The sequence below is a fragment of the Mus musculus genome, chromosome 8 (assembly GCF_000001635.26).
Source record: "Mus musculus strain C57BL/6J chromosome 8, GRCm38.p6 C57BL/6J".
NCBI lineage: Eukaryota > Metazoa > Chordata > Mammalia > Rodentia > Muridae > Mus > Mus musculus.
In genome coordinates, this window is record NC_000074.6 from 104,084,765 (window position 1) to 104,156,544 (window position 71,780).

General features: G+C 47.0%; 1 protein-coding gene and 1 long non-coding RNA gene across 3 annotated transcripts; one reads left to right on the forward strand and one right to left on the reverse strand.

Annotated features, from left to right (window-relative positions):
• Nucleotides 1-4,151: 4,151 nt before the first annotated feature.
• Gm29682 (predicted gene, 29682) lies at nucleotides 4,152-21,109 on the reverse strand. Its single transcript, NR_131138.1, has 3 exons — nucleotides 21,039-21,109; nucleotides 5,347-5,975; nucleotides 4,152-4,702 (listed from the first exon to the last, which is right to left on the reverse strand). It is a non-coding gene; the product is annotated as a predicted gene, 29682 (long non-coding RNA).
• Cdh5 (cadherin 5) lies at nucleotides 16,849-59,740 on the forward strand. Of its 2 annotated transcripts, XM_006530630.1 has the most exons (13): nucleotides 16,849-16,968; nucleotides 26,711-26,750; nucleotides 28,116-28,338; nucleotides 40,695-40,983; nucleotides 41,779-41,895; nucleotides 43,288-43,452; nucleotides 44,448-44,635; nucleotides 46,143-46,393; nucleotides 51,910-52,052; nucleotides 53,002-53,126; nucleotides 53,470-53,578; nucleotides 55,920-56,165; nucleotides 57,717-59,740. In XM_006530630.1, exons 3-13 carry the CDS (start codon nucleotides 28,135-28,137, stop codon nucleotides 58,232-58,234), a joined length of 2,355 nt encoding a protein of 784 aa, XP_006530693.1. In that variant the 5' UTR covers nucleotides 16,849-16,968; nucleotides 26,711-26,750; nucleotides 28,116-28,134; the 3' UTR covers nucleotides 58,235-59,740. The 2 variants fall into 2 exon arrangements, with proteins under 2 accessions (XP_006530693.1, NP_033998.2); NM_009868.4 differs by lacking the exon at nucleotides 26,711-26,750 and having other exon boundaries at nucleotides 16,861-16,968; nucleotides 57,717-59,738.
• The last annotated feature ends 12,040 nt before the right edge of the window (nucleotides 59,741-71,780 follow it).

Below are 71,780 nucleotides of genomic sequence, written 5' to 3' on the forward strand. Positions count from 1 at the left end.
GGTGTGCAGCCCTATAGGTGGAACAACAATATGAACTAACCAGTACCCTAGAGCTCTTGACTCTAGCTGCATATGTATCAAAAGATGGCCTAGTCGGCCATTAATGGAAAGAGAGGCCCATTGGTCATGCAAATTTTATATGCCCCAATACAGGGGAACGCCAGGGCCAAAAAGTGGGAATGGGTGGGTAGGGGAGTGGGGGTAGAGGGTATGGGGGACTTTTGGGATAGCATTGGAAATGTAAATGGGGAAAATCCCTAATAAAAAACATTAAAAAAGAAAAAAGAAATGTATTCCCCCCCACCACCACTGAACCATATATTTAAGTTGTATAAACTCACAGTGTGCACGTCATTCTTCAGCGATGTGGTTTTTGGTTTTGTTTGTTTGTTTTTCATTATCAACTGTATTCTTTCTGTTTGTTTGTTTGTTTGTTGTTTTTCGAGGCAGCGTTTCTCTGTATAGCTCTGGTTGTCCTGGAACTCACTTTGTAGACCAGGCTGGCCTTGAAATCAGAAATCTGCCTGCCTCTGCCTCCCAAATGCTGGGATTAAAGGCGTGCGCCACCACCACCGCTGGGCCAGCGATGTGTTTTAAAAGAGAGGGAGCCTGCTCACTATCTGAGTCAAGTGCTAACTGAATCAAGGGCAGGAGGCCTCACTGTGGAAGTGAACCTACTGGTCTTAGCCTGAAGGGGGCGCCGTTGTTGTGTCGTTCCCCGTTCCCGATCTTGCAGGAAGTGTTCCAAGACAAATAAACCTCACTCCTACTAGAAGTGAGCTGTCTCATGTTTATCCCATACCCCATCCATGCCTCAAGGCCACCAGAGAGCCCTGATGCAGGGGTGCAGGAGCAAGGGGCAGCTAGGGCAGGGTGCACCCTCTGGTCATTCTAAGCCACTCCTCTGTCCGTGTAAGACCATACAAGTAGAACCTGTAGTAAAAGATTCTCAAGGTCTGACACCCCCGATCCCTCCTGAGCTCCCATGGAGGTGGGAGGTCCCTTGGTTCTGAGGGTCCTGGGAAAATATTTCCACAGGTAGAGGGGTATTAGATCTGCAAGTGATGTGCCCAGATTTGCAAAGGGGACAGATCACTATGGCAACCAGACTGGAATCTCGAGAGTGAGAGGGCAGCTAAGTTTGACCTCAAGACTGTCCTGGGTTGTGAAGAAGCCCCAGGAGAGAGGTGGCGGTGGGGATTAGAGAGAGAGATCTGAGGTCATGAGATACTTAAGAGGAAGGTTTCTTATAAATAATAGCTGATGTCTGAAAGATGGAAAAGGGAACTGTTCCACGAAGCTAAACCTGAGAACATACCAGAAACCAGAGCTGGTCCATAATTGGAGGGTCCATTTTGGAACTGTGTGGAAAGCCAAGAACTGAATGGGCCTGACAGTAAAAAGAATACTGTCTTAGTTAGGGTCTTACTGCTGTGAACAGACACCATGACCAAGGCAACACTCATTTAATTGGGGCTGACTTACAGGTTCAGAGGTTCAATCCAGTATCATCAAGGCCAGAACATGGCAGCATCCAGGCAGGCATGGTTCAGGAGGAGCTGAGTGTTCTACATCTTCATCTGAAGGATGCTAGCAGAATACTGGCTTCCAGGCAGCTAGGATGAGGGTCTTAAAGCCCACACCCACAGTGACACACGTACTCCAACAGGGCCACACCTTCTAATAGTGCCATTCCCTGGGCTGAGCATATACAAACCGTCACAAATACTCAATTTGATTTCTAAGTATTAATTAAAATATAGACTAGGCACAGCAAATTAATTATCACTGGGTGCCAGCTGTGACTGGTACTCAGTGTTGGGAAAGGTTCTAGAATGATGTGTTAGCCAAGATAAGCAGCATTAACTGCAATAACACCCAGCCCCCAAAGTGTGGTCACTTAGGAAAACACTTGCATATTACTGGCTCACACTACAAACCACTGTTTTCTTAAGTGACCACGCATCCTAGCTAAAACATAGTCCTAGAACCTTTCTGCTTTGGAGTTTCTAGATTTGTGTTAATCAAGGTGGAATGAGACACCCTAAATGTAGGTGGCGCCATTCCATGGTCTGGAGTCCCTGACTGAATAGAGTAAGCTTACACCAACATTCCAATATTTGTCTCTCTTTGCTTCCTGACTTCTGCAGAGGTGACCAGCTGCCTCCCACTCCTGCAGCTGTGCCTTCCCCCATCACAATGGGCTGCACCCTCAGAGGTAAGCTGAAAGAAACCTCCCTTTCCTTATGGTGTTTTCCTCAGGTATTTTGCCACAGCAGCAAGAATAATAGCTAATGCAGCCTTTATGTGCAAGAATCAATGAGCTGCTCCGTTTTAACTGAGGGTTATGTTCTGCACCCTGCTCCCCAGAGGATGTCCTTACTTCAGGGGGCTTTGGAACCTTTAAAAGGTGGGGCCTGGTTGCCAGAAGTGCATCCCTAGAAGTAGGCCCTTGAAGGTGACACCCAGCCCAGCCCCTTTCTGCATTCTGCTTCCTGGTCTGCCACCTTGTGGGGAACTTCTGAGACTGTGTCTGTGAAGGAGACAAGTTCAGGGGCTCCAGGGATCCCAGGATGGTGACAATTATTCTTCTGGGATGGCCTCAGCTGAGCTGGCAACAGAACCAGATATAGCAGGGAAAGACAGGGTGTGACACCCCACCCCACCCCCCAAAACCCCTTGATGTATCTGCAGATAGCAGAAACCCTTATTCAATGCCTTCTACAGTCTGAAAACCTTGAAGACAGTTTCTCCTTTCACTTGTAAAGGGATAGTCACTGTCACAGCTGCCACATGCAGGGACACTGGCTGCGGAGCATGCTGTCCCAGCATCTTGCACAAGGAATGCCTGAGGGAAGTGTGCTTTCTCCACAGATGTTAAGATGGAGGCATAGGGCTTAATTGGTCTAGATTTCATACTGACATGGGTGGTGGGGTGCTACATCCACTCCAGTAGTGACTCGCATTACAGGTTTGGAAACCTGGAAGCAGTCCTGAGGCAAAGAATTTCAAGGAAACTCAGCCTCTTGGAACCTTGGCATTCCCATAGCTCGAATGCCCCAGATTTGTCCCTGAAATATTGTGGAGGGTCTTGCATGCTTTCTTATAGTATTTTACTGGCTAAGAGTTAGAAATCTCAGGGCAAGCTTAGCAGAGTATACTTAGAATCTTCACTACAGTCAGGTATGGCAGACTACATTGCATAATAGAAGCAAGTTGGTGAATTCTTCTGACAAATGGAGATTCCCTACAAATACTTAAAAGAACAGCCAAGTTACACCCATATGCAAGAATTTACCAAGGCCTAGGAAATAGGGGGGGTTGTGGTATTGCATTATTCATGAGAAGCTCTGCTAGAGCAGAACCCAGTGGGTGCAAGCTTCCACAAGGCTTAAAGGAGTAGCACAAATTGTGACTAGGGTGTGAAATCCTTACCTGTCATTAGCTGACCCTAGGCAGGGCTGTTTTATTACCTGTAAATATTACCTGGTTCCTGTAAGTCCTTTGAAGTCACTCCTTTGTTTTGTGTCAGATACTGCAATGTACTTTGCCTACTGTGACATCCTACCCCTTTGTTTTCTGTATTATATAAGACTGGTGTTCACTTTGTGACAATACACTCAGGTTCAACATGCTCTCTCGTGTCCTCTTTGTCATTTGCTGACTCCTTTGTCCACCTGCAACCAGAGACCCGTTCCGCGCAGATAGGAGACCCAAAAAAGGGGTTAGTCTGCAGTAGTGGGGAGTAAGGACTGAAGAGGAACAGGCCTTCCTCTTTCTGCTTATGCTGCTATGCTGGTCTCAACAGCAGAGAGTCCCAGGAAGACCTCAGAGCCGCCGCCGCCGCCTCCTCCTGCTCCTCCTCTTCTTCCTCTTCTTCCTCTTCTTCCTCTTCCTCCTCCTCCTCCTCTTCTTCCCTAAACCCACCACAGACCAAGCAAGACTGCCAGCTCTCTACTGCTGCTAATGAGGAGCTAAGGGTGGGAGCAGAAGCTCAGGGTGGGAAGCTGGGAATTGACTGTCCCACCTAGCCCACCCCTAGCTGCTGCCTCAAAGATAATTCTCCCCAGTGTTTATTGCCCCTGCAAGTATTTATTAGCCATTTTCTCTCCAAATTTATGCCAAATCAATGTTGGAATAACAACTTGGTTGCAAGGATTGATTTCTTGTATTTAAGACGAAACTAGTTTAGTTTGGAAGCCCCAAGCAGAAGTCTCACACAGGCTGAAAAGATAATGCTTAGCTCAAGGATTCCTGGGAAACCTTCCAAAGCCAGAGGCCCCCAGGAGGCAAATGGCCTTGGCCTTCAAGGCTGAGGCCTGGGAACTGGCATTATCCGTGTCAAGAAGGACCAGTGAGCAGGAACATGGCCCCTGAGTATTTCCCAGGTGCAGAAGGTAACACCAGACATCCCTCAGCAGGTATGCCTCGAGACCACTCCCCCTCCTTACTAAATGAGGAAACTGAGGCACAGAAAAGCTAAGTCCATAGCTTGGGTTTGTCTTCCTCTATGTGAGTGAGACTTCCTTGAACCTAGTGGTTACAGCTTTCTAATCCCAACATGAGTCTGCCCAGTTCCTGAAACCACCACCCCAAATTGAGGACCAGGACATGTGACTCCATTAAAAACCAGCGTGGACCATCCAATCTTGCTACCAGAAGCTGGGCATCCAGGTAGTGTAAACAGGCAAACTCCTGCATCCTAAACAAAAATGAACAAAATGCAGGGTGAACCCTAAACACTTGTGTGAAATCTGTCACGGGTCCTCCCAGAACTCAGGAGTACATATATATCCTCGGAGGAACCCTTACGTAGTATAAATAATGTATACTTTCCTATACCAAACTTACCATTCTCCCCACTTAATAAGGACTTTGAAAACTACCAAAGGACAGGGGAAGTGGCTCAGTTGGTTAAGGGCTTACCAGGAAAACCTGAGGTCCTGAGTTTGGATCCCCAACCCACACGTGAAAAGCTGGGTCAGTGGGTTGTGCCTGTAACCCCAGTACTGGGGAGGTGGAGAAAGAAGGCTCCCTGGAGCTCGCTGCTAGCCAGTCTAATCTAGTCAGTGAGCTCCACGTTTAGTGAGAAACCCTGTCTCAAAATATAAGGGAAGACACCCAGCATTAGCCTCTAGCTTCCACACCCAAACATGAACTTGTGCACACACGTCACACACACAGGTGGGGAGGAGTACTGAATTGCAGAGAAAAAAAAATGACCTGAGCCATCTCCCCAGTGGCCATCTCTCTGACTCTGGCAGGATCTCCCAACTGCATTGAGCAGCCCTGACAGGAAGGGACTCACTATCTCCTACCCCCTATTCTGCCCTAAGTTAAGCTTACCTGCATCCACTCCCCACACATGCGCTGCTTGCTCAGAAAGGTATGAGCATGATGCCCCAAGTCGGCCTCTGTCCAGGCCAGAGTCAGCAGACCCTGAAGGAGTCTGGTCCCTGACATGCTCTGACACTCGCTAGTTTGGACGATCTTAGGTAAGTTATGAGATCTGTAGGTGAACGGGGCTCAATGGTAATACTAAGGACTGGAGATGTAGCTCAGTCATGGAGTGCTGGCCTGGCACGTGCTGGGCCCAGAACTCAGTCTCCATCGTGCAAGAAAGCATACAAGAATGCCTACGTCTACTCTTGACTTTGCATTTTAAGCCAAGTTTAGGGTCTTCAGCTCCCCGCAGTTGCGATGTTTCAGACTTCATTGAACTTTTGACCCTGACAAAGCCTTTGGGCCCATCACTAACTCCATCTCCATCCCACTCGGGTTCTCATGACTATTGACCGGACCAGTAGACACTGGGCGTCTTCTAAGTCACCAATGAAGCATGATCGTCTAAAGGGACTCTTCACAGTCTCCCAGCACAAAACTGGAGACTTTCTTACTGGCAGTGTTTCCCAAACTGTGTTCTTTGGAATTTTTGCCTCCCTCGAAGTGCTGGGTGTGTTTGGGGCTACAGGATCCTAGACAAAATAAAAATAGTAATATTAATGTTAGCAAACAAGGGCAAATATCTCATGGAGACTTCCATATCAGGCCTTCCCTCCAGCCATACAAGCTCTTAAATCAGTTCTGTCCACACTAAACTATTTTTATTGAAAAAAAAAATCGCCTCTTCCTTTGTACACACCCAGGCTCACAACACCCACTTTCTCCTCCTGAAAGGGTTTTGGGGTTTTTTTGGTTTGGTTTGGTTTGGTTTGGTTTTTCCATGTCCTTCTGGAGTGAGACCCTGGAGCAGCCCAGTCCTGAAATCCTTTCTGAACTCTTGTCTGGCCCCAGCAGGAGCTATCAGCCATCGTCACTGTGAGCCCATGTCAAGACCCTGAACACAAAGTCTAGGAGCTGCTTCCTTCCATGGCCAGGCCACTGCTCCTCCTGCTTCCCCACCCCGCCCCGCCCCGCCCCGCCCCGCCCCGCCCCGCCCACGCAGCTCCCTGGAAGCCTTTTCTGGTCACAACCCATTTGCCTGCTCCTTGAGGCACCTGGAATAATCTATACACCTCCCCAGAGGTATGAAAGCCAGCCCCTTCCTCCAGCTGTTTGTCAAAGGAATGTCAGTTAGCCCTGAGGGTAGGAAGAGCTTCCTGGTGCGTGTCCATCATTTTCTGTGCAGCCTGGACCTTTATCTACAGTTCCGTTTAGTTGTTCTGAGGCAGGGTGGCTCACACGTTGAACTATGTGACCAAAGACAGCCGTGAACCCCCAGTGATGGAGTTTCCGGCGAGCGCCACCATGGCCAGGTTTTACGAAGCGCTGGGGATCAAACCTACGGCTTTCTGCATGCTACAAACAAGCATCCTACAAACTGGAATTATCATCCCTATCACCAGTCTTTAAACTCCTTCACAAAGGAAGCCTTTTGTAAATTAGACTCAGTTCTCAGAAACGTCTGTCTCACCACTGGCCGCTAGATGGCGATGTCAAAATTATTTTTCTTCTCCCAAATGAACTCCTGTGGAATCTCACCGGGTTTGTATTAAATAAAGGAATAGTTAAGATGGGGGAAAGAATGTCAGTATTTAGGACTATTACCCCCTCCTTCCTCCTCGGTGCCCTCCTTCATTCAGAGATGTTTCTCCACCAGGGGACTGACCTTGGAGGCCAGTCCTCCCCAGCAGGGATCTAGTTCAGGGTGCACACTAGGACGCACTCACCCAAGCACGCACGCACGCATGCAAGCAAGCACGGACCTTTAAAACCAGTGAGGTCCAGCCATCCCATGCTAAGTAAGTCAGAATTTCTAGATATGCATCCCCTTCCTAGTGCTGGGGGAAAGAGCCAACCTCACCCCACCCCCAACAATTCTACTGCAGCCCAAGAGTCACTCACTTCCTGGGACCCTGGCGCCCAAGCCTGGTGGGCCTTCAAGATTTGCCAATGTTGTTAGTCAACCCAGGCTTTAAGAGCCACCTTAGAGAGGGGGGAAATTTCTGGAATTCAAGGTGCTGGGCTGCCTCGAAAGAGGCTGACTGGTTTTATTTCTATCTTCTTTCTGATTGCAGCACCAACTTCACACCCAACAATTCAAGCGAGTTCTGATGGTAACCAGGGATCTAGGGCAAGTTACAGGTTCAGTCCCACAAAGTCAACTCCAGCTCTGAACCAGTGGTTCATGGCAGCCTGGGTGATTCACACTGAGAACAGACCACAAACACAGCCTTCCTTCATTTCCTGGGACTATGGCTCCTTAGAACGGATGCTGTAGTTCAAAACATGGGCCGTTGGCGATTGAAAGATAAGCAGAAGGTCTCTCCAGGCCTCTCCCTGAAGTAGGTCATAAGATCATCAGCAAGACCTCCCCTCCTGAGCGCAGTCTGCTGGTGCAAGGCTATAATCCCAACACTAGGGAGGTAGAGGCAAAAGGATCAAGAGCTAAGGCCAGCTTGGGCTACATAGGGACATTCTGTCTTAAAATAATCAAAAAGAAGTATTCTCCATATATGAAGAGCAAAGGGGGGCCATTATTTCAGAAGAGACTCAGAAAGGAATCTGAATGCACAGGCCTGGCAAAACGCCCTCAGTTAATGACCTTGGACGGCAAATGAACATTCATCTTTATCTTCCTGTCGCTGTTATAGGATCTCAGCCTATAGAGGCTGTTATAGGACCTAAAATGGGAAGAAAAATATTTCTTTTCCCCCTTAATATCAAAATACAGCAAAAATAGATAATTTGGGCTTCCTTAAAACTAAAAGCACTTGTATTTCAAGAGACACTGTCAATACAATTAAAAGGCTTGGAGTTTAGTTGAAAACATTTATAATTACATAGTTAATGAATTTAATGACAGACTTACACCCAGGACACTTTAGAAGAAGGAGGAGGAGGAAGAGGAGGTGGAGGAGGAGGAGGAGGAGGAGAAGCAGAAGCAGAAGAAGAAGAAGCAGAAGAAGCAGAAGAAGCAGAAGAAGAAGCAGAAGCAGAAGAAGCAGCAGAAGCAGCAGAAGCAGCAGCAGCAGCAGCAGCAGCAGCAGCAGCAGCAGAAGAAGAAGAAGAAGAAGAAGAAGAAGAAGAAGAAGAAGAAGAAGAAGAAGAAGAAGAAGAAGAAGAAGAAGAAGCAACAGCAGCCCAGTGCTAGAAATTGAATTGTGGCTTCTCCCATGCTAGACAAATACTCATCCACTGAGCTACCTTCCCCAGTTCCTGCAAACTCTTTAACACCCAGCAACAATCGGGCAAACAACCCAATTAAAACTTTAAAAGGCAGACGATTTGAGTCGCTATTTTCCCAGAGAAGCTATGCATATTCATATACATACGAAAAGTCCCTGGAGAGATGCAAATCAAAATCACAATGAAATGAGACTTTGAGCCCACCAGGAGCAGTCCAATAAAAGACAGATAACAGCATGCATTCAGTGAAGAGGCAGAGAAACACCAAAGTGAAACATCATCGCCTCTGCTTGGGAAAATAGTTTGATGAAGCCTATAAAGATTCAAAACGGAGTTGCGAGTTCGGTGATTCCGTAAATCCACTGTTAGATCTGCAGTGCTGGAAGAATTTAAAATGTTCACACAAAAAACACTGCACAGCCATGTTCAGAGCAGCCTTATTCATGATGGTGAAAGGGAGGACAGGACCCAGATATCTATCAGCTGATGGATGGACCAACCAACTAGGGTAGACCGATACAGTGACCATGCTCTGTAGGGGTACTGATGCATGCTACATCACCATGGCCCTTGAAAACATTGTGCAGTGTGAAAGAAACCAGTCACAAAAGGCCACCTCATACACATGAGTCCATTTGTGTGAAAACCCATGTGACAGAAGAAAGATTACCACCAGGGGCTGGGGGAGGGGTTGGGATTCTTCAGGAGGTGATGCCAGTACTCTTTAAGTACTGAGGATCAGTGAGTACACACACACACACACACACACACACACACACTGAATCCTATACTATAATAAAAGGATGAGCTTCATATATGACTTCCAGTTCAATAAAGCTGTTATATATATATTTTTTAAGATTTATTTATTTGTTTATTTTATGTATAGGAGTATACTGTCTGTCACTCTCTTCAGAGACACCAGAAGACGGCATCAATCAGATCCTATTGCAGATGGTTGTGAGCCACCATGTGGTTTGCTGGGAATTGAACTCAGGACCTCTGCAAGAACAGTCATTACCCTTAAGCACTGAGCCATCTCTTCAGCCCAAAGCTGTTATGTTTTTAACAAGGTAACATATTAGGCTGAATGTTAAGGAGTCTGGGACAGGGAGATGGCTGCATCAATAAGGTGCTTGCTATGCAAGCCTAAGGACGTGAGTTCAGATCCCAGCACCCACATAATCCCAACTTGGAGGTGGACATAGATGGATCCTTGAGGCTCACACTGCTCAGTATGTAATCAAGCCCAATCAGTGAGCTCCAGGCTTAGTGCGAGACCCTGTGTCAGAAAGAAACAAAAAGCGGAAAGAAATATGACACCCAATGTCAACTTCCAACATGTACCCACAACACACACACACACACACACACACACACACACACTCATGGCTGGAGAGGCTAGGAGTGGAATTCCAGGCAGCAGGCAGCGAAGGTGGCCTTTGCAAATAAATACCCTGTGACCTGACAGCAGTGTGATGGTTGGGAAAACAGCAGTCTGAGAGATGATGTCTCTGACCCAGGTTGGGGAATCCCACCCAGAGGAAGCCAGGATCTCAGATAGGGAGGGGAGGAGGGGTGCAGAATACCATCCCATGAGGCAGGCATCTGCCCAGACCAAAGAACCCTGCTTCCTTCTCAGTTGACCTGACTATCCTCAAGGAAGTCAGGTTCCCATAGAATGCCTGTCCTTTCACCTTGCCTCTGTTAGTGCTACCTCAAGTCCTGCCCCTCTTTGATGTCACCTGTGGCTCCTCCTCTGGGCTTGGTGACAGTTTCAGGAAAACCAGACCAAGGAGGGGAGAGCCTTCATAGGAGTTTCTGGAGTTCTCAGAGAGCTGTCACTCACCGAGTTGCCGGTGAGATCTGGAGTCAGTCACTCCAAAAGTAGATGGAGGTAGCCTGGGCCACCAGGGGAAGATCCTGCAGTTAAGGAAGCCCTGGGCCTGCTGTTCTCATCCACTGAGCTCTTCTGCCCTGGAGAAGCCCACTTGTTAGCTTATTACAGTTCATGGACACCAGGTCCACAATGTAAGCTAACAGAAACTATGTCTGCTTTCCCATCCGTCTCAGTGACATGGAGGGGGGGGGGGGGCCACTGGCGATCCTCAAGACCCAAACCATCCTGAGGATTTGGTTCCATTTGGCTCTCCCTAGCAGCTGCACTTGCAGGAAGAACAGCTCAGCTCACACTGCCTCTCCTCTGGCCTCACTGTGCTCAAAGGACAGGCCTCAGGCCACAGGAGGCTTTGTGCACTGCGCCGAGTGGAGCAGTGGAGCGTCTGGGAAAAGTTGCAAACCGAGCTGGAAGACTTGCTTGGATGAGAAACTGGCGTAGGACCGAGTCTGTTTGCCCCATCAAGCTGGCCAGGCCAGATCCACCTTCCTGCCCCACAGATGGGGAAGGCTCCTACCCATTGTTCTCCAGGATGCTTTGACAGAGAGGAAAGGGAATGTAGGCCCTGGAGACCGGAAGGTTCAGCTTCCGGGCACCAAGCTCTGCCAGACTCACGCCTGCCCTCCAGACAGGAAGGCAGGTCCTTGGTCTCATTCTGTCCTGCCCAGCTGCTGGACCACCCCCAATCAATGCTTTCCCCTTTCTGGGCCCTTAAGGAGACGGCATACAGGAGGCTTTGTCTGTGTGCTAGCCTGGGAAGGGAATTCCAGAGGAATTGAGGAGAATAATGCCCAAGATTTGGGGCTCCCTGGTCCCAGCTATACCATTCAGTGTACCATTACACTCCAAGTACTGCATATGGCCACAGAAATACCTTGTATGCTCTGTGGCTGGCCTCACACATTCACATTATCAGACAAATGCCATGTGCACAATCTTAGTTCCATATACACTCACCACTGTCTCCATTAACACCTCTTCTGTCTCATTCCCAACTTACTGAGTAACTACTGTATACTTTGCATAAATATTCTCAATAACTTCTCCCAACAACCCATGAGGAAGGCACACAATCACCCTCCCCATTGTACAGAAAGGGAAAATAAGACAGTAAAAGCTACAGGGTTGGTCTGGGGCAGCCAGATGAGTGATCCTCAACTTCTGGGTCTTGATCCCTTTGGGGGCTGAACAACCAATTAACAGGGGTAACCTACGAGCATCAGAAAACATAGATCTTTACATTATGATTCATAGCAGTAGCAAAATGACAGCTATGAAGTAGCAACGAAATACTTCTATGGTTGGGGGTCACCACAACATGAAATATGGTACTAAGGGATCGTGGCTTTAGGAAGGTTGAGAAAGCCGATCCCAGCCAGTCCTTGTCAGGCTCTGCGCTGAGCCTTTTCAGCCTGGACTTTCCAGCTTCAGGGTCCTTGGTCCTCTGGCACCACTTCCTCAACAACATTGAAAGGATGTCTGAGAGAAAGCAAGACAGCTGGGAAAGTGCTCTCAGAGGAGCTAGTCCCCCTCCGCTCTAATGGCCATTGTTCTCACCACCAGGAATGCAGTTCTTGCTCTGCTCCTTCCTGGCCTGGGACAGACTGCCCAACACCCCTCTTCCTCCTCAGGCTCCTGAGGCTGCAGCGTTAACTGCCTTAGCCTCTGGCCTCTTCGGTGGTCAAGATCATGCCCCATCCCCCCACCCTGCTCGCTCTCGAGAGTGTGCCTTCGCTCTCTCGCTCTCTCGTGTTCTCTCTCTCTCTCTCTCTCTCTCTCTCTCTCTCTCACACACACACACACACACACACACACACACAAAACCACCCCATGGGGGATCAAAACCTACACAGGACAATCTTCCTAAAACAGAACCTCTTAGTTTGAGCCCATGGTTTCAAAGCTGCTTGGGGGACATCAGGCCACCTCTCTGACAATACCTAGTATGAAAGCAGCCACCAGTGTGGGTCCCTTCCAAGTGGCTCAAGTTCATCTAGATGATGAGCCTGGCACAGAGCTAGGGAAATGAAGATATTGACAAACAGTGCCACTGTACTGAGCTCCGGTGGCACTTCTCAGAGAGGACTGAAATCCAAACACAGAAAGCAGACATAGTTTCTGTTAGCCTACATTGTGGACCTGGTGTCCATGAACTGTAATAAGCTAACAAGTGGGCTTCTCCAGGGCAGAGGAGCTCAGTGGATGAGAGCAGCAGGCCCAGGGCTTCCTTAACTGCAGGATCTTCCCCTGGTGGCCCAGGCTACCTCCATCTACTTTTGGAGTGACTGACTCCAGATCTCACAGGCAATTCAATGAGTGACAGCTCTCTGAGAACTCCAGAAACTCCAATAAAGGCTCTCTCCTTCCTGGTCTGGGCTTGTTTTGTTTTGTTTTTGTTTTTGTTTTTTATTCAGTCTGGGATGCCAGCCCATAAGCTGGTGCTGCCCGTATACAAGATGGGCCTTTCTCCTTAGTGAGAGCTCTCTGGAAATCCTCTCACAGTCACATCCAGAGGTTTGTCTTCTAGGTGACTCCAAATCTAGTCAAGTTGCCAGTGAAGAGGAACCATCACAGAGCTCTGGGGGCAGGCTTTGCCACTGGACAGATGAGGACTAGAGTTGGGGGGTGGGGGAGGACTTTCCAATGGGAATGGGAATCAGATAGACTAGGTGAAAGGTACTGCTTTTGGGCTGAGCATTAAAGGGTTGCTCCCAACCCTTGGCTGGCACAGTGAAGAAGGAAAATCATCTCGGAAGAAAAGGACAGCTTGGGCAAATGCTCAGAGGCAGGAAGCATGTGTGGCCATCCTGAGCTGAACTACTGTGTTCAGCAAGGCCAGGCAGACATATCCAGGAAGGAGCTTAGTTGGAGCTAGGCACAAGTACATGAAGCAATACTTGGTGCTGTAATAGATTAGATCCAACCCCTGCTCTCAAGGCCATCCTATCTGAGAGAAGTTATAAAGCCTAGGACACAGAGGCACACAGTAGGAGTCGTACTAGGAGCCTCAGAATAGCTTCTGTTATCAGAAGCATCATATGAAGAAAAGGGAAAATTTGGAGCAGCCAAACCTGACTGCAGAGAGACTATGGGGAGGTTTGCTGCCACCAGACAACTTCTCCGAAGGAGATCTGCTCCCTGTTCTTCAGCGACACTAAGCTCAGGCAGGAGTACCAAGTAGTCAGCCCACACTGGCAAAAACAAGACAAAACAAAAGGGCATCAAGAGCCAGGCATGACTGGTGTAAACCCTGTGAAGTCAGTATCTGAGAGACTGAGGCAGTAAGATCATGAGTTAGTGCCCAGCCTGTGGGCTATCTGGGGGAAAAGGGTGGGGGGGGGGGGAAGAAGGAGGAGGGGGAGGGGAGAGGGAGGGGAAGGAGGAGAAAGAGGAAGGAAGGGAGAAAAAGAAAGAGAGGAGGGGAGGGGAGGGGAGGGGAGGGGAGGGACCAAGGCAGGAAGACAAGCTAGCAGTAATGCTGGCCAAACGAGATACAGCTGATCACTTGGCTCCCAGGCAAGGCAGCAGTGGGCTGGGAGGGGCTGGGAGGAATGCTGGGAGCCCCGCGCGTGAGCTCCTCAATGTGAGCGCTCAGCCACAAGGCCTAAGGGGCTGCCAGACTGTAGATATTGGGGGTTCATCTCCAGCCATTCTGTCTCCACATACCTCAGGTGAGGGCAAGGGATCTGCATTTCCAACTCCTCTCTCCACCCTAATGATCCTGAGGCTTGAGGACCATGCTCATTAAAAAAATATATTTATTTTTATTGTATGCATATTGGTATTTTGCCTCTCTATACATCTGTGCAACCATGGGCATGCAGTGCAGGAGGGAGCCAGAAGATGGCATTAGATCCTCTGGAACCAGAGCTACAGACACCTATTTGTGGCCAGAAAGGTACTAGTAGCAGAAACAAGGTCCTCTGGAAGAGCAACTGATGCTCTTAGGTACTGAAGCATCATCCTGCCCCAGAGACCACTCGCATATGAAGCACACATATTCAGTCTGCCTTACTTGTGTTAATGATTGCCAGTGTCCCTCTGACCTCCTAGCCCTGAAAAGTGTGGCCTGAAGGTCATTTCAGAGACGGGGAGAGCTGCTCAGAGAAGCCAATCGGCGAGTCTAGGACACACAGACAGGATCTAGTCCCAGAGTTCGCTAGCCTAGGTGAGCGTCCCCTGGCCCCTTATACCACTTCCTTCTCCAGCTTGCATCTAATCTGCTCTGGCAGACCATCGTGTTTCCTGTCTTCCTGGCAGCCTCCAGCACGCTCAGTGCTACTCCCTGCGCATGCGCCCTCCTCCCAGTACCTTCTCTGACTCCAGTGGGCTTGGAGTGCGAGGAGGAAGGGTGAGGAAGGGGTGAAATCAGGTATTGGATCCACAGGGGGTCTGAAGAGCACTAGCCTGGCCTTTTGGGACTGAACTTCTGCTATGAAGACCTCCACTGCCATCCCTGGAGTCCGGGGCACATCCAAGGCTTGCCTGTCCATCGTTTACTGTTTACAGATGACAACAATGACTGTGTTCGGGGCAGAAATATCCACCAGGGCTAGAGTACAAAAGGAGTTTGCATTGATGGCCGGACAGGCCCTGTCCCTGGCAGCCTGCCAGCGCTGAGTATGAGACCCAGCGGGAAGTGCTACCCTGGCAGACGTGTCCACTGAGTACACAGACCACCAAGGCAGGCAGCTCTCGGGGAAGCTGTCTATGCTGGGCCAGCCCACCTTGAGGGCAGGGAACAGAACAGATTGTGGCAGAGAGGAAAATGTGGAGCTTCTGTTTGTTCACAGACACACGCACTCGCCCACGCACGCACGCACGCACGCACGCACGCACGAATGCACGCACGCAGTAGTTGAATGCTATGGATTCCGCTCAGAGCTGAGAACAGCCCCAGCGACAGTTCCCTGGCCTCTCTCCTTACTCTGATGTCCTCATCTGTCTTCACATGGTCTCAGGACGCTAATACTCCATCCTAATGTACACTCCTTTCCCTGGGCCTCCGTTCCAGTTCAGTTCTCAGAGGACCTGGAGGGAGTGATTGGCTACACCAACTTTGCTTTCGTTCACCAAGCCCATGTCTCTACTTGGGTGTCTAATGGGCATCTCCAACATTACCTACCCCAAACAGAAAACCCTTTCTTCCCCCCACCACACCCCACCCTACCCCCACAGTATTTTCTCCATGCCCGGAAAGATCTGCTCTCTTATGGTCCCTCTTTGCCTCACTGAAAAGCAGGACAAGTTGGGGACTTCCCAAACTTTTATGCATGAAGAAACCCAGGCAATTTGCCAAAAGGTACACTCTGGGGGTCTGTCATTTACTCTGAGCCAGAACCCTGAAATTTTTACTAACCCATCACATAATGAATGAAGAGAATCTTTTTCTTTTTTTTTTTTTTTCTTTTTTTTTGGTTTTTCGAGACAGGGTTTCTCTGTATAGCCCTGGCTATCCTGGAACACACTCTGTAGACCAGGCTGGCCTCGAACTCAGAAATCCACCTGCCTCTGCCTCCCGAGTGCTGGGATTAAAGGCGTGCGCCACCACGCCTGGCTGAATGAAGAGAATCTTGACCTCATCTCCCCAGCCTCTTGGTCCTGAGGGACCCTGGTCTACCTACTGCTTTGCTGTCTTCTTAGCTCTTCTTACTTTTTTGCTGACTCAGACCTATGGCTATCTCCATTATACAGATGAGGAGACTGAGGCATGGATCCCTGGTTGGTCCATGGTCACGTGAAGCCCATCACCCAGTATTTGTAAAGTGAGATGGGCCAGGCTGGTACCTTGGAACTGAAACTCACACTGCCCTACCTGGAAGAATCTGACAGGCAAAATCTGCTGCTGAAAGTGATTGTCTGTCACGTTTCTCAGCTGCCCGACTCTGAGAACTCCACAGCCCCCTTTCGTTCCACCATACTACAGAGTCGCCACGGAAAGCCGGCTCTGTGGAGAAGCTGAGGTAGCTGGGTTTCTGTCTGGGTTACTCTGTCCAGCGAGGAAACAAGTACCTTAGACCCACTAAGCCTCTGCTTTCTGAACTGTAAAGTGGGGGATATGACACCTGCCTCCCAGGGATGGCTGAATGCTCTGGCAGAAGCTTAGAGCCCCCACAGCTACCCCTAGGCTCACAGCTCCTCCGATGAGACCTAGAATTGAGGTATGAGTTGAATACCCCAGGCAGGTCCAAGGCTTCCACGGGCCCAGGCTGACCAAGCTGAGGCCGCCCACCGTAGGGCTTGCCTATCTGCAGGCAGCTCACAAAGGAACAATAACAGGAAACCATCCCGAGGGGAAGTGGGCCAGGGCCAGTTGGAAAACCTGCCTCCCTCCCAGCCTGGGTGTGGCTCCCCTCTCCCCTCCTGAGGCAATCAACTGTGCTCTCCACAAAGCTCGGCCCTGGACAGACTGCAGTGGAGAGAGCCTTCTGCTCACGGACAAGGTAAGTGAGACTCCCAAATCCCTCTCTACTCCTGTCTCATGGAGATAAAACTGGGAGAGTCCTGGCTTGCCCGTATGGGATGGCCACTGTAGGACTCTCAAGGGAACACAGCCTCTCCGGAGCCTGAGTCTCTCTGCTGGGGCCAGGGTAGGGCTAAAAAAAATGCATATCTCTTAGTGTGCAAGGACACAAACGGTTATCTCAGAACCAATGTTCAAGAAAGACTCAGCAGCCTTGTAAGTAGACTGTCGTACTCAGGGAAACTCCAGTGACCTGGAGCTTCTATGACTACCAGGCTCAAAGAGGATAGGATTTCCACTGTCACTCAGCAAGGACAAGGGCAGAGGACTGGAGTCTGGACCTTGGATTTGAGTAGGATCTGCTTTGTGTGGGATGGACAAATAACGGCTCTGTGATTCCCTTCCCTATCTACCAGGATTAGCTCTGCCTTCTGCCCAAAGGACAATCTGGTCCAGAGCTAAAGAGATAGATTTCCCAAGGTCTGACTTATATTCCCCTGCCCCGTTATCTCTACCTACAACACCTCGAGGGACTAGGGTGGGATTTGGGGAGCTGAAAGGGGTACTCGTTCCCTCTGTCAATATCTCCCACTTTCAAGATGGGCCTTCTGAGGTTCAGCTCTGGGCACTTGGAGTCCCATTTATGAGCCCTCTTCCCTCATCTCCCCTAGACTCTCAGAGCCTGCTTTGTGTTTCGGCAGTTGCAGGCAGGAAGGTAGCCTGTAGTTTCTCCCCCAACACCAGATACTCAGAGCCCAGAGCTCAAGAATTCTTGTGGCCGTACAGCTCAGCAAAGTCTCTGGAAGGCCCTAGAGACAAGGACCTCTGAGCCAAAAGCCCAGCTCAGAGACAGTGACCCTCGGCACTGATCCCAGCCTACTCACTTCGGTGTGGCCTTGGGACGGTAACCTAAGGTCTCCAAACCTTCATTAGGAGAGGACATTTTTGGATGCAATTCTATTCACAATCTGTGGTGAGCGGTGGAGATGGTTCATGCAGAAAGAATATTCCGACAAAACAATGGCTCCTGGATTTACTATCCAGTCCCAAGGAGGTAGATAGGGTAACTCTGTACTCAGAGACAACAACAGAGATCCAGAGGAGAGTTAGTGTGAAAATTGAGTCAGAATGACGATGGGAACTTAGATTTAGTCCTCCTCAGCACGGGCTCTTCCTGGAACCTGTGACTACATGGGGTCTCTGGCTTCTAGACCATAAAGTTGTAGAAACATCTTCAGTCCTTACTTGTGATATACACTCTTGGCTCTGGGCTTAACTCCTAATGAGAGGCAGATAGATAGCCAGGGAATCCTGAGTGGATTTACCCACTACCCCATAGCCATAGGTGGCTGTGAATACCACAAAGATTTGAAACCACAAAGCACAAGTCTCACACCTCCTGTTAGGGGGTCTCACCCATGTGAAAGGAAGGGCCAGAGTAAGAGAGGCCATATACTTAGCTACCCCTGCTGCAAGCACCTCCGGGCATCTGCGTTCATTAGTTACCCCTGGAGGAATGTGGCAGGCAAGCAAGACTCTAATGACAGTGGATGACTTCAAGGTTGGAAGCTTGAAGGGTCTGGGAGGCTGGTGGGTTCTGGGTTCTTTAGAACTGGGTTGAATGCTGAGTCGCAGAGAGGATTTTGACAGCCCAGAACAATTAGTGGGCAAGAAAGACACAAAACTCTCCTGCATCTGGCCTGAGCCCAGCCATTTGCGGACTGGAAAGTACCAGGTGACCCCAAGGGGCCAGGGGCAGCTGATCCTCAGGGCAGTCCTTCAAATTCTAACTTTTCACAATTAGGAGCTAGAAGAAGTTCCCAGTACCTTGAAGGGGTTAACCTGCCTACCCCGTAGTCTCAGCCCGACCATTGTGCAGCTAAACAAGAACCGGACATAGAGCAGGAAGCCTGAAGGGCCACACTTTTTTTCTCCCAAAGTTAGATGAGTCACAGTTGCACGGGAACCTCGGAGACACCAGCCACCGTTCTAGCAAAAATCTCAACCCCTGGCTGAGTGGACCATTTCTGGTTGCTTCCATCACCTCCTTAGCACCCCCTCAGTTGACATGAATAATTCCCAAGTGACTGATGGGACCTCTGGAATCCAGAGAGGCTAGCCAGACATGTGGCCACATAGTATAAAGTGGGAAAGGGATAGGGCTGACCCCATAGCCATACTCTATATTGAAATTTAGAGAAGAGGCAATCATATACAATTTAGACCACCACAGCCAGTATAAGGATAAACTGGGAACTGCCCTAAGAGAATGGTTCTACTGTTGTTGGAGAAATATAAAAAGTTCATCATAACCCTGCTCTAAGTTGGCATTGAGAGGAGAAATTACAGAGAACTTCTTGAAGGAAGGGTGGGAACCTGGAATTCTGGGAAGACTCGCACAGCTCCCATAAACTCAGCCTTGGTCTCCCGTCTCTCTGCGTGTCAGAGGATGATTCTGACTGCCTGGCAGATGCACAGGCCAGGAGGGAGAAATGGGGCTCAGGGGTGGACAGATAGTGGTGAGTGATATTTACCCCTGGAGAAGAACAAGGAAATGGGAGGATGAGCCTACGGCAAGACCAGGAAATTAGGTCAGATGTGAGGCAGCCGGTGGAATGCACAGACCAGAGAGGAGGAGGTCAAGACACCTGCATATCTGGGAGCGCTGTCTGTGTATATTGGGGTTCACTGTGTATATTCTAGTCCTCCTGCCCAGGGATTCAGTGTTTGTTGCCTTTATTACAGATGCAGCCACTGAAGCCCAGAGAGGGCAAAGCACAGACCCAAGACCACAGAGCACACGAGCCACAGGTCAGGCTCAAACAGACAAACATGGACCTTGTTGTGATGCCCCACAATTGCTCCACCAACCCACCCCAAGTCAGGATGCTCAGAGGAGGCTGAAAGAGTCCTCTGTCTGATGCTTGGGCCTCCCCCAGAGGAGACAGAGAGCTAGTTTAAATGACCTAGCAAATCAGTTTCAAATTGCAAACAAGATTTGGTTTTATTCGAAGTCTCTATCTCAAAAGTTGTATTACAGAGAAATGAACAGTGTGATTGATTAGTGATGCCTGCCACGGGTATGGGAAGAGGTGAGTAGCAACAGCCTAACTTGGCAGCCTTGCCTTAAGAGGCTCACGGCTCAGGGATATGTGTTTTCTCTCTGAAGACCTGAAGGGAAAATTATTTCATTGTCCTAAAAGATCAGATTTTAGTGGGATTTAGCAATAGGATGACTGTAAGAGGGGCTATTTGGGAATAAGCAAGAGCTTTATTTTTTTTTTTTTTTTTGTTCAGTTAAACCACAGGTAGCATTTGCTCTGACACACCCAAGGTGCTGTCTGCAAATATACATGGTTTTTAAGCCCTGAGAGTGAAGAGAGACCCAGAAGCAGTTTCAGGATAGGAGACTGAGTCACTGGGGGATTCTACACCACCAGACTCCAGACCTACCTTGAGTTCATGTACCCGAACATTAGGCTGTAGGTCAGAGTTGGAGCCTGGATGTTTCTGGGAAGAGAATGCTCAGGCTAGGAAGCAGAGGCTGGGCTGGGAGTTGGTGGCAATTGGAAGACTTCATGGAGGAGGTGGCCAGGGGCTGCACTCACTCAGAGAGCAAAACTAGGAAGGACACTCCAGCACGTTGGGTATAGGACAAGCATTGTGCATTTTAGAAACCATTAAGATGCCTCATGGCTGGAAATGGGGTAGGAAGGTAGAAGATAGAAGAATTGGAGGGGCTAACTTGCTGCTGGCTGGCTCAGCAGCTTGGATTCATGCTGCAGAGGTGGAAAAGCTACAAGAAGAGCCTAGACAAGGGAGATTCAGAAGGGAGCACAGCCACAAGACAAACCAGGAGCCAGTCCCAGGGAAGGAACAGGTCTGGAAGCCCTAGGAACAGATCTCAGTGCTAAACTGAGCTACAAGAAAGGAGAAAGCCCCAAGAGGCCAGCTCATAGCTGATGGGGTTCCACCCTTCCAATGTCCACACTGACAAAACGCTGATGAAAACATGGAGGGCTCAAGAAGAGGAGTTAGGGGTGCATGTACCTTTAGATCCAAATCCTGTCCTAGCTGAAGCTCAAAATGTGGCAGGCTGAGAGCTGCCCAGGGCCACACACAGAGCTCAGGCTCCAAAGCAACCGAGCACAGGCACACCCCCTACGTGTTCTGAGCCATCTCCGCCCATCGCCCTGCCCCTCATCCCTGACCTAGACCTCCAGGCTGGAGTCCACAGTCTGCAGGGGGTTGGGGTAGGGCTGAGCATTCCATCCTCAGAGGCCCTCCCTGGGGCTCCACTTAGCCCGCTAGATCCAGCCCCAAGTCCTTACTGAAGGCCATAGGGTGAATAGAAGATAGGTCCCTGTACAGGGGAGTCAGCTCTGCGGAACTGCTGTGGGAACATGCCTATGTACCAGGGCCACTGGGGCTCATACCAGCTTCTAGAAGGATATGAGGCTCCAGGGAGATAGACAGATAAGTTGGTAGGTAGGTAGGTAGGTAGGTAGATAGATAGATAGATAGATAGATAGATAGATAGATAGATAGATAGCTTACCTCACCCTGGAGCCCTCCAGGATAGCGAATAGCTTCCTCAAACAGACAGAACCTGGCAGCTAGTTAGAATCTAAGGCTTAACTGATCAGATGCCTGTGGTCAGGGGCGGACAAACCCAAAACACTGGCCTTATGCCCCGCTGAGGGGCTCTAGCCGGAGCCAAATTCCCTACATCTGTTCAGCTACAAAGCCAGAACCTAGTCCCAGGGAGCCCCAGAGATACTCCAGCTCCTACACACACACACACACACACACACACACACACACACCTTCAGTTGGACCCAAAGCCAATAATCTGTAGAACTCAAGGTTGAACCCATCTCACAGCCTCTTGAGGCCAAGTGCTAGGGACAGATGGGCTATAAAGACAAAGGGAACAGGGACTCTGCTTCGTGTCCCACAGTGGGTGAATGAGAAAAACAACAACAAAACCGGAGTTCCCTCCTGGGACTCGGGCTGCATGCCAGTTCTGCCTACACACACACACACACACACACACACACACTCACAGTCTCTCAAATCCTTTCTTCCCAGCACACACTGAATTTTTTTATATGGTGTGGTTTGCATCCTGGGTCCATAGGCACAAAGGCCTATATAAGATAGGTGCTAGTAGGTAATCAACTGTGTAATCTTGTCCTCTCCTGGCTTCCTTCAGGGAAGTAGTGTGATGTGACCAAGCCCTGTGGGAATAGGACGTCCTGGAATTAAGGTCTCATAGCTAGGACTATGCTTGGAGCCTCAAAGGGAATCTAGAGAGCAGTAGTTAGAGCCATGGGGCCCTGCCCTGTCCAATTCAGTCCCCAGATTCTGGCCTAGGTATCTCATTTCTGGCACCTTGGCCCATGGCTACTCTGGATATAGACTCCAAGAGCCTCAAAGATCCTGAACTTCCAGGGCATAGTTGAGTTCAGACATATTCAGGTTCTCAGATACAATAAGTCCCACTGTCCTGAGCTCTGTGTATGCTCACCATTAGGGCATTCTTTGTCTTCAAAATTAGAATCTACTTGGCATTCTTAGACTGGCTGAGGGCACAGCAGGCTCTGTCATCCATTTGGAATTTTTCTCTCAGAGCATCAGCATGCTCCCAGAGTTAGGGCATCATCACAGCTCCCTGGTGACAAGGGATACAGGCAACCCCTGAGTGCCCCACACCCACAGCTGAGCCACTAGGCCCTTCCTGTCCCCTGGCTGCTGTGTTCACACAGGTTCCCAATATCCAGCTGGGATGCTCAGCACGGAATCACATCCGGCTCCTCAAGCCTTTCAGACATCTTCGGTGCTCTGATTCTATCTAGAGACATTCTAAGCCTTTCTGAAGCTAGTACGAAGGGCCAAGAGAGATAAGACACTGCTAGGGAAATCGAGGGGATAGAGACAGCATCACCTGAGCAGTGGCTAAACATTGAGGAGATTTGGCTTCCAGAGAGACCACAGCCATCCTAGCTTCCATCCCTAGACAGGAGGAAAGGATGATGGCTGTCCTACAAAATCCTCCCTCGCTGCTAAATTGCTAACACTAGAGGTAATACTAAGTGTGGCTATTGGAATGGAAAGTCCCCCCGGTCCCTCTGAGACTGTATATAGTCAATCGGAATTTAGAAGAGGGCAGATTGCGTGCTGGACCATCTCTAGACTTCCTCATCTGCAAAATGGGAATGAGAATTTCTACACCCTACATGTGCTGGGGAGAGCGTGAAACTTAGATGATGGAGTATCTCCGAAAGCCAAGCACTGAGAACTGTTATTATGACAAGTGTTGCTGGAGAGAGAGAGAGAGAGAGAGAGAGAGAGAGAGAGAGAGGCTGCTTCAGTCTGAGCTTCCACAGAGCCTTCTCTTCCTCATCTGCAGACGGGGACTATTGGTAATTGCCTCAAAGCTGTGCCAAGGTTTAAATCAGATAGCACGATTGGGGAGGCCAGCCAACTTTACACCCTAGGACTCAGCCTCACAAGATCCCACCTCCCACGGGCCCACACTCCAAGGCCCTCCCTCCTCACCAACAGCTGACTGACAAGAAGCAGAGTGAACAGACCTCCCTGTCCCCTGCTGTACAGGACACCGCAAGAGCAAAAGCCATTCCTGTTAGAGGTTGGGAAGTTGCAGGCGACCTCATGGGCCAGAGGCTTTCTTTTCAGGGCTCACAGCAAGGCCTCTGCTGGACACAGAGCAGAAGGTCAGCTCTGCATCTTTGATAGCTCCATGTGGCCAGTCAAAGCCCACCCACAGGCTAGTATCCCCTGTGAGGCAGTGAACTCTGCTTCATTGAAGTCTAATATAATAATAATTTCCTCATATAGCCGGTGGCTGTTGTCAGCCTTCGGAACCTGTCTCTCATTCCAACAGGTCCCATAAAGAAATTGTGTTTGCTCAGTGTGTCATATGGAGTCACCTGAGGGAACTCAATGTCCAGTGTGGGCTCTTTGAAGGGACTTGCAGTGAAGGCTGGGAGCGGTAGGGCAGGGACCAAGCAACACATGGAGCCGCCCAGAGACTAGCAATGGGGGGAAGCTATTATCACTCCAGGGTTGAAGAGGCAAAAGGGAAACACTTGTAGAGTCCAGAGCCCAGAGCCAAAATCCCACAGAGGTTGCTCTTTAGGGGCTGGCATACATTGTAGGGCTGCAACCATAAAGGGAAAGACAGACCAGAGGAATGAACGGGGAAGGAGTGGTCGACTTCTCTCCTCCCATTGCTAGAGCACCCGCTGGACATCTTTAACCAAACCCAAGCAGAGGCCAAGGCCAAGGCTAGGAGTCCCAGAAGAAGCTCTGTGGCCCAGTGCAGAGGTTGGTGAGGTCAAGGAGGAGGGCCTAGGAGAAAAACTGACCTACACAAATTCTCTGAAAATGCTTGCGCTAGGTACTATTGTTACTGCTCTTTGGAGACCGGATGTTGTGAAGTAGCTCTCACCGGCCTCAAGTTTCTGACAGTCCATCTACCTGTGCCTCCCAAATCCTGAGATTACAGGCGACACCACTTAAGGATTGTGTGTTCAGGAATGAGCACAATAAGCAAGCCATGATCCTCCAATGATGGTGACAAGCTATCACAGATCCAAGGGCTTAAAGCTGCATGTGTTGATTTATGTACTGCCTTGCAGTTCTGAAAGCCAGGAGTCTGGAATGGTTCTTAGAGGGCTAAAGTCAGAGCTGTAACCCCTCTACAGGCCTCAGAAGGAGCTCGTGGCCAGGCCTCTTCCAGCTCCTGCAGCCATTATATCCCTCAGCTGATAGCCTCTCAGCACACCCCAGCCTCATCTGACTACATCATTTGTGATGCTGGAATCCAGGCCTGCACATATTGGAGACAAGTGCCCTACTATAGGACCACATCTGGAGCCCTCTCTTTACATTTTCTGGTTTTGTTTTTGTATTGGAAGACTGGCTTCCAGCTTCCTATGTGGCTGAGGGTGACCTTTGAACTTGTGGTCCTCCACCTTCCAAATGCTGGGACAATGGGCATATGCTGCTATCTGTTTACATGGTGCTGGAGATTAAACCCAGGCTTTGTACATACTGGGCAAGCAGTCTACCAACAGAGCTATGTCCTTATATGTGACACAGGAACACTCCCCGACCCCCAGATTGCTTAGGCTGGCCTTGAACTCAGCCAGTAGCCAAGGAAGGCCTTGATCTTGAAACAGCTCCTGCCACAGTCACCTCCATAGCTGGGATTACTGGCCTGCCCCACCAGTAAGCTACATCTTATTTTTAAATCTGATCCTTCTCCCTGTCTCCAGAAGGGATTATCCTGGGTAGTCCATTTAAGTATATCCACCAAGAGTCCCTCTGTAAGGTGACCATTCAGGTTCTAATGTATAAGTCATGGATATTTGGAGAACAACATCCACCTGTCACATTGACGTAGCCTCTTTTCAATACCTTGGCCCTTCAACTCATTTCTTCTTTTTCTTTTCTTTTCTTTTTTTTTTTTTTATTTTTATTTTCTGAGACAGGTTTCTCTGTGTAGCCCTGGCTGTCCTGGAACTCACTCTGTAGACCAGGCTGGCCTCGAACTCAGAAATCCGCCTGCCTCTGCCTCCCAAGTGCTGGGATTAAAAGCAACTCATTTCTATCTGGCCCAGGAGACTTCGTCATTTCCTCAGTCATGATAACTGCCCTTCTACACTGGGGCTTCATTCCTCCTGGAGCTACACGCTGAAATTCTCTTTCTCCTTCTAGCCTTCTTATACTTAGGTCTTAAATAGTTTTCTTGAAAGAGCTGGGAGTGTCGCTTGGTGATAGAGCACTTGACCAGTACACACGAGGCCCTTGGTTACACCCCCAGTGCTACAAAATATAATAAAACCATCTCAGAAAGGCCGCCCATGGCCTCCCGGTCTCTGCTGGCTGCTTCCTCCTCATAGCTGCTTCTTCTAATGAGATTCCCACTTTCTTATCTTCCTGTTGGTCCCAGTGTGGAGAGGAGCTCCAGGAAAGGCCTTCCTGACTCACAGATGTGCCCCTCCGCCTAGTTGAATCCTACAGCCAGGAGGTGCTCACCCCCGGTAGCATAGCATTTAGGTTCCTGTCCTCTGCTTACCCCAGGCCTGAGAACTCTCTCTCCTCTGTTTCACTTCCTACTGTATCTCGTTTCTACTTCCTAGTCACTTTTTACTTGAGGCAGAACAGAAAAACCCAAGCCTGGCAGTTCTTCCCCGAGCAAATCAGGAAATGACTCAAGTAGCCAGCCATGCCTGCAAGGTGGGGAGGCAAGAGTCACTTCCCTGAGTCAGGACCAGATGCCTAGCAGGCCTTCGGCTTCCCTCCGCCACCATCTGTTCATTGCCTTCTCCTATCTGGCATCTTACTTTTAGAGCCCCTGGCATTGCCTAGGCAGACCCCTTTGTTAATGGTTGCCTGGGGATACAGAGTCTCCCTTAGGCACATAGCACCTTTATTTAGGGCCCCCATTCTAGGACGCTGGGGTTCACTTCCTTCTAGGACAGACTTGGAGGAGCTGAAGGGCAGGGACCATGAGTGCTAAGATCAGCACAGACAGCCCAGCCCTCATTGAGTCCAGTCTGGCACCAATGGTCTGGAGACAATGTTACTAGAGTTTAGGAAAGTCCTGTGATACACACGACCCATCCCTTCCTTCCATAGCAGAGCAGAAGGCTACCCCTTCCAGATCCTTGAAAGCCCTCCTCTCTCTCCAGGCACCCGTACTGATTCCCCATACCATCCCAGGAACTGCAGGTCAGTGACAAAGGGACCCTGGGTGGGTTGCAAGGGAGTTCAGGAATGAGAAGCTACAGTGATAACGACCTATCGAGGTCTCTATCACCACAAGGCACCGGAAACTTTCCATGCTCAAAACTTAGACCAGAGGCAGAACTTGATCTCTGAGCAATGCCCATTCCAAGCCAACAGGTTGCCTTCCAGAGTGCACAGCCTGTGCTTCAAGGGGATCCCTGTGTAGTTTAAAATTCTTTCATCTCTATTTCAAATTTTCTAATTTTTTTAAAAAAGGAAACCCACACTGTCTTCCACTGAACCCACAAATTATGAAGTCAGCCCTCTGTACCCCAGTCTCCTCCCAACTCCCTCCCAATACAACCCGTAGCCTGGCCATCACCTAAGGGTTCTAGAGTGAGGAGCTAACCTCGGGGTTAAGGTATTTGGGGTTGGGGCTGGAGAAGTGGTTCAAGGCTTAAGAGCACTGGCTGCCCTTGCAGAGGAACTAGGTTCAAGTCTTAGCACCAATATGGCGGCTCACAACTGTCTGTAATCCCAGCTCCAGGGGATCCAGTGCCCCTGTCCCAGGCTCTGTGGGACACATACACACAAATAATTTTTTTAAAAAGATATTTGAGATTTCCTAGGAGCCTTCCTAAGACGACCACAATTCCAGAAGAGCTTTCGGGCTGGAATGACCTGGAGATGTTTAAGGGGAGCCATTAAACCTCCCTCAGAGAAGCTGCGAATCTGCTGGGATGCTGAAGGCATCAGGAAAGAGCTGGAATGTTGAGGCACACAGACCTAGTCCAAGCCTTGGCTTGGTCCCTTACAGTCTGGGTGATTTGGGGGTGTTACTAAGTGTCTCTGTGTCTCAGTTCATTTGTAAAATGAGAGTCACGATTACATCAACCTTGGAGGCTGGAAAGTAGAGCAAATGAGACCACGAGTCTAAAGCACCTGAACTGGAGCCAGGCGCATAGTGAGCACTCTCTGGAGGTGACTGGGTGTGGTCAGAGGCTGGGGCTTCATTCTCAGCTGAAGTTAACCTCTCTGTGCCTCAGTACCCTCTTTTATAAAACAGTGATATTCTGAGTGCTCCCATGATGCTTTGGGAGCTTGGACATCAGTATTCCAGGTATCCTCCCCGGGTTCCTGGGGATCTCAGACCCCAACACCTGCTACCATATCATCCTACGTGGGTATAAGGAGAAATCGTTTCTGGGCTTGCCTTCCCTACTTAGACTAGCTTACCATTCTGCTGGTGTCAGCTGAGTGGCAGATAAAGAAGGAGAGAGACAAAGAAACTTTGGCTCCTAGAGTGAGCCACTCGTTCCATAGGACAGTGGGCACTGGGTCCTGATGGTGCCTATCCTCTTTCCCCAGATCAGCTCCTCCACGAAGGATGCAGAGGCTCACAGAGCTGGCCACTGCTTTGGGAGCCTTCCTGGGCCTCCTGGCAGTGGCAGCAATGGCAGGCCCTAACTTTCCCCAGATAGACACCCCCAACATGCTACCTGCCCACCATCGCCAAAAGAGAGACTGGATTTGGAATCAAATGCACATCGATGAAGAGAAAAATGAATCGCTGCCCCACTATGTGGGAAAGGTAAGCCTCGCGCTCCAGGGTGATGGCCATTATCAACACTGGACCATAGTCATGGCCATGTAGCCAAGATGGTGGTGAATAAGATTGGTTATCATTGGTGGTGCGGGGGGACGGAGAGGAGGCAAAGAACAGGGTGGTAATAATGGTGAAAGTGACATGTGTGCTGATGGTTGTGATAGGAAAGAGAAAATTCATGGTAGAGAGGACAAGGAGGAGGAGGAAGAGGAGGAGAAAGGTAGTGGTGATGATGGTGGTGGTGATGGTGATAATGATGGTGGTAGTGGTGGTGATGGTGATAATGATGGTGGTAGTGGTAGTGATCATGGTAGACATAGAGGAAATAGTAGTGATAGTAAAGAAGGTGAGAGAACTGCGATGGCAGTTGAGGCGAGATGATGGTGAAGATGAAAATGGTGAAGGTGTTTTTATGGTAGTGATAGTAATGGTGGTAATGCCATTGAAAATAAAGGAAAGATACTAAAGACAATGATGATGAGATAGTACTGGTAAGTATCGTTAGAAGTGACGGAGAAAGTAAGGGAGTTAATGCTGCTACTGATGATGGTGATGATGGTGGTGGTGCTGGTGGTGGTGCTGGTGATGGTGGTGCTGCTGCTGCTAGTGGTGGTGGTGGTGGTAAGGGTGGTAGCAGTGATGACGGTGAAGGAAGGTGGTGGTGAAAGTGGTAATAATGGTCATCATGGCTATAATAAGTGGGAAGAAGAAGGCAGTTATGGTAGTGAGGTCATTGTAATGGTGACACTCTTGGTAATATTAGCCTTGACAATAGTACTAATGGCGCCAATAGGGAAGGTGAGGAGATTAATGGCGGTGGTGAGAGTGGTAATGATGGTGGTGGTGATGGTAACAATAATCACGATAGTGATAGAGAAGAAGAAGGCAATGGGAGTAACTGTGGTGGCTATGGTGACAGTGCTCTGAACAAACAGGTGAGAGAGTTTATGATTTAGACCTTAAGATGTCTCCCAAAGGTCACAGGCTAAATTATTAAGGGAGTCAGAGATAGTGAAAGGTCATTAGAAGTGTGCAGTTAAAGGTGATACTGGTAGAAGTGTGCAGTTAAAGGTGATACTGGGAATCTAATACACACACACACACACACACACACACACACACACACACACACACACGTTCTGCCTCCCACACACGATGGGCTGAACAAACTAGCTTTGCTGTGGGTTCTCCATGTCGTTCTTCCTTTACACAGGCTCGAAGCGACACAGCCTTTTGAGACTCAAGGCAAGGTCTTAGTTGTGAGCCTTTAAATTGATGCATTAAAAATAAGCCAAATACTTTACAACAGCACGATAGAAAAGATGCCTTTAGGCATCTCAGAAATCAGCAGGACACTACTCATCTGCGGTCCACAGACTTGTCTGAGAAGAGGACACCAGAACACCCTACTTTCAAAGGACTGACTGTGGAATCGTTTTCACAGGATTATTGGAATCCCCTTCCCTGTGTTTGACTAATCAGCCACTCAGAGGCCACTGAGCTCACAATCTAAGGTAGTCTGGCTGTTTCTGAAGCCAGCCTTATACCTGGGTATCATTCACATGAGGTTGGTTCTAGGGCATGCAGATATAACAATTGCCAGGTCACAGATTTCCACCATAATTTCAAAGGAAAATCTGGGAAGTTAGATAGCTTGGTAGGTTTGGAGTCCATGAAGGCATCCCCTGAGTAGGTGGTCTACAAATCTGGGAGAATGAAGGTGAATCTCTAAGGGGGATTCCCAAAAGTTAAAAATGCCAGAAAAGCAGACATACATTAAGGGAGATGCCATAGAGAATTCAGTCAAAGAAATCACGGGGGGGACAGGTTGCTTAAGCCCTTTGGATCTCACATCATTCTGCCTTGTGCCCAAGACTGCTAGACATGGAACTATGAGATTTGATGTTTTCCATGCTAGGTTTCTATTTTACGTGAGTCCAACTCTTCCTTTCTGTCTTAGTTTCCTTTCTATTTGCTGTGGTTTTTAAAAATCTAACAAAAGCAACTTGAGGGCGAAAGTGTTTACTTTGACTCACAGTTCAAGGGTGAGCTCCATCATCAAGAGGAAGCCAAGGCAGCAGGGGGTTAAAGCAGCTGGGTATATTACATCCACCATCAAGAACAAAGCAATGATTGCCTACTCGGCTTGCTTTCTCATCTGCATACAGTCCTGGACTTCTGCCCAGGGAACGTCCCTCTTGAAATAGGCGAGTACTCCCACCTCAGTTAACAGAAACAAGGAAATCCCTCAAAGGAATGTCCAAAGATATCCTCACGTAGATAATCCCTCCCAGGTAAGGTTTGTCTCATGAGTGACTCAAGATCCAGTCAAGCTGGTAATCAACACCAACCATCACAATTTCTCCCCTATGAAACGGGAGTGGGTATCCTGTATCACTCTATCTTGCAGCACGAAACTTTTACTCCAGCTCGGCTTTTATTCTTAAAGGCTCAGAACCTTTCCTTCAGTCTCAGAAGAAACTTCTGAGCAATGCCAGGACTGTAGGTAGATACCGCACAGATTCTTACAGATGTGACTCATGGGGTTCTGAGATGACCAGGAGCCCTTAGTAGTCAGAGCCAGGATATTATTATCATGGCAATCCGTGACTGTCTTGAACTCATCTTGGGGAATCTGACACCTTCCGGCCTCTGCAGGAACTGCACAAACGTGATGCACATGCATACATGTGTGCATGCATGGAAGCAGAACAACCGCACACATAAAAACGAAGGTTACACGGAAATTTAACTAAACATTTTTTAAAAACAAGTCATCCACTGAGGCAGTGGTGGTTCACACCTGTAATCCCAGCACTCGGGAGGCAGAGGCAGGAAGATCTCGGAGTTATAGACCAGCTTGGGCTACAGAGTGAGTTTCAGTACAGTCAGGACTTCACAGAGAAACCTTGTCTCAAAAAAAACACAAAAGAACAACTACTAAATCACCCAGAATGTGCTAGAGCCAACATGGCAGTAGAGCCTCACCAAGTCTCCTTTGCTGCACTCAGATATCTCCATACCATTAGTCACTTGGCCCTGCAGACAGACCACCTTCTTCCATCACAGGAATGATGCCACTACAGCCCTGAAAAACTATACATAAAGAACAAGAGGGAGCTGGAGAGATGGCTCAGCGGTTCAGAGCACTGGCTACTCTTCCAAGAGAACCCTGGTTCAATTCCCAGCACCCATATGGCAGCTCATGACTCTCTGTAACTCTCCTGTTCCTGGGCCTGACACCCTCACACAGACAGAAATACATGCAGGCTAAACAGGCCTTCCACATATGTGAACACAAAATGAGTTTGTTTCATTCGCTTGTGTATGAGCCAGAGAGATGACTCAGCAGGCAGACGCAGTCGCGTCCAGTCTAATGGCTAATCATCAGGCTGCACTTGATAAAAGGAGAGGAACAAACAACTCCCACAAGTTGCCCTCAGAGGCACACACACACACACACACACACACACACACACACACACACACATTAATTAAAACAGAATGTTATATTTAGGTCTTCAGTGTCCCCTAAAGAGCATGTGCCCCAGTCATGGCCCCAGTGAGGATGACGGAATCTTGAGGAGGGAAGACTAGAAGGAAGTGAGGTCACTAGGGATGTGAACCCACCTCTCTCCCTTTGCTTCCTGGATGACATTAGTGAACCAGTCTCCTCTGCCACATACTCCTACCAGGATATATTTCCCCTCCACAGGCCAAGGCACTGAGCCTATATGACCATGGATGGTGGTAGTGGTGGCTGTCGCAGTGTTGATAACACTTGTATTAGTCATTTCAACATTTCTTTCTCTTTTTTTTCTTTTGTTTTTATTCTTCTCTCAAACAATACATCCCAACAGCAGCTTCCCCTCCCTTCTCTCCTCCCACCCCCACTTCTCCTCACCCCTCTGTCCTCTGCCCCTCCATTTACCTTCGGAAATGAGCAGGCCTCCCAGTGGTACTAACCAAACATGGCCTAAGAAGATGCAACAAGGCCAGGCACAAACCCTCATATCTAGGCTGGATGAGGCAACCCAGTGGGAGGGAAAGGGTCCCATAAGCAGGCAGGAGAGTCAGAGACGACCCCACACCCACTGCTAGGAGTCCCACAAGAACTCCAAACTAAACAACCAAAGCCTGTATGCAGAGGACCTAATGCAGCCCCGTGCAGGCTTCGTGATTGCTACTTCAGTCTCTATGAGCACACATGAGCCTTGTTTAGTTGATTCCGTGGGCTGGGTTCTGGTGTCCTTGGCCCCTCTGGCTCCTACAGTCCTTCCTTCTCTCTCTTCTGTGGGGTTCTCCAAGCTCCACCTGATGTTTGGCTCTGGGTCTCTGCACCTGCTTCCAACAGCTACTGGAGGAGGCTTCTCTGATGATGATTGGGCTACTCGCAGATCTAGAGTATGGAAAATTACCACTAGGTATCATTTCATTGACATTTTTGTTTGTGTATATTTATCATTCGTGTTTGAGTCCTCTCTAGGGTCACCCTCATCATTTCCAGGAAGTTTCCACTCTACTAGGTTTCCACATTACCCCCTAAAAGCCCACATATTCCAGTAGTCTCTCCCGGTACTTTCTCCCTCCCTAACCGGATCCCTCCTGTTCCCATCCCCACTTGCCCTCAGTCCATCCACAAAATCTATTCTACTTCCCGTTCCCAGGAAGATCCATGTGTTTCCCACCCCCACCTCCCCACCCCACCCCTCACCCCTGCCTAGACCTTTCCTCTTTATCTAACTTCTCTGGGTCTTTGGATTGTAGTGTGATTGTCCTGTATTTAACAAACCTCACAAGGAGCAACTTAAAGAAGGAAGGGTTTGCTTTGTCTCAAAGGATAAGAAGGGATGCATCAGGGCAGACATCATGGGTCAAGTGTGAGGAAGAGGGCTCCATTGTGTTCTCCAGTCAGGAAGCAGAGAATGGAGAGGAAGTAGGACCATTCAGTAAAACCTCAAGGCTCACTCTAATGACCTACTTCCTCCAGCAAGGATCTGCTTCTTAGAAGTCGTACAGCCTTCTGAACGAGTGCTACCAGCTGAGAATCAAGTGTTCAAACACTGGGAGTCATTTCACTTTCAAGTCACAATATTAGTCTAGTGGATAAGGAGAGATGAGAGTTGTCCCAGTCAATATCCTATCGCTGTGAAGAGACATAGTAACCGAGGTAACTCATAAAACGAAAACATTTAATTGGGGATTGTCTTACAGTTCAGAGATTTAGTCCATTATGATCATGGCGGGAAGTATAGCAGCATACAGGCAGACATGGTGCTGGAAAGGTAGCTAAGAGTACTATAGCTGAATCCACAGGCACAGGAAGGTGACAGAGGGAGAGAGAGAGAAAGACTGGGCCTGGCTTGAGCATTTGAAACCCGAAAGCCCACCCCCAGTGACACACTTCCTCCAACAAGGCCACACCCACTCCAACAAAGCCGAACCCCCTAATGCTACTCCTTAAGCATCCAAATATATGAGCCTATGTGGGCCATTCCTATTCAAACCACCACAGGAGTGGAGGCTGTTACAGAGCTATTGGTGGTAGTGTTGGCTCAGTGGTGGCAGTGGATGTGACAGAGAGTAACAGAGTAGGTGGTGGAAGCAGTGATGGTGATGGGAAAGGGGATGGAGAAGGTGGTAATAGTGGTAACTATGGAAATGTGTTGCTGATGGTGGTGAATGGCCCTGGTGATGGAGAGTAGAAGAGAATGGTTGCGATGAGGGCTGTAACTGTAGCAGAAGCAGCCGTGAGCATCGTGGTTCATTTTTCTCCCACACTTTGATCTGCAGAGCAGCAGTCACTAACAAGGCCACCCTGTGCTAAGGCTGAAGAGACCAGCCTGGCCTCAAGGCTCAGAGTTAAGGGAGGAATCAGCTAAGGCTGCATTCGCTGTTCCTGCTTTAGAAGTCAGGAAAGACCTTAGTGACCTTCTATAAAGTCACATGGGTGACAACACTGATCACCTAGGCCACCATCTGCCAACCTTGGTTGTTGTGGGCTCTGAGCCACCTGGAAATAATTTTTTCATCAAGCATAGTGGTATAAACATGAAATCCCAGCCTTCAAGAGACCAGAGCTGAAAGATCAAGAATTCAAGGCCAGCCTGCTCTCTATAGCTAGGTACGGCCATTTAATAAAATAAAATGGGGGGGGGCGGGGGTGGACATTTCTTGCACAGATTATCCTATTATCCTTGCTAGGCTCCCCATGATTACACACAGCTCCACAAATATTAAGAACCCCTACTCATGAGGTGTTTGACCCAGGCCTGACCTCGGGAGTCTGTGAATTCGTTGTCCAACTCTAGAATATAACCAACAGAAGTCCTTCTCCCAAGAGCTTGGAGACTATCTTAATGAGCAGTGAACCTTCTCACCATGTCAAATGGCCACGGACATCAAAATCACCCACTCTAATTCAAAGGAATGGCCGCATAGTGGGATTTCATAGGCAGTCAGGGGGTGATGGATTAAGCATTTAAGCCCTATCTGTGAGGAAGAAAGCTGACAGCATTGAAGTCTCACCATGTCAGCTTCTTTGAATCATACCCCAGCTATAAGAAGGACCAGGTCAGTGCACTGGAGGAAGAATGAGCAGTTCCAAGCCTTAGACTGAGCACTAGGAAGTCAGCACTGGGCAAAAATGTGCTCACCACTCTTGTGGATAGTTGGAATGTAGAAACTTCTTCCCAGAGACCAATATGGCCCTCTGCCTGGTCTTATAAATAAAGTTTTATTGGAATACAGACACATTCATTTGTTTACTGATTGCCCGTGGCTGCTTTTATGTTATAAATGGCAGCACGGAATGTTCTGTGACCAAGACTCTATGATCCAAAAAGCCAAAATTATTTTCTCTCTGGCCCATTCCAGAAATCATTTAGCAACCTCTGCCTGGGCCTAGCATGGGCCTTCTCAAGCTTCTTCTATTTACAAATCTCTTTGTGCCCAAGGAATTTTTATGTAACGGGTTATATAGACATATAAAATAGGTATACAGGTCAACATTGACTGATAATAAACCATAAAGAAATTCATTTTTAGAAAATCCTTTGGTATACATGTAACTATCATGTATTAAAATGAAAGCAAATTTGCACCATAATGAAATTGATACATACTTATTTTTATATGAATAATTGTTAAGGCAGGCCTGGAGGGGCTTGCTTAGAATATCAGGACTGAGAAGGCAGAGACAGGTAGATCCCTGGGACTCGTGAACCAGCCAGTCTAGCCTACTTAGCAAGCTTCAGGCTAGTAAGAGACCATATTATACCCCCTGAAAGGTAGACAATGCTCAGAGACACATCCAAGGTTGTCTTCTGACCACCACATGTATGCACCTATATGTGTACATATACCACCTCCCCCTAACACACACACACACACACACACACACACACACACACTAAAATTTCAACAACAACAAAAAAAAACTTGGCTGAACATTTGATGGGCCAAAGTATGTTGGAGTCAGTGTTTTTAACAATAGATATGTTTGCCTATTGTCTATCTGTTTGAATAGGGTCTTGCTTTTAGCCCTGGCTGGCCTGGAACTTACTCTGTCGATCAGACTTATCTCAAGCACACGAAAATCTGCCTGCCTTTGTCTCCTAAGAGCTGGTATTGAAGGTGTGGCACCCTGGATTAATATTTTGATCCTGTGATACTCAGTGTAAGAACACTGCTTCGCATAAAAACATATTACACAATGGCAGAAGCATGTTTAGAACTATTTTATAAATGCTTGTCTTCAAAGATAAAATTCACTTAACTATTTTTTTAATAAAGCTCAAGCCAACAGCTCAAACAGAATTTTTTTTTAAATCAACTGTTCTGACAAAGTCCAATTCAAAGACACACTAATGTTGACTCCTATACGCTGAGGAATGGGTGGCAGGGAAATGTTAAAAGTCTATTTTACAAAGCATGGTGGCATATATCTTTCATCCGAGTGCTTGGGAGGCAGAGGCAGGTGAATCTCTGTGAGTCTGGGGCCAATGTGGTCTACATAACAAGCTCCAGGACAGCCAAGGCTACATAGTTAGACCGTGTCTCAAAAAAAGATATTATTAAATATAAATATAAGGGTATATAAATATAAAATGATATAAATATATTAAATATAAATACATATTTAAAGGTTATTTTCTATATTATCATATCATTGTTTCAATAAGAACAGAAAACTTTGTCCACACTGTAGTCTATACAGTAGTGTTAAATATGAGCCAAGTGTCTTAGGTGTCACTCATTGGTGTTATGTGGTATGAAAGCACACATAATGCTTAGTGTGCCCACAACACCTCCTACTGCACATGCTCTGTGTGGAGAACCAAGGCAGTGGTGAAGTCTCATGATATGACACAGGCAAATGCCGCCACACACACCATCGCCCATTGGATTATGAATTACATTTTTGGTCATTGTGCATGAAGAAATTATTCAGTGTTGCCAAATTTTTCACAACTCCTACATTTAGGCATGTGACAGGGCATGGGGTCGATGACTACAGTGTGAGAGCCTGACATTTAGAGAAACAGCATATATCAAAGAGCCCCACAAGCTGTGTGGACAGGAGTATTGCCAAGATACAGAAACAGGCTGAAGAAGGCCTTTGAGGGGAGGGCACAAGTCTCTGGACAGGGCACCAGAATGGCCTCCCCAATTCCTGCTAAAGGAAACAGGTGGGGCAGTCTGGGAAGTGTCTACTAACAGCCCGGTGACTGGGCACACGAGTTGGTCTGGCTTCCAAGAATGGCTTTTTTTTTTTTTCTGGATGATGTAAATCCTGTCCCCTGACCAGTCAGAAGGAAAGACGCACGTCTGGAATTACACAGTGAGCTCTGTGTCATAGAGGGAAATACCATTAGTCCAGTTACTGCTTTCCCAATGGGATAACTGGCCATGAATCATCCTTTGAGGAGAATGGTTAGCCATGAGGTGAGATCTGAAGGATGAGTCAGGAAGAGCTATCAGAAAGTGGAGGCCAGAGCCAAACAGGACACGCTTCGGAAGGGTAGCAGACGTTCTGTGTTTTATGATGACAGAACCTATTCGGGACCTAACATGGGGTCAGAGGAGTAGAGGAACCGCACGTGATCCCCATCCTGGCTAAAAGAAGAATGTGTACAAGACACAAACACAGGACTCTAAGGGTCCCCTCCTGGCTCTTCGGACACAATCTGAAGGAAGTACGTGTTTACCAAGGTCAAAGTCTGGAGCTTTTGTTTATAATCCTAGATGGACAATGGGAGCCAGCTGGGAGTAGCCTACCAGGGCAGGGCAGCTGTTGGCATTGCGATATTTCACCCAAACACGATAATATTAGAAAGGGGCAGAGCCAAAACTATACTCCAGTGGTGAGAGAAACAGAGAAGTTTAAATGGAAGAGCATCCAGTGGGAGTCCTGCCACCATTCCGCCAAACCATCAAGGTCATCAGAAAATAAACTCTTGGAAACTGTCACCGCCAAAATGAAAACATAACCAAATGGCATCTTGTATGGTCTTGGGTGGCCAGTGGGACATAGATACGAGGTAAAAAAAAACAAAAAAAAAGTTATGTGTTAATCAATAATACTTCACCCATTCAATCCCTCCATTGTAACAAGGGACCACACCAGTGTAAGGTGTGCTGCTGAGGTAAAGGGAGGCAGGCCCACAAGAACTCTGTGCACTGATGTAAGTCTAAGGAGAGCTATAAAAACTATCGTCTGTTTAAATAAAACTGGGTCAATCATGGTAGTGCATGCTATAATCCTGGCAGAAGATGGTAAGTTCAGGGCCAGCCTGGGTTATATAGACAGACCTTGTCAAAGGAAGGAAATAAGGAAGAAGGAAAGAAGGGAGGGAGGGAGGAAGGGAGGGAGGGAGGGAGGGAGGGAGGGAGGGAGGGAGGGAGGGAGGAAAAGAAGGAAAGGATGGAGGGAAAGAAGGAAAGGATGGAGAGGGCAAGGAGAGGAAAGAGAAGAGCAGAGGATGGGAAGGCATAAAAGAAGGTCTGTGGGGAGAAGGACACTCATGACATCTGCACTGTTCAGTCCACATCCCTTCTGTGCCTTCATGAGGATCACAGGTCCTGGTTAAGACCAGTGTCTCAGCTTACCATGGACCCTGCACAGGGAGGGTATCAGGCTACCACTCTTCTTCATTCCCTACCATCCCCGCATGCCACAGGTTACAGAGCTGGAACACGGCTTCTTGTGTTACCTGCCCCCTGTACACCACAATCCCTGCTACAGGATCTCTGCTAGTCCCAGCTGCTGCCTGGCTCCCAATGCCCACTCAAGGGGAAGGGTCTTTCCTCCATGCCCCTCCTCTTTCACCTTCCAGAATCCTCTCTGGTTCTGCCATCTGGCTTCTTGGCCTTCCACCCAGCTGACACCTCCCTCATCAGAGGCTCCAATTATTGAATAACTGTTGCACTCTAGGGCACTTCAAGAGGATCCCAGGATTGGTCCACACCCTTCTAGAATCTCCTTCTCCCCAGAAGCTGCTGTCCCTGACCTGCTGGCCACCCTCTCTCTTCCCTACCTTTTTAACTACTCCTTGCTGTGCACACAAGAGTATTACTTCATCTGATCTGAAGCGCTGCCCCCTGAGATGTCAGCCTCAGTTCTGAGAGCCAGAATGAGGCCTTGGACATCTATGGGTTCCATAGCGTGTCTGATATCTGGTAGGCATCCAATATCTGTTTTTTTTTTTTCAAATGGAATTCTGTTAGGGTCATTCTAGCCTTCTAGAAAGGTACTATTTTGGACTCATGAAATATAAACATATAGACTAAATATCCTCTGGTTGTAAAAACAAAAAAGAATACTCGGCACTCAAACTTTCTATTATCTTTGACTTGTGGGTCTATCATTAGCAGTTACTCTCATTTACCTCAGTAAAGTTCAGTGTAAGGCGCTAGGCATACATTGCTTTCCCTTAAGCTACTAATAGCGTGTGTTATACAAGAAAAAAAGCTCCGTGGTCTGAGAGGTACAGGACATCCTCAGTTAAGATAAAGCTCACGGGGGTTCTGTTCTGCAGGTTAGACACTGTAACCAAGAAGCGACTAACACGACATGATCACCAAGAAGAGAGTATTTTATGCATCATTCCAAAAGCAAATTTACTGGGACCGATCCTTACTGTGCTGATAAATGTCTGACATCTGGGTTTGCAGGGAGTGTGCAGATGTGTAGAACTTGCCAGTCCCCACAGTGTAAATACTCAGCCTTTGAGCTGATGCTGTGACATCCCTGAAGGCAGAGTTGGTACAAGATGTACATGGTCCTACGCCATTTAGTGTTGCCGCCATACTCCCACAGAAGACACAGTGACCTCGGGAATGTGGTAAAGTGCCAGGACACGGTTAGAACCATGAATTCTGAGTATCTGTAAGCCTTTGCCTCTCATATATCTCTATGAGTCACATTTCTGTTGCTGTGACAAAATACTTAACAAACGTTCAGGAAGGAAGAGCTTAACTGGGCTCAAGATTTAAAGGCGCAGTCCACCTTGGTGGGGAAGACATAGCATCACAAACATCTATAGTCAGACACCAGAAAGAGATGGATGCAAGTGCTTTACTTGTCCAGTCCATAAGGTGGCGACGCCCACATTCACTGTGGACCCTTTCATTTCTGTCAATGCTCTCTAGGAAAAAAAAAAAAACACAACAGACAACAGACACCCATCTCCAGAGGCATGTCTCCTAGACTGGTTCCAAATGCCCAAATCCTGGGTCAACAGACCATCTATGACAATGGTTTATTTCATTGTACATTCAGATAATTTCCTTTTTGATACGGCCACATTTAACAGCCAGATCATGAATATTCCCCAACTTTAGCCAAGTCTTCAAAGCCATATTGATATAAGCCAGCTTCAGTACATCACTGGCACGTGTCCCGATTTTTTGCAAGGGACAAGAGAAGCCAAGGTTTCCAGGCATTCGTTTCCAAGTGGGAAGCTGTACCCATTAGTGCAGATCAACCTTAGGAATCCAATTGGGTCCATTTTAAAGATGGGATAGCAACCACCCATGTCTTCTTAAGGAGTAAGACGCTCTTTATTCTCTGGCGGCAAGTGCATTAGTAGGCTCCATTCTAGGCATTGGGTACAGCTAAGAAAGGTCCATCCCTGCCGTGCTTGCAGTGATCTGGTGAAGAAGAACTCACTGGTAACCAGTCCTAGGCTCTTGTTTAAAACTTCGGTGTCGCAGTTAGCACCTCTACTGAGCACTACGTACGGTCAGCATACATGCATGCGTCGTTGCACGCATGCACACACACTCATGTGTGCACACATACTGCCCATTCTCAGCTCATGTTGCCTGTTCTTCCCCAGATCAAGTCCAACGTGAACCGCCAGAATGCTAAGTATGTGCTCCAAGGAGAGTTTGCTGGCAAGATCTTCGGGGTCGATGCTAACACAGGGAATGTGCTTGCCTATGAGAGGCTAGACCGGGAGAAAGTCTCTGAGTACTTCCTTACTGCCCTCATTGTGGACAAGAACACCAACAAAAACCTGGAACAACCTTCCAGCTTCACTGTCAAGGTGCATGATATAAATGACAATTGGCCTGTGTTTTCGCACCAGGTATTCAACGCATCTGTGCCAGAGATGTCAGCTATAGGTATGCACCTAGTCTTCCCTCTCTCCTCCCTTCCTCAACACCAGCCTGAAGACACCTCTCACATCAGCCACCTCAATGCTTAGGGTCAGGCTCCAGTAAGCTCAAGGAAGTAGTTGTAATGCTATCTTGTGCCTTTACATGATTTCAAAATGTGTCCCTAAAGGCTAAACTCTGACCTAGCCCCAAAATAAACCCTGACCCTAATCATAGATGGGTTTTAATCTTCACAATGTGCTGAACACTGACTCTCATTATAGCCTGGGCCTTGATCCTGACCGCAGAGTGTGCTGTCACCCTAGATATGGGCTTAGGAGGTACTAGCCTGTCTTCATCCTGCTTACAGAAGGTCCAGGCAAAGAGTGTGTCTCTCTCTACTCTTCTGTCTGGGATCTGTGCTCAAGGCCATGGAGCCAGACCTTCTTGAGGAAACCCAGAACTCCAAAGGATGAGAAATGGAATCTCAACCCCTCTGGGAACTTTGCAACACCCTTCCTAGTCCCGCATTCATACTTTCAGAAAATGAAAATCTACCCAGACGTCACCTATGTTTCTCTCTCAAACCCAACCCCTTCCCTTCTTCATTTCTCCCACAAACACACACACCACCTGTTCTCTCTGCCTGCTTCATGACTGCTCCGGCTGGCACTTTGTCCTCATGATGGCCCCTCTAGCACAAGGCAGCCTTCATTCCCTCATCTTGGGCAGTAGGAACAGCAGAACCCCCATCTACTCCCACCAGGAAATGGGGTGAGGGCCAGTCATGAGCGGACATACCAGAATTCTCTCTCTCCACAGGGACCTCTGTCATCCGTGTGACAGCAGTGGATGCAGATGACCCCACTGTGGCCGGCCACGCCACTGTCTTGTACCAAATCGTGAAAGGAAATGAGTATTTCAGCATTGATAATTCTGGTCTGTATGACTAAGCCTTTTGGGCGGGTACCCATTTGGAGGGATGGAGGAGGGACGTGAATATTGCAGGTACCAGTGTATAGAGAACATTAACCTGATAGGTGTCACCAGCCACTGATCCAGAGAAGGAATGCATAATACACATAAAGACATGTTGGAGTGGGTTAGGGGAGAAGGAAGCAGACAAGCGCCCAAAGCAGGACCTCAAGTCCAGAAAGAAGATCGGGGCCTTTTCACCCAAGCATAGACCAGGACTCAACAGAACATGCTGGTTGGAAAGTCTTTTGTACACATTCAGAGACATCTGATTTGAACCCAGAACTACTGCTCAGCCCTACAGCCCTTGCACAAGTTAGCTACCACCTAAGAGCCTCACGTCCTTCGTCCAGAAGATAGGAATGCTCACACTCCCTTGCCAAGTAGCCGAGACGTTGAAATTCGATTTCGCATAGGCACAGCCATGCCACAGAAATTTTTTTCCATGCCTTGTTAAGAGAAAAAACTTTAGACCAATTAAACTTTATCAAGTTTAATTTTTGCAAAGAACAGTTCACAAATTGGGACACCCCAGAAGCTAAACAAGTTCAGAGAAACCCCAGGGCTGCCACATAGTTGGGTGATATTTATAGTACAGGGAAAAAAAAAACCCTGCAGTCTAGAAACAGCTCGGATGGTTCCAGCTGGGGTGTCTGCCTTATTTGAATAGCTGTGAACAGGTGGCAGCCTATGATTAACTGAAGCACAGCCGCTGTGATTGGCTGAGCAAACTCCTAAGTTAGGGCTTTAAGTGTATTTACATGCTACTAGGTTGCAGTTCATCACAGGATTCAAGTCTGCAAGTCCAGAAGGCTTCTTGGGCCAACTTTGGTGTCTAATTTTAAAAGCTGTAAGTACTGAGCCCTGGAAGCAAGAAAGAAAGCAAGTTAGGCAAGCCAGACACCCTTGTCTTCCAGAAGATGAGCAAAGACAGAGTGTAACTGGTACTCCTATGTGCACCAAGAGATACATCACTAACCTATCACAGCACTCTCAGCACTAAAAAGGGCAGTCATTTCCATGTATGTCAGTACAGACATCATTAATCAAGCACAGCACAGCCAATCATGTCTATGTGTACCACGGCAGTCATCACTAATCTATCGCACTCTGAGCCTGGAATTGGCAGTATGGTCTTTCTCAATATAACATTCTCCCTGGCTAGGAACAATATTGGACCATACATTTGGCCAGATTTTAGCCATACAGGGCAAGGGATGGCGTTAGTGGGTTTGGGGTTCCCAATCTCAAATACATAGTGAAGTTGCTTATGTATTTCTGAAAGGATCTGAGCATTCAGATTTTCTCAAGGCTCCACAGATAACACAATTCCTGTTGGGACACTCTTCTTCTCAGGACTCATTTTCACAAAGATCAAAAACTTGGACCGAGAGAAACAGGCTGAATACAAGATCGTGGTGGAAACACAAGATGCCCTGGGTCTGCGGGGAGAGTCAGGCACAGCCACTGTGATGATCAGACTGGAGGACATCAATGACAACTTCCCCGTCTTTACTCAATGTAAGCCCCTCCCCCATAGGCCTTTAAGTGGACAGGGGCAGAGACAATCCAGATTCAGTGACTTGGGAGTTTTCAGAGGGTGCCCCAAATCCCTCTACTTCTTGCTATATCCCAGGGGGCTTCTGAAGCCAGAGTAGGGAGGCCCTGACTCATCCTAGTGCTTTGCTCTCAAGGTCACCCAACTGTCCACTGATGAGTCCCTTCACAGACCAGATTTTAAAAAATTCACAGCCCTGCCGATGGCACTGCAATGCTTCAAGTCCCACTGAGAGACAGGAGCCATTTCACGCAGAACCTCTGAGATTGAGGGCCCAGCTCTAAAATCCCAGAGAATAGGGTACAACCACAATCTGGTATAAACATACCCACAAATTGAATTTCCCTTTAGAAACTGTCTGTCAAGAGCTTTTCCTGTGCCCCCAGTGAGAGTGGGCAGTAGAAGTAAGTTGCTATGTTCATGGAACCGACTAGCTATGTGGAAATTCAGGCCTCAGCTGACTCCCAAATTATCTAGTTCTGAAGTAGCTCTATTACTTCCTAAAGGTGAGATTTGTCTCGCTCATCTATTGATGTTCCAATGTACAGAAGGAGCTAACACCCTGCCAGCTTGACAGACAGACAAAAGGCAAGGCAGGCTTCCTTACCTTGGGACCCAGAATCATACCATCATAGTTTCTTGCCTGTTTTCTGTAGCAAAATACTGTTTGATACCCAGATAGGGCAGCACATGCCTGTGGCCCTAGCATTCAAGAGACGGAGACAGGAGATTTGCCAGTTCAAACCCAGCCTGGGCTACAGAGCAAGCCTCTATCTCAAAATTCCAAAGGCTAGGTGGTATAGTTCAGTGATAGAGTGCTTGCCTAGCCTGGGTAAGACCCTTGGTGTGTGTGTGTGTGTGTGTGTGTGTGTGTGTGTGTGTGTGTATGTGTGATAATACAAAGAGACAATTGTCTTATCTATCTCATTAACTCTTTGCGGTATCCTATGCACATTAGCCACATACACATTTTCGGTGCCTGAAGACATCCGAGTGGGCAAGCCCTTGGGCTTTCTGACTGTTGTGGACCCAGATGAGCCTCAGAACCGGATGACCAAGTACAGCATCATGCAGGGCGAGTACAGGGACACCTTCACCATTGAGACAGACCCCAAACGTAACGAGGGTATCATCAAACCCACGAAGGTACGTAGACCTGCAGAACCGAGCCCATTCATGGGCTATGGAGTTTGCAGGATCCAAAAGACATGCTCAGGGATCACTTCTGAGCCACAGGTCATTGAAGGCAAAGGTTCTGGTACAGCTCAGAGCGGGCCACGAACTCGTGGAGACTGTAACCCACAGTCTCAGCCTGAATTGTTCCAGAGATAGAGGCAATACTTTGGGTGTGACATGTTTCTTTGGGCCGTAATCCCTAAAAGCCTCAGGAGCAAGGATAGGTGGCAATCAGTGATGAACAGGTTCGAGTGGGGCCCAGACCCATAGGGGCTATCTAGAGCATGTCTCAGAGTTGCCACAGGAAGATCAGGCTCTGGAATAAGCAGCCACAAACCCTGCAGCACTCACAGACAACACTTGTTCTAGTCTCATTTCTCATATTGTGATAAAAATAACCTTGACCAAAAGCAACTTTGGAAAAGGGGTGTATTCGATTTACAATTCCAAGCTGAGTCCATTGTTATGGAAAAGTCACAATGGCAGGAACTTGAGACAACTGGTCGCATCACATCCGCGTCAAAAGCAGAAGGAAATGAAAGCACGCATACTTTCTGTCTGTGGCTTTGGCTATCAGTCAGCTTTCTCCTCTCATACGGTTCAGAACCAGGCCTAGGGAATGGTGCTCCCCACAATGGGTTGGGCCTTCCTACACTAATTAACAATCAAGATAACCACCCCCCACCCCCCACCCCCACCCAAACAAGCCCATATGTAACATGATCTAGGCAATCGGTTCCCTTCTCAGGTGATTTCAGATTAAACAGCAAGGTGACACTTAAAAACTCACCAGCATTAACTCCCTGTGTCCCAACAGTAGAAATCTATCATACTGACAGGATGGATCATCTTTTCTAAAACAATAAAGACTTTGGAACTGGGGGAAAAAAATAAAAGAAATCTATCATCATATATGTAAAGAATGTATACCTGAGGGCACAAGTAGCCATGGACAGTGGCTGCTGCAGGCAGCAAATGGTCTGATCGACTGAATCCAGAAGAGGGAGAGGAGCTTTCATGCTTCCAGGATTTTCAGGTAGAGGACTGAGAACACACAGCCAGCCAGCAGAGTCCACAACGCTCTCAGACAGTAGGGAAGATAGACATACAAACAACAGCAACAACAAAAAGCTGTAACTGGTATATCCAAGGCTGCAGAATATTGCCAGAGAAGAAGGTGTTACTGTCTAGAGTACTTTCTGAGAGGGTCTCTTACACCTGCTCAATAGCAAACTGCTACCCCTTCCTCACGATGAACAGGAAGAAAAGTTGCTAGGCAGACAAACCCAGGAGGAGTCTCTTCTCAAAACCAGGAAAGGTACTACTACCTTTGAATAGAACCACTAGGTCATTGCCCCCTTGAGAGGAGGACTGGGCCTAAGTGTGTCCTTGATTCATAGAACAGGACCAGGTACAGAGGCGGGGCCGGTAAAACGAGAAGCACTAATATCAGTCACCATACTTCTCACCCATGCAGTCCCTGGACTATGAAGTCATCCAGCAGTACACATTCTACATTGAGGCCACAGACCCCACTATCCGATACGAATACCTGAGCAGCACTTCAGGCAAAAACAAAGCCATGGTCACCATCAACGTCCTAGATGTGGATGAGCCCCCTGTCTTCCAGCGACACTTCTACCACTTCAAGCTGCCAGAAAACCAGAAGAAACCGCTGATCGGCACTGTGGTGGCCAAAGACCCTGACAAGGCTCAGCGCAGCATCGGGTATGGAAGTGGTGGGTGTGAGGTGATAATGCCATGGTGATCCTGGCATCGGCATTCTTATGCCTGATGGTCTGAGATCAAGGCTCAAGGGAGGACACTGTCTCCCAGAACCTCCATGGAAAGATGCTGAGGCTAGACCCTGGCTCTTTCCACTCATATCCTTGTCCCGCCAGCTCCTGTCTTGTCTATCTTGTCTGGTCCAGGCCATCCTCTGTTCTTTAAAGGACTTTAGGCCTTGACTCACATAGCTCCTGTCTAATGAGGTCATCAAGCAGGAATGGGTTATCTGAAGCCCTGTCACCAAAAAATAGTTTCGAGATATTTCTCCCAAGACAAAAAGCCAGAGTGTTGCTTTCACTTGCTGAAACCACACACTTCTATAAAGAGATCTATGGTAGTTCCCGCTCCCATCTGGTCCTCAAGTAGGCTGAGTGTTCTTTTCTTCATGGCCACATGAACCAACTGATGCACAGATGCTGTGTTCGTTGTTCCTGTTTGTGGTTTTGCTGCCATTTGCTTTGGATCATGTTCTGCACAGTCCGTCAATCCTAGCCCGTTTTCCATTGTTACAACTTCGTAGCGTGGGCTGGATAATTTATGAACTGCAGAGCTCTATTTATCTTAAGGGTCTACAGGCTTGGAAATCCAAGGGCACAGTGCCAGCACCTGATTGCCATCTAATGAGGTTTTGCTTGCTGCAACATGGGAAGACCTAATGAGCTTGGCAGTGTAGGTCTTTCTTCATCTTCTTATAAAGCCACTAAGCCACCATGGGGGCCCATCCTCATGACCTAATCCTTTTTTTTTTTTCCATTTTTTATTAGGTATTTAACTCATTTACATTTCCAATGCTATACCAAAAGTCCCCCATATCCACCCACCCCCACTCCCCTGCCCACCCACTCCCCCTTTTTGGCCCTGGTATTCCCCTGTACTGGGGCATATAAAGTTTGCAAGTCCAATGGGCCTCTCTTTCCAGTGATGGCCGACTAGGCCATCTTTTGATATATATGCAGCTAGAGTCAAGAGCTCCGGGGTACTGGTTAGCTCATAATGTTGTTCCACCTATAGGGTTGCAGATCCCTTTAGCTCCTTGGCTACTTTCTCTAGCTCCTCCATTGGGAGCCCTATGATCCATCCATTAGCTGACTGTGAGCATCCACTTCTGTGTTTGCTGGGCCCCGGCATAGTCTCACAAGAGACAGCTACATCTGCGTCCTTTCAATAAAATCTTGCTAGTGTATGCAATGGTGTCAGCGTTTGGATGCTGATTATGGGGTGGATCCCTGGCTATGGCAGTCTCTACATGGTCCATCCTTTCATCTCAGCTCCAAACTCCGTCTCTGTAACTCCTTCCATGGGTGTTTTGTTCCCAAATCTAAGGAGGGGCATAGTGTCCACACTTCAGTCTTCATTCTCCTTGAGTTTCATGTGTTTAGCAAATTATATCTTATATCTTGGGTATCCTAGGTTTGGGGCTAATATCCACTTATCAGTGAATACATATTGTGTGAGTTTCTTTGTGAATGTGTTACCTCACTCAGGATGATGCCCTCCAGGTCCATCCATTTGGCTAGGAATTTCATAAATTCATTCTTTTTAATAGCTGAGTAGTACTCCATTGTGTAGATGTACCACATTTTCTGTATCCATTCCTCTGTTGAGGGGCATCTAGGTTCTTTCCAGCTTCTGGCTATTATAAATAAGGCTGCTATGAACATAGTGGAGCATGTGTCCTTCTTACCTGTTGGGGCATCTTCTGGATATATGCCCAGGAGAGGTATTGCTGGATCCTCCGGTAGTACTATGTCCAGTTTTCTGAGGAACCGCCAGACTGATTTCCAGAGTGGTTGTACAAGCCTGCACTCCCACCAACAATGGAGGAGTGTTCCTCTTTCTCCACATCCTCGCCAGCATCTGCTGTCACCTGAATTTTTGATCTTAGCCATTCTGACTGGTGTGAGGTGAACAAAGAATTCTCACCTGAGGAATACCGAATGGCAGAGAAGCACTTGAAAAAATGTTCAACATCCTTAATCATCAGGGAAATGCAAATCAAAACAACCCTGAGATTCCACCTCATGACCTAATCCTAATTGCAACCACCCTGCCCCAAAGCCTAATCTTCCAATACCACAAATACATGCATCTGTGGATACAGTTTCTAATACGTGGACCTTGAAGGGTGTGGAACGAGACATTCAGCACCGTGTCCTTGTTCCTCTGTCTTAACTAGATATCCTTCCTTTACCCTCTGGAACAAAGGGAATATGTAGATCTGCTCAGATTTCCTGGAGTCACATAATAGTTAGTAGTAAGCATGAATTCAATCCAATCTGGTTTTATCCCACCCATGAAGCCAGCTGTGTCAGGCCTGTTGACTAAACATCATTATTTCCCCATTGCGGTTATATATTTAAGTTCTTACATAGACTTGGCCCTACCTCTGAATTCCCCACTCTGCCTGTTCCTCTGTGATGCTCTGCTTTAATGAAAGAGCTTTCTGCTGAGTTTAATCTAACAGGAACCTCTCTCTCTCTCTCTCTCTCTCTCTCTCTCTCTCTCTCTCTCTTACCTAATCTGAAATGACCATTCTTACATATGAGTATTTTTCTTCCTTCCTTCCTTCCTTCCTTCCTTTCTTTTTTTTTTTTTTTTTTTTTTAGTTCCATATCCCATTTTATTTTTTTTTCCATTTTTTATTAGGTATTTAGCTCATTTACATTTCCAATGCTATACCAAAAGTCCCCCTTACCCACCCACCCCCACTCCCCTACCCACCCACTCCCCCCCTTTGGCCCTGGCGTTCCCCTGTACCGGGGCACACAAAGTCTGCGTGTCCAATGGGCCTCTCTTTCCAGTGATGGCCCTTCCTTCCTTTCTTTTCTTTTTTTTTTAAAGATTTATTTATTTATTATATGTAAGTACACTGTAGCTGTCTTCAGACACTCCAGAAGAGGGTGTCAGATCTCGTTACGGATGGTTGTGAGCCACCATGTGGTTGCTGGGATTTGAACTCTGGACCTTCAGAAGAGCAGTCGGGTGCTCTTACCCACTGAGCCATCTCACCAGCCCCTTCTTTTCTTTTCTTTTCTTTTTTTTCTTTCTTCCCTTTGTTTTTTTAAAGATAGGGTCTATGCAGTCCCGACTGGCCTTGAACTGCTGTAATCCTATCTCTACCTCTTTAGTACTGAAATTACAGGGTACATTCCACCACACTTGGCTTCATAAGAATAATTGTAATATAGTTTTTAAAAAAATATGTCTATCCTAAATGAGGTATTTTTATCTGGTTACTCTTTTATTTCTTTATTTATTCTGTGTGTAAGGGGTGGTGCATGCCACAGCACAAACGTGGAGGTCAGAGGTCGCTTAGGGGAGTCAGTTCTCTCCTTGGGCCATGTGAGACCCAGGGATTAGAACTCAGGTTATCAGGCTTAGCCATAGGTACTGGCCCACTGAGCCATTTTGACGGCCCAAGAATTGATTTTATATATTGATTTTGGAAAAATCTTCATTTATTTAAAATCCTAGCATTGGTCGAGAGCCTCCCAAGCACCCTACCTCTCGGGTCACATCCCCAGGCTTCTGTTACCTCCCCCACGTCCCGCTGCCCTATTTCAGACAGGGTCTCATTAAGCGGTCCACTCTAGCCATGAACTCACTCTATAGACCAGGTGGACCTTGAGATACCGCCTCAGCTCCCTGGAATTGCAGGCCTGCATCACCAGGCCTAGCAGTATTAGGTCTTCTTGTTGAGAACAAAGCAAGCCTTTCCCATCTGGGTCCATCTCACACATCTGAGGACCTGATTTCACTGTCATCTATTCCATAGGATTTATAATTATAATCTTGGCTGTTTCTTTGGTTGGAGACTTTATTGATTTGGGATTGTTTGGTTTGGTTTTCTTGTACAAGTACTGTGGGGATTAGGAGGGTGGTCTAAAATGTTCTGGGATATGATACAGTTGTGTTGCACTCATTTTGTCTGAAATATCAGTACTTCTTTTTATGTATATTAATTTTTCTGTCCAGTTAACTAAGATTTACCACTGTTTTGCCTTCATTAATGTCTTATAACTTCCTTTTCCAGTGCAAGGGATAGAAGCCAGGGTCTGCGCACACGAAGCTGGTGCTCCACAGCTGAGCTCAGGACCCGCAATTTTGCAACCCTGTGAAATCAGCTAGTTTGTTCTTCTTATGCTTTTGGTCCTCAGTGCCACACCATATGATATTAAGCTTGTCCGTCCTGTTCACATGTTATTTCTGTTTGATAAACTCTCCAACTTTTACCTCTGACTTTTCTAGATTGTGTGGCTTTAAAAGCAGCACACAGTCGGGCTGGCTTTTTAATCTCAGCAGAGATAGTTTGTGTTCCATCTGCTTGCTGATTTCATCCTCTGTGCTGGGCTTGATCTCGCTTGCTTTGTTCTGTATTTCCTATTTCTCAAATGGGATAGGCTTCCTCCTGCCCCTCAGCTCTGCTAGAACCCTCCTTTTTCCCCTCCTCATTGACATTTGACCGCAGATTTGCTTCTGTCTACAGAATCTTAAATGTTTCCTAGTGAAAAGCATCAATCACACATGCACCAGCAACTTCATTTCAGCTCCTCCCAAACGAAGTTTCTACTTTTTATTAGGAGTCTAAAGCTTCAAAACAAGTTTTTCTTTGCATAATCAGAACCCACCTTTATGAATGCTGTATTTCCCAAATAATGATATATTTGCAAACACACACACACACACACACACACACACAAAATCATCCTTTGCCTTTTAACTTTAATGACTCTTGGCTGTACTTGTGCAATCTTCAGGTCATAGAGACTTCTCTTCAAAAGCTCCGCCCAGTGTGTTCTAGCATTCATCTTTGTGGGAACATCTGGAGTGGGTCTAATTTCCCTTTCTTCTTAAGGAATCTGCTCTTTTTTCATGAGAGTCTGAACCCTTCAGTTTCCTCACACTGCTGGGACATTCAAAGGGCTATCAGCATGCACCTAACTACTGCTATATTTTTATAGTTATGACCAAAAATCACTTAATCTGTAGACTCAGGCCCTCTTCCTATCAAAAAAGTATTATATTTGGTATTACATCTTCTTTCTTTGTCATGGCTTTTCAGTAGTAGCAACAATCTTCACACACACACACACACACACACACACACACACACACTCCAGCTATGTTGTAGGTGATTTTAAAGTTACGTACTTAGTTTGAAATGCAGCTGGGTGGAGTATCTCGGGTACCCCACCCAATCATAAGGTAACCACATCCTTCATGTGGAGCATCATCACCCTGCTCATGTGCACATGTGCAGGCCCACTCGCTCTGGGTGGCAAGTGTAGGGAATGTTAGAAAGGGGTGTGGGGAAGGATACAGGGGTCAAATCTCTGTCATGCTGAGGACTCTGGAAACAGCAAAGGTCAAGGAGAGCCATGAAGCTCTTTCTCCTGCTGAGGACTCTGGAAACAGCAAAGGTCAAGGAGAGCCATGAAGCTCTTTCTCCTGGACAGGTACTCCATCCGCAAGACCAGTGACAGAGGCCAATTCTTCCGAATAACCAAGCAGGGAAACATCTATAACGAGAAAGAACTGGACAGAGAAACCTACGCCTGGTATAACCTGACTGTGGAGGCCAACGAACTGGATTCTCGGGGTGAGTAGATCCACCTTCCAGGCTACCTGGGCTCTTCTTTTTCCCACATTCTTTCAAAATCGACATGATGCATCATTTTGGACCTCTAAATGTATTCTAAGGCCCTGGGGAAACATTCTCTGCCTGGGCTATGTTGACCTTCCATTTCTGAACGTGCTCCTTGGACCACCATCTTATAGAGCACCCGTAACCTTGCTGGGAGTACAGAACAATAGAGTACCACCCTAGACTGGACGCATCATAGTCTAAGAAGCTCTGTCATGAAACAGTCTGCTCAGGCATCTCTGTGATGAGATTCGGCAAAGGCACACGCCACACGCAGACTTTCCGAGGGCTTGGTCCAGAGAACACAGAGAGACTCGAAGGCTGTGCATGGACCAAATGCTGCATGATTCTTAGTGTTAAATGCACTTAGCAAACACAGAGACTTGGTTTTTTGTGCACCAGTGAAAGAGCCAAGAAGCTGGTAGAGTTGGTGAGGTTCTCCAACAATTGGTGTAAATTCTGACAGATGCAAAGGGAGTTGTTAACAATCACTCAGCAAAATAATGTTTGATTGCCCAGAAACCAGGTCCCTTAGGAGTTCCTGGGGGGGGGGGGCAGCATCACTTAAATGAGTATATGATTATGTGTCCAATTGCATTATTTTAATCAATTGTATCTGTTTGCTTGATCTACTTACTAACTTTTTTACAACCTCTTAAGATGCATTGAGAGTGGTTAGCTCTTGAATTCCTAGAAGCAAGTTTGTTCCCATATGAAGGGCTACCCCCCAACACATACGTTGTCTTCCTCCACACTCCTTCCATCAGCAACACCATCTTTGGCCTTTCCTCCTGAAAAACAGAAATGGCTTCCACCACACATTGCCCCAAAACTGTCCACCTAAATATCTTCCGAGGCCAGCCTCAGCTGGGCCCAGGATGAAAACAAGCTGTCTCCCCTCCAGGTAACCCTGTAGGGAAAGAGTCCATTGTGCAGGTTTACATTGAAGTCTTGGATGAGAATGACAACCCTCCGGAATTTGCCCAGCCCTACGAACCTAAAGTGTGTGAGAATGCTGCCCAGGGCAAGGTGAGTTGGCCTCGAGTTGGGGAGATGGGGGACTAGGGAGTCGTGTGTTTTCAAGTAGATGGCATAGGAGAAAACTTTCCCATCCACCTAGAGTTTCCTAAGCTTAAGTAACTACATAGCAACCCTGAATTAAAATGCTATTCCCATTTTACAGGAGGAGAAACGGAGGCTCTGGGAGGGTCTGAAGAATAGATCAGGGATAAGTGAGTGCAGGATGGTAGTAGACAAAGCAGTTTCGGGAGACTGTAGTGCCGCCGCAGGTGGCAGGCAGCCATGGTCATGTCTAAACCCATCCTTGAACCCCAAAACCACACTGATCATTTCCCCATCTCTCACATTCCAGCTGGTAGTACAGATCTCTGCAACAGACAAGGATGTGGTGCCAGTAAACCCAAAGTTCAAGTTTGCCCTGAAGAACGAGGACAGCAACTTCACCCTCATAAACAACCATGGTAAGTCTCAGAGAAGACGGTTGGCTCTGAGAAGGGCAGGGGTGTCAGTTAAGAGTCTTAAAGCACTAAGATCAAGCACTAATCCAACATGGGGTGACAGGTCTTCAGAGGGTCTCTCAAGTTATGGGGTGTTCTGTACAATTCTCACCATATAGATTGTACAGTTGGCTCTATGTTGTAGTTGAAGCCACCTGGCCAGACTTCATGGTCCATAGGACATGATACAGAGGGTCACCATTACCCTGAAGAGGCGTCATGGAAGAGGAACAAGAATGGATACAGGGATGCAGGCAGCCAGCTCAGTCCAAACTAACCAAAGGCTCCTTCGAATACTGGGATCATTCCAAAGAGCCCAAACTGGAAATAGGAAGTCATGAACCCTGGGAATGCAGTGAGCTTTGTTGCAGTTCAGCTAGAAGAGGTATCTACCATAAAGTGTTCCCTGAACAGGATCTGGCCCAACAATCACAGCCTATTACAGCTCATTGATTCAGCCAATCAAAGCCCAGAGAGTCTTCTGAGTTCAGTAGTGGCCAGTCAGAGGTCTGGTGAAGATCCACTTGTTAGAGCGATGACCCTAAGCTGATTTAGTTCCATCTGAAAGTGGCCAGGCTTCCACAGCCTCTGCTACTTTCTAAGAAAAAATATACACCCTTAGGTGTGACTATAGCAACTGTTCACCCAAACATGGAAGGAAATCTCCCTGTCCCTTACTGATGACACAGTGAGGACCCTGTACTGAAACAGCCCATTGTCATCTTTGGGGAAGACTAGGGAACAGGGTCCTTGAGAGTGGGGGGCATGTACTCATCAGCCACAGACTAATCAAGCAAGATGAACACCATGGCCTACAAAATGAGTAAGGTAGCCATGCTGTGCTGACGGTTAATGACACAACTCAGTACTCAGAAAATATCATTGCAAAGATACCATTCCCACTGTGTACCTTGAACAAACTAAGAACTGGGAAGTTTAGGAGCTACTCCAAACACATATCTCATGTGCAACAGGAAGCAAGTCTGTTGGTCTCAGAGACATTTGCATATATATGTTCTGCATATCAGAGTCTCTCATTTCTCCTAGTTTGCTTTTGGCTGTGTGGCTAAGTCCTCTAACCATTGGTGTTACAACCTCCCAGGAACCTACAAAAAGCACATCAGCTCTCCTTTGCTCACAGCCACTGAACAGCAGCAGCAACAACAGCAGCGTGTGTGTGTGTGTGTGTGTGTGTGTGTGTGTGTGTGTGTGTTTGTGTTTGTTTGTTTGTGATGGAAAGGAAGGGTCTGGGGCTGGAGAGGTGGCTCAGTGGTTAAGAGTACTGACTGCTCTTCCAGAAGTCCTGAGTTCAATTCCCAGCAACCACATGGTGGCTCACTACCATCTGTAATGGGATCTGAGAACCTCTTCTGGTGTGTCAAAGAGAGCAACAGTGTACACACATAAAATAAATAAACAAATGTGAAAGAGAGAGAGAGAGAGAGAGAAAGGAAGGAAGGAAGGAAGAAAGAAAGAGAGAGAGAGAGAGAGAGAAAGAAAGAAAGAAAGAAAGAAAGAAAGAAAGAAAGAAAGAAAGAAAAAGAGAGAAAGAGAGGGGGAGGGAGGGAGGGAGGGAGGGAGGGAGGGAGGAAGGAAGGAAAGAAAGAAAGAAAGAAAGAAAGAAAGAAAGAAAGAAAGAAAGAAAGAAAGAAAGAAGGAAAAGGAAGGGTCTGACAATCCGATTGTTTATAAAGCTCCCTGGAGGACCCTTCTATGCAGTAAACCAATGGTTAGTGCTGGGAATGGGAGATATTGGCACAGAAACTGGTTCTCAGCTGCAGAATGCCCTGGGACATCCTCTCCCAATGACAAATGGGAGTACCACTGGGGAACCAGTCTTGCAAACCTCCATTGCAGTGATTCAGGGGTGGCATAAAGAAGTTACTCTGGTGCAAGGGAAATAAAAAGCATTCTTTTCCTGATGTGTGTGTGTGTGTGTGTGTGTGTGTGTGTGTGTGTGTGTGTGCATTCAGACACACTTCAAACAATACAGCAATGAGCTGAGCAAAATCTTCTGTTTATTAGATGGTATTAGAGAAGGGGATGTGTACCCACTGACCACAGAAACAGAAAGGTGGGGTCTTACATGTTAACTGAGCCGTTTTTTCAGGCTGGGTCAAAGCAGCTGCCCTAGTGCATCCTCTGCAAAGGGGCAAGCCTGGGCTCAAGGGGCTCAGACATGAGTCAGGGAACAAAGAAGGCAGTGAGAGCACCCAGAAAGGAGGCAGCTTCCCCCACCCCCACAATGGGGCAAGAGGGCAGATGCTCCTGTCTGAGCCTCACTCTGTGGTCTTGGTGTTTGCAGACAACACCGCCAACATCACGGTCAAGTATGGGCAGTTTAATCGGGAGCATGCCAAGTTCCACTACCTGCCCGTGCTCATCTCAGACAACGGGGTGCCCAGCCTGACTGGAACCAGCACGCTAACCGTGGGTGTGTGCAAGTGCAACGAGCAGGGCGAGTTCACCTTCTGTGAGGAGATGGCAGCCCAGGCGGGTGTCAGCATCCAGGCGCTGGTGGCCATCTTCCTCTGCATCCTCACCATCACAGGTCAGTGTCTCATGGGGCAGGGAGGAGACATCGAGAGGGCTTCACAGAAGAGGCAGGGTTCTGGCCCGATCCTGCACCACTCTGGAGCTTACAATTCTTGTATAGCATACAGAGATATCGATGTAGAGCCCCACCAACCTGGTGCTTAATGGAGCAAGGGAAAGGAGGGATGAGCCTCAGATCATTGTTCAAGCTAACTCCATTTCAAAACATCCTGGGGCCCGCTGTATCTCAGGGGCAGAGCACGTTAGCATGTGTCGGGCACTAGGTTCAATATCGCCATTTCAAAACAAAAAAAGAAAAAATAAGCTATACTTGGCATTCATTTGATTGCTAAATATAGTTTGAGTGCATACTATATTCTGGGTGTCATTCGGGGCACTGATGTACATTAAAACAGTTGTTTGTTTATATTATCATTTATTTTGAGACAAGATCTCACTGTGTAGCCCTTGGCTGGCCCGGAACTCATGCTGTAGAGCATGTGGTCCTTCAATTCACTTGTCTATGCCCTCATAGTGCTGGGATTAAAGCTGGGTGCCACCGCTCCTGGCTTTAATTGTTTCTGAAATTCCTTTATAATGGAACGTTTTGAGACTTCTAGCTTGGAATGTCACGGGGGGTTTCTTTTGCTTTGATAGAATTCCTCCAGCCTTGGTTTTTGTGTTGTTTTGTATTTTTTTTTGTTTTAGTTTTGTTTTTTTGCTTTTGTTGTGTTTTTGTTTTTGTTTTTGTTTTTATTTTTGAGCCTTGTCACTTTCAGGGGCACTTTAAGCTTCACCTAGGTCTGACATTTCCCAAGAAACAGACTTCAGACAAGGATTTGTGAAGGGCAAGCTTCCAGGAAAGGTATTATACCTGTGTTAGCCAGCCTCATCCCCTTGGGGTACCAGGAAGTTTCCTGTGAACATTAGCACCCAGCACAGTCTGGCTTCTCCACTTGAGAGCTGACAGCTGACATTCCTTCTAGGAAGTATTTTCTCCATGCTGTACCAGCCCTGCGGGATACACTGAGGGGCTAGGATGCCATGAGGCACAGGCAGCCTTTGCTCCACGATTCTGAACTTCCCGCTGTGTGCTGTTCATTTCCTGGACCTCTGTGCCAGAGACATTAGAGACCGACTTCTCTTTCATAAATAATAATAATGATAAAAGCATTGATGACACCCACACCACAGAATCTCATCATCACCTTCCCCAACTACCAGTGTCCCAGAGCAACCAATGTACCTACTCTACAGATAGGAAAACTGAGACTTGGGGAGGCCATGCTCACTCTTTGTATTTAACAGATTAGTAACTACTCAGGGTTAGAAACACAGAGGAAATGGCTTGAGCTTCATTGAGGGAGCTCTCTGCCACAGTGAACTGTGAGGATCAGGGGACCTTCCCACACCCATTCCCACCCAGTCGCCAGGAGGGTCAGTATTGTGACACTGACTTATATTTTGGGCCAAATCAAATCAGTTCGCCCAATTATAGTAGTGGCCCTGGGAGTCTGGGCTGGTCCCATGAACCTGTCTGACCCACATCTGTTGCTCTGACTTGCAGTGATTACCTTGCTGATCATCCTGCGGAGGCGGATCCGGAAGCAGGCGCATGCTCATAGCAAGAGTGCGCTGGAGATTCACGAGCAGTTGGTCACTTACGATGAGGAGGGCGGTGGTGAGATGGACACCACCAGCTATGATGTGTCAGTGCTTAATTCTGTGCGCGGTGGCTCCACTAAGCCCCTGCGCTCCACGATGGACGCCCGGCCGGCAGTGTACACGCAGGTGCAGAAGCCGCCGCGCCTGGCGCCTGGACTGCACGGAGGGCCCAGGGAGATGGCCACCATGATCGACGTGAAGAAAGAAGAGGCAGACAATGACGGCGGTGGCCCCCCATACGACACACTGCACATCTACGGCTACGAGGGCGCAGAGTCCATCGCAGAGTCCCTCAGTTCCCTGAGCACCAATTCCTCCGACTCTGACATCGATTATGACTTCCTCAACGACTGGGGACCCAGGTTCAAGATGCTGGCTGAGCTGTACGGCTCAGATCCCCAGGAGGAACTCATCATCTAGGGTTCTGGTCTTTGGGCCTGGGGACCCAACCTCATTGCAACCTGGATCAGACACCGGACACTGTCTTCCCTGATTTCCAAGGAGTGACACCAGACTCTTCAACCCAGCGCCCCTTCCATCCCCAAGGTAGCAAATTCCAGGCCCCTTAAATATCCAGGAACAGAGACATATCTTATTGATGGCCACTCCAAAAACTGGAAGAGTGAGAGTAGTATTCTGTCTGGGCTCCTCCCACCCCCACCCCCACCCCGCACCCCTCCCTCCTCATATACACACATACACACTCCTGATCTATTCGAGACCTCCAGTCCCTTCAACGCTACCAAGCAAACTGACTATGCTGAACTTTTAGTCTTCCCCAAGGGTCCCTGAGCCCCTGGTAAGGATCAAGTCCAATCTAAAGGGAGGCTGTAACTCATCCATCATGCCTGCCCTCAGGAGACCCAGCACTGCTGAGCCTCCCTCACACCTACCCAGTGCCCAGCCCCTACCCAGGCCTGTCCAGGGAGGAAGGAGACTGTCCGCAGCTCCTGACCTTGGGTCCTGAGGTGATCCGGCAGGCCTGAGCCCCATGCACTGCTTTGATGAGCAATGACTCATTCCGTCAACTTCAGGAAAATGGCTTGTCGAATTTGAAGCAACTGTGAATTCACCCAGGGAGGACTGTGGAGACCATAGGTGACAGGTCATAGGTGACAGGTCATAGAGCAAGGATAGCCTCTAACCCACTCACCAGAAAGATCCCAGAAGAGCTAAGAGGACCCTCTGCTACTCAGCCCTGCTCTGGTTGCCTGCAGGAGGCAGCCGCCTCGCCTGGTCACTCACTCTTCCTTTTCTCTTGCTGTCCACTTATATCTCTTGGGGGCGCCCAAGACACAGCCTCTGCAAGCCTGGCTGAACCGTAACTGCACCACAGAGCCACCACGCCACTCGCCTTTTGCCTAGTTGCCACATCTCAGGGAATGAACCTCACCCCCAGGGCACACCTTGCAGAATGCAAGACCCCTGCCCTTTCCAGGGGCAGTGTGGCCTCTCTGCATCTCTCCCTTGGAGAGAGTTGAGTAACTTTCCACTGAGTGACAGCTGGAGGAAGGGGCATACAGACACAAAGAGGCCCAAGCGAGGCGGAAATGTGCCTTCAACTCACCCTCCTTGTGGAATCCTCCCCCAACAAGGCCTTTCTGCAGGGGACTATCGATAGCTCTGACATTTGTCTAATCAATAATTAGTTTCTCTTATTTTTTTTTTTTTACTAATGATACTTATTATAAGACTCTAGTTCTCACAGACATAGAATAAGGTTTGCTGTGTGATAAGCAGTTTGCTATTTAGGTTAACAATTTTTTTTTAATTCGGGTTTCTTAGTTAGAGGAACAATTCCTGTAAGTTTTTATTTCCTTTCTGTAGTCATTGCTGTAAGGATAATGACTATCTATTAGTCACCCTGGTGCATGAGATGTACTGTACCTTTTTTTATATCTAAATAAAGACATCTTGAAATTCTTCCTTTTCTAGAGCTGAAAGAGCTCATATGAAACACACACACATGTATGCACGCAAATGCACACAGAGACATGCATACACGTATACAACTGCTACCACCCTCACCAGAGGAACTCAGAGGGCAAAGGAAATTGTGAGTCACCACGAAAGTAGGCTATGGGGCTAGACAGATGGCTCGTTGGTTAAGCGTGTATACCGCTCTTACAGAAGACCCAAGGTCACTTCCCAGGATCCACATTAGACAGCTTACCTGGAACTCCATCTCCAAGGCATCCGATGCCCTCTTCTGGCCTTGGAGAGCACCTCCACTCAAGTGTGCTTGTGCACACATAACCGAAAGGTCTATTCTTTCACAAAGAAAACTACTAGTGACAGAAAATGGGAGAGATCCAATTCAGCCTTCTATGCACTCAGCCTCCCCACCCCCACAATGCTCTATGCCTTACCCCCATATTTTCAGTATACGCAGCAGTCGGGGCTGCTGTTTGGGAAGGGCAGCTGCCTTTTGTAATGAGCAAAGAAGCAGCTCTTTTCCTGGACAAATAGGCACACAGCCAGCCCTGCACACACGGCGGCATCTCAATGCCAAAAAATATGCTTGCAGTTTTTAAATCCCTCCACAGAAAAGCTTTCTCCTCCATTTGCCCTTTCTGAAGGTTTGGTCAGCTCTTCCCTAGCTCGAGTTTCTCTGAATCAAGTTAAATGAACAAGGCCTTGCAAGAGAAGTTGTCTGTATAACCCACCAGAGAGCTCAGCAAGTCCCCTGGGAACAGGTTGTGGAGACTCACAGCTTCTGGGGTACTCTTTCCATGGTTGCTGCCATTCTCCCCAACGGTGATGCTCTTGGAAGCAGGGCTCCAAGATGCAGAAAACAGGAGATAGAACTATGACCAAGTTACAATGCCACAACGTTCATCATCCCTAGTGAAATTTGCCCTTTTAATCTATTTTACTTAACTAGATAAACCCCTGGTAATTGTGAGGTTGGCTTTTTTTAAAATTTATTTATTCACTTTACAACCCAATATCAGCTCACTTCTCTTCCCAGTACCCCCATTCTACCTTCCCCTTTTCTTTTGAGAAGGGGAAGCCTCTGGGTGTTGCTCCCCACTAACACACCATCCCTAACCCCCAACCCCAGCACATCAAGTCGTTGTGGGATTAGGTGGATCCTCTTCCACAGAGGCCAGACACGGTGGTCCATTTAGGGGCCTAGGATCCACGGGGCAGACAGGCAGGCAGGCAGGCAGGTAGGCAAGCAGGCAACAGGCTCAGGGACAGCCCCTGCCCCAGTTGTTGGGGGACCCTAATGAAGGTGAAGTTGGCATTTATTTCCAGAGTTGCCAGTAGGGGAAATAGTCTACATTTTGCTATTTCTGTGGATGTCACCTCCTCCAGCCCAGTGTTCCTAACTGTCTGGATGAGACCTCTGCTCTAAATCTGTCTTCCATAAGATCTTTCCCTACCATCTTTTCCAAGGAGTACTCTGCCTCAAATCCTCTGAGAGCTCCCCAGTGCCCTCTAGATGAAGTCCTGACTCTTCACTAGGGTCTGACGTCTTTAGCCATTCAGGCCACCTCTGCTTGGGTCCTAGTCACCCTGAGTCACAGGTGTCCCTCATGAAGGCTGTGGGCCCACTTTGAGGCCCGGAGCTTTTACTGAACGCCACAGTAGGGTAAAAACCCAATGCTTTCTGGAATCTGACTGCCTACTCCAGCGGCCCTGGGCTCCCAGGCTCAGAACAGAGGAGGAAGATCTCCGGCCTGCTACTCTCCAGGACCAAATCACGATGACCCCGTGACCTTCACTTCACAGAAGATCAAGGTAAAACCTAGAGCACGGTGCAACGGGGTCAGAGCCATACAATTAAGGGGCACAGTTGGGGCTAGAGCCTGGTTCCGGGTTCCCAGAAAGATATGTGTGGGCAAGAGACTTCTTTCCTACCTAGCAGCACCTCCACACTCCGGCCATTGGGAAATCAGAAAACTCCCACTAGGGGGCGCGCTGCATTTACAAATGCTCGGTCCTAACCACTATCCCACTTTCTGGCACCCTAAAGCAGATAGATGGCAGGCCCTGGGAATTCTTTGCTTTGGCAGAGACAGTTGTATTTAAAAGAATGAACTCCGGGCCTAGCAGAACAACCTCCATAGGTTCTTGTTTGGAAAGGCAGGGACCCACTCCCACACGCTGCCTAGAGCTAGAGTTCCTGCAGCTTCCAGCACCCCAATGTCCTTGAGTTTGAGTATCACAGGCACGCCATAACCCTTCTCTATCCTGTCACCTCTCTCCCACCCTAGAATAACATAGGTCAGTGTGCCCCATCACCCAACACACACACACACTCCAAATGAGTCTGGGGTGTTCCACTGGGGCCAGAACCAGTAAGTGTTTACATGCCCCGGTTCTATGGCCTCTCAGATCAAAATTCCTTACGGTCTTGCTGTCCTGTAGGTGACGCATGAAGCCTTTGACTCTCACAAGCAAAGTCCCAAGCCATCCAGAAACTCTTCCTGAGAGTCAGCCCAAGAGGGAAGCACTGGGTGTATCTCCGTACCTTCATGTTAAGTGCAGCGCCGCTTACACAGCAAAACTAGAATCACAGTCAATGCCCAACACTAAGAGCTTGGTTGTGTAGACTGCCAGATCCTTAGAGCAAAAGCTGGAGAAATGGCTCTGCAGTTAAAAATAGTTGTTGCTCTTGTAAAAAACCTGGGTCTGGTTCCCAGCACCACAGGTCAGCTCACCACTGTAACTCCAGTTCCGGGAGACCTGCCGTCTTCTCTCCGTGGGCATCGGACACGGACACACACATGTTGTAATTCATACATGAGAGACAAACATTCGTGCACATAAGATAAAATAATTAAGTCTTTAACAAAACAAACGGCCCAGAGGTCACAACCCACGCATGAGGTGAGCTTAAATCAAACTCCAAGTTAAACACACTACACTCTGGTCCCTGTGTTTTCCTGGTAAACACCCACCCCCAGGGTATGAAATTCTGAGTCATTCCCAAGTTTTCTATTATTGACATACATTCTTAGACCCAGAGAAATGTTTCTCGTGTTCATTTGTAAAGTAGCTGCAAAATGGTGAATGGCTCAGTTTTTCTCCATTGTTTTTAAACATTGAAAGACTATTTTAAAGCAATTTTTCTGCGTGTGACATTAGGTTAGATTGGAAGCTATGCAGAGCAAGGGGGTTTGTTTTTGAATGAGGCTCTACACAGGATCTGAGACTTCACAAAGAAAATTCCCATCCCTCTGAATAGTGTAGCCTATGGGTATGTAGCTCCGGAACGCACCTGGGGTACAGCCTGCCACAGGTCAAGTCATCTGTAGCTAGAGAGGCACAGTCCGTTCTCTGGGCCAAACAGGTGTGTGAGGTGTGTGAGGTGTGTGTGGTGTGTGTGGTGTGTGTGAAATGTGTAAGGTGTGTATGTGGTGTGTGCGAGGTGTGTGGTATTGTGCTGTGTGAGGTGTGTGAGGTGTGTGTGGTGTGTGTGAGATGTGTGTGAGATGTGTGTGGTGTGTGTGAAGTGTGTGTTATTGTGGTGTGTGAGGTGTGTGTGGTGTGTGTGAGGTGTGTGTGTGGTATGTGTGTTGTGTGAGGTGTGAGGTGTGTGTAGTGTGTGTGGTGTGTGAGGTATGTGAGGTGTGTGTGTGTGCGGTGTGTGAGGTGTGTGAGTGGTGTGTGAGGTGTGTGAGATATATGTGGTATGTGTGAGATGTGTGAGGTGTATGTGGTATGTGTGGTATATGAGGTGTGTGTGGTGTGTGTGCTGTGTGTGCTGTGGGAGGTGTGTGGTGTGTGCAGTGTGTGCAGTGTGTGCAGTGCATGCAGTGTGTGAGGTGTGTGAGGTGACAAACTTCCTAGTTTGACAGGAATTTCCTCATTTTAGCTCCAAGAGCCTGTGTCTGGGAAATGCCTGGGCCCCAGGCCAGGTGAGCTGAGAGATCTGGACATGTCAGAAGTCAGCAGCTCCAAGTCTCACACAGCAGCAGAGTCCAATCTCTCTACACCAGGTTCTTTGTCTGTAAATAAGACACCTGTTAGTCATAAATTCGGACTTTTCATGATGGCCCTGACTTCTTAGCTGTCTTGTGACTGATTTTTTTTTCTCTTTTTTTCTTTTTCTTTTTCTTTTTCTTTCTCTTTCTCTTTCTCTTTCCCCTTCCTTCCTTCCTTCCTTCCTTCCTCCCTCCCTCCCTCCCTCCCTCCCTCCCTCCCTCCCTTCTTTCTTTCTTTCTCTCTTCCTTTTTTAGTTTAACATTTTCTCTGACCAAGGCATCCATTTCTTCTGCCTTGTCTTTAGCACCTGAGATTCTCCACTCTGTGTCTTCCAGGCTGATAAGGTTTACCTCTGTGTAGTAATAACTTTTATTCACTTGATGTAATTGTCATCTCCGAGGCTTACTACCTCAATCTGCTAACCTAGGCCTAGTCCTGGAAGCTTCTAGCCTCCATACAATCTTATCTAGGCCCAGAACATTTTCAGCCTCTGAGACTAATACTGAATAAGCTCACCATTTCTAGTTCTTCTGAGCTGTAACTGGCTCAACTCAGCTGTTCTGGATCAAACGCCTTTCTGCACTAACTGATTCAATTTCTCTCTCTCTCTCTCTCTCTCTCTCTCTCTCTCTCTCTCTCTCTCTCCCTCTCTCCTTCCCTCCATCTCTCTTTCCCTCCATCTCTCTTTCCTTCCCTCTCCTGAATTGCTCTGCTTGGCCTTAAACTAACTCTGACAATATGTTCTAATCTGGTTCCTTCTCATTGTCTGTCTTCATGTGTGTCTAGCTCTTCAACCCAGCTCTGTTAAAATCTCTGGATAAAACTGCCTCCTTCTTCCTCTCTCCCCCCCCCCCCCCCGCAACACCCCTCTGTGGTGCTCTCTCTTAAGTAGCTTTTTTTCCTCTCTCTTCTCATGAAATTTGGACATATTCTGTTCTGACAAACCTTTCTCTGATCTGTCACTCTGATCTGTCTGCCGTTCAATTAGACATCATTTTCAAACATGGGTGCTTCCTTCTACGAACTAATTTTGGGATGAAAGGTGTATACTAAGGGCATGTCCATATTCCAGCCAGAGAGATTAAAGGTGTGTTTTAAGGGTGAGCCACACCACAACTAGTAAATAACACAATCCTGGGGTTCACAGTGTGATCAAATATTCTGCAACACCTCTGAGGTTTTAACTTGTAAGCTGAGTCCCCACATTTTAATCTCCCTCTTCACTGCCTTCCAAGTGCCTACTTCAATGGCCCATTAAGCCCTGCTTAGAATGTCCAACTGTTTTTGTAGTCTCAAAGTCTCCCATATTCCTCCAACAAACTTTGGGAGCAGGTCTGTCACAGCAAATAGTCCAGTCCCTGGTACCAATGTCACTACCTTAGTCACTGTTCTATTGCTATGAAGAAACACTATGACCAAGGCAACTCTTTATAAAAGAAAGCATTTAATTGGGGTTTGTTTACAGTTTCAAAAGCCAGTTAAAAATATAAAGAGATCCATAGCCCCTAGTGAAATAGAAACAGTAATTAAACGTCTCCCAACCAAAAACATCCCAGGCCCATGGCTTCAGCACAGAATTCTATTAGGTCTTCACAGAAGAGTTAACACCAATACACCCAAATTATTGCACAAAATAGAAATAGAAGAAACATTGTCTAATACTTTTTAACAAGGCCGCAATTACCCTGATGCCTAAACCACATAAATATTCAACAAAGAAAGAAAATTATAAACAAATTCCCCCATTTGAACACTGATGCAAAAATCTCAATCAGATACTTGCAAGCTGAATCCAAGAACACACCAAAAAAAGATCATCCACTAGGATGAAGTAGGCTTCATCCAGGATGGCTTAACATGAAAATCTATAAATTTAATCACCATATAAACATTTATAAGCATATAAACCACCATATAGGCCGGGTGAATGACAAAAATCACACGATCAACTCATTAGACACACACAAAAAAAAGCCTTTCAAAAATCCAATCCCCTTTCATGATAGAAATCGGGAGAGACTAGGAATACAAGGGATACCTCCATATAAGCTGTAAGGAGGGAAACACCCAGTAACATAGAGAGACAGACCTATTAGAATTACACCTGACTTCTGTGCTGCAGACCCTGAGAGACCGCAGATGCCAGTCCAGACTTTGAATCACCATAGATGAAGAAAACAAAACATTCAATAATACAACTAAATTTAAGTTATATCTATCTATAAATCCATCTCTATAGAAGGTGCTAAAAGGTAAACTCCAACCTAAAGAGGTTTACTACATCTGAGAAAACACAGGGAAAAAATAATCCCAGGCCAGCAAAGTCAAAAAAGAGGATTGGAGGGAAATACACACACACACACACACACACACACACACACACACTACCACCACCACCACCACCACCACCACCACCACCAACAACAACAACAACAACAACAACAGCTGTGAAATAACAGGAATCAACAATCATTGGTCATTGATATCTCTCAACATCAAAGGTCTCACTTCCCCCAATAAAAGACACAGGCAAACAAAATGATTAGAAAAAGAGGATCCATCCTTCTACTGCATCCAAGAAACATACCTTAATATCAATGATAAATACCACTGTGTAAAGAGTTATAAAAAGATATTCCAAGAAAATGGACCTAAGAAACAAGCTGCGGTAGCCATTCATCTTATAAATAAGCTAATATCTGACAAATAAACTTTAAACCAAAACTAGTCAGAAGAGACAGAGAAGGACACAACAAACTCATCCAGAGAAAAACCCACCAAGAGAACATTTCAATTCTTAGCATCTATGTCCCAAACAAAAGGAACACTTTTTAAAAGAAACACTACTACAGCTTAAATCATATATTGATTCTCACACATTGATAGTGGAAGACTTCAATGCCCTACCCTTGCTAATAGACAAGTAATCAAGACTAAAACTAAACAGAGAAATGTTGTATCTAACTGATGGGCCTAACAGATATTTACAGAATATTTTACCCAAACACAAAAGAATACAACCACACAGCACCTCAGAGAACTTTCTCCAAAACTGACCATATACTCAGACACAAAGCAAGTCTCAACCGATAACAAGAAAATCAATATAATACCCTGAATCCTGTCTGACCACCACAGATTAAAGCTGGATGTCAACAACAATAAAAACAACAGAAAGTTTACAAACTCGTGGAAACTGAACAACTCTACTGGATGAAAACTGAGTCAAGATAGAAAAAAAAAAAGAAATTTTTGCTGAAAAAAAAGATTTTCTAGTATTGAATGAAAATAAATAAGCAATATACTGAAGCTTATGGGGCACAATGAAGGCAGTTCTAGGAAGAACACTCATAGCACTAAGTGCTTACATTTAAAAAAAATGGAGAGATCTCATACTAGCAACTTAACAGCACACCTGAAAACTCTAGAACAAAAGGGAGGGAACTCATACCCAAAAGGAATAGATGGCAAGAAACATTCACACTCAAGGCTGAAAATCAATAAAATAGAGACAAAAACAATACAAAGAAGCAATGAAACAAAGAGTTGGTTCTCTGAAAAATATCAGCCAGACTGACAAGTCCTTATCCATATTAACTAAAAGGCAGAGAGATAGTATCCAAATTAAAAAAAAATAGGAAGAAAAGGGGGGAACATAACGATAGATATGCAGGAAATCCAGAGAATCATAAGAACATATTTGAAAACCCTGTTCTCCACCAAATTGGAAAATCTAAAATAAATGGATAATTTTCTTGAAACAGTTAAATCAAGATTAAATAAGCAATTTAAACAAGGCCTATAACCTCCATAAAAGCAGTAATTAAGTCTCCCAACCAAAAATAAAAACCCAAGGACAAAGAGTTTTAGCACAGAATCCTACCAACCTTTCAAAGAAATGTTAATGCCAATACTCCTCAAATTATTCCCCACTCCAAAAAAAAAGAAAGAAAAGAAAAGAAAAAAGAAAAGAAAAGAAGGAACATTGCTGTACTGGCTAGTTTTGTGTCAACTTGACACAGCTGGAGTTATCATAGAGAAAGGAGCTTCAGTTGAGGAAATGCCTCCATGAGATACAACTGTAAGGCATTTTCTCAATTAGTGATCAAGGGGGAAAGGCCCCTTGTGGGTGGGACCATCTCTGGGCTGGTAGTCTTGGGTTCTATAAGAAAGCAGGCTGAGCAAGCCAGGGGAGGCAAGCCAGTAAAGAACATCCCTCCATGGCCTCTGCATCAGCTCCTGCTTCCTGACCTGCTTGAGTTCCAGTCCTGGCTTCCTTGGTGATGAACAGCAGTATGGAAGTGTAAGCCGAATAAACCCTTTCCTCCCCAACTTGTTTCTTGGTCCTGAGGTTTGTGCAGGAATAGAAACCCTGACTAAGACAAATTGGTACCAGCAGAGTGGGGTATTCCTGTGACAACCTGACCATGTTTTGGGGAGGTCTGTGGAAGGACTTTGGAATTTTGGGCTTGAAGATCCATTCGTTGTTAAGAGCTCTGTCAGATGTTTTGTAGGAGCTTGGAAGATAATGTTGAGAACAGTGCAGAAGATGGAGGCCTGGCTTGTGAAATTTCAGAGGGAAAATTAAAGACTCTTTTCAGGGCCATTCCTGTTTTGATTGTGAAGATTCTGTAGTTCTGGTTAGCTGGGGCTGAAGAATCAGCTGTGATTAACAAGATACCAGAACTACTAAAGCAAAAACTTTGCATTACTGGGACTATTGATGCTGGTTAGCTGGAGCTAAGAAATTAGCGGTGATTAAGAAGAGACCAGCATCATTGAGGTGACATTTTCTGGGAAGTGTTTTCTGAGAGCACTGTGGCTGTGTTCCAGATATAGCCAAAGTTGTACATTGTGCTGTGGCTGGACTTGGTAATGTGTAAGGGTCACCCAGGTGGTACTGGTTTTGAAGGCATGAAGGAGTTGAGCAGAGCAGCTGAGGCTTGGCACTGTGAGAGGCCATGGAAGGCCATTGGTGAAAGTGCAGCCTCAGTTGCAATTGATGGCCCAGGACTGAAGGGGTCATGCAGTGTTTTGGAGATGCCAGTACCATGAGATGACCACCAAGAGCAGCAGCAGCAGTGGATTACAGGCATCTGGAGCCTAGAGGATGACGCGTGTGCTACAAAGGGCATGGCTGGAGAAGTGACCCAAGCCCTTGGAGGAGCCCAGAAGATCGTGAGTTGGATCCCAGACATTGGACGGTTGGAGATTGACTTTTGCTTTTGATTGTGACTGTGCCCTGATATTTTCCCTCTTGAAGGAAGAAACTGTTTTAGTGGAGCCCACAGTTAAGAGACTTTTAATTGTAAAAAGTCTTTGGATTTTAAGAGAGATGGATATTTTAAAGAGATTGAAATTTTAAGAATATGTAAAGACTGTGGGACTTTTAAAGTTATTTAGATCTTGGGGATGAATAAGATTGTAAGGGTTGAGGCTTACTAGTGATGTTTTTGTGTGTCAAGTTGACAAGGGGTCAATTGTACTGGCTAGTTTTGTGTCAACTTGACACAGCTGGAGTTATCATAGAGAAAGGAGCTTCAGTTGAGGAAATGCCTCCATGAGATACAACTGTAAGGCATTTTCTCAATTAGTGATCAAGGGGGAAAGGCCCCTTGTGGGTGGGACCATCTCTGGGCTGGTAGTCTTGGGTTCTATAAGAAAGCAGGCTGAGCAAGCCAGGGGAGGCAAGCCAGTAAAGAACATCCCTCCATGGCCTCTGCATCAGCTCCTGCTTCCTGACCTGCTTGAGTTCCAGTCCTGGCTTCCTTGGTGATGAACAGCAGTATGGAAGTGTAAGCCGAATAAACCCTTTCCTCCCCAACTTGTTTCTTGGTCCTGAGGTTTGTGCAGGAATAGAAACCCTGACTAAGACAACTGCCCAATTTATTTTCCAAGGCAACAGTTACCCTGATACCAAAACCACATAAAGACCCAACAAAGAAAGACAATTACAGGCAAATTTCTCTCATGAATGTAGATGCAAAAACTCTTAATAAAATCTTAATAAAATACTTGCAAACCGAATTCAAGAACACATCGAAAAAGATCATCCGCCATGATCAAGTAGGCTTCATCCCAGAGACCCAGGAATAGTTCAAAATATGGAAATCAATAAGTGTAATCTACCCTATAAACAAACTGAAGGGAAAAAAAAAAAAACCACAAGATCATCTCACTAGATGCAGAAAGGGCCTTTAACAAAATCCAACATCCTTTCATGATAAAAGTCTGCAAAAGACTAAAGACACAATGGACAGTCCTCAACATGATAAAGGTGATTTACAACAAGCCCACAGCCAACATCAACTTTAATGGAAAGAAATTCAAAGCATTTCCACTAAAATTAGGAATGACACAAGATTGTCCATTCTACCCATATCTATCCAGTACAATACCTGAAGTTCTAGCTAGAGCAATTAGACAACTGAAAAAGGTCACAGGGAAACAAACTGGAAAGGAAAAATTCTAAGTATCTTTATTTGCAGATGATATGATAGCATACATAAGTAGCCCCCAAAAATTCCACCAGGAAACTCCTACAGCTGATAAATGCTTTCAGCAAAGTAGATGGATGTAAAATTAACTCACAAAAATCAGTAGCCCTCCTATATACAAATGAAAAACAGGTTGAGAACGAAATTAGGGAAACAGTTCTTTTCACAACATCCTCAAATAATATGAAATATCTTGAGGCATCTCTAACCAAGATATTTGTGTGTGTGTGTGTGTGTGTGTGTGTGTGTGTGTGTGTGTGTGTGTATTTGAAGAAAGAAAATGAGAAAGATATCAGAAGATGGGAAAATCTCCAATGCTCACGGATCAGCAAGACTAACATAGTAAAAATGGCCATCCTACCAAAGCAATCTACACATTCAATGCAATCTCTATCAAAATTCCAACACAATTCTTCATAGATCTGGAAAGAACAGTTTTAAGCTTCCTATGGAAATACATGCACCACCACCACCACCAGGACAGCTAAAACAAGCCTAAATAATAAAAGGAACTGTTGGAAGTATCATCATCCCTGATTTCAAGTTGTACTACAAAAATATAGTAATAAAAATAGTGTGGTATTCACATAAAATCAGATACACTGATCAGTGGAATTAAAATGAAGATCCAGATGTAAATCCTCACACCCATGGACCCCTAATTTTTTATGAAGAGGCCAGAAATACACATTGGGAAAAAGACAGCATCTATAATAACAAATGGTGCTGGTCAAACTGGATGGCTGTATGTAGAAGAATCCACGTAAATCCATGATTATCATGATACATAAAACTTAACCCCAAATGGATCAAGATATCAACATAAAACCAGATACACTGAACCTGAAACTAAGAGAAAGTAGGGAATACCCTTGAACTCATTGGTACAGGAAAAGTCTTTCTGAACAGAACACCATTAGCACAGGTACTAAGATCAACAACTGGGCTGGAGAGATGGCTCAGGGGTTAAGAGCACTGGATGCTCTTCCAAGAGGTCCTGAGTTCAATTCCCAGAAACCACATGGTGGCTTACATCCATCTGTAATGGGATCTGATGCCCTCTTTGGCATGCACCATATATGCAGAGAGAGAGAGAGAGAGAGAGAGAGGTCAACAATTAATAAATATGACCTCATGGAATTGAGAAGCTTCTGCATGGAAGACAATAACCATTAACCAGACAAAGCTGCAGCCTGCAGAACGGGGAGATTTTTACCAGCTACACATCCAATAGAGAGCTAATATTCAAAATATATAAAGAACTTGAGAAACTACGTATCAAGAAAACAAATAACCCAATTTACTTTTTAAAAAGGGAACACAGATCTAAACAGAGAATTCACAGTAGAGAAAATTCAAATGGCTGAGAAAACACTTAAAGGGATCTTTAAGATCCCTAGACATCAGGGGAATGCAAATCAAAATCACTGACATTTTATCTTACATCTATCAGCATGGCTAAGATCAACAAAACTCACAGCTCATGCTGGTGGGGATGTGGAATGAGAGGAACACACATCCATTGCTGGTGG

Excerpts from the sequence above, each read along its gene's own strand:
- Cdh5 (XM_006530630.1), top strand. The coding sequence starts at position 28,135 with ATGCAGAGGCTCACAGAGCTGGCCACTGCTTTGGGAGCCTTCCTGGGC. Across the intron at positions 28,339-40,694 it reads TGCCCCACTATGTGGGAAAG|ATCAAGTCCAACGTGAACCG; the intron begins GTAAGCCTCGCG and ends GTTCTTCCCCAG. Across the intron at positions 53,579-55,919 it reads CACCCTCATAAACAACCATG|ACAACACCGCCAACATCACG; the intron begins GTAAGTCTCAGA and ends TGGTGTTTGCAG.